Genomic DNA, 67,932 nt, shown 5'->3' with positions numbered 1-67,932 from the left:
ACATTTCAGCATCTGAATCAGCTTGTGTGTGTGGGACACGTGGGGCGGACAGAGCAGCGGCCGGGGAGCCCCTGGAGCACAGCTCACGCGGGACCAGCGCAGGAAAAGGTCCCGTTCGCCAGCTCTGCTCTGTGGTTCGCAGCCACGGGGCAGATCTGTAAAATGCAAGCGTGTGAATTCCGCACCGCGAGCACCGCGTTCAGCACCTGAGCTGCCGGGAGGAGGGCAGGGGGACGCAGCGGGCTGAGCCATGGGCCGGCACGCCTGGTTCCCTCTGCACTACATCTCCAAGCCCTTCTGGAGACCGGAGAACCACAACGCCACTGACTTCTTCTCTGCCCTGTACACCTTCCCTAACCAGTCCTTCTTCCACAGCGACTTGGACCTGGAGGACCTGGGGGACTTTGGCAGCGGGACCAGGTACGAGGGCGAGTCGCAGAGCCGGACGGTGCAGGCGCTGCTGATCGTGGCCTATTCCATCATCATCTGCATCTCGCTCTTCGGCAACACGCTGGTGTGCCACGTGGTGATCAAGAACAAGAGGATGCACTCGGCCACCAGCCTCTTCATCGTCAACCTGGCCGTGGCCGACGTGATGATCACGGTCCTGAACACCCCCTTCACGCTGGTGAGCGCCCGCCGCAGCCGTGTCGCTGTGTCCGTGTGTCGCTGGTGTCTGTGTGTCTGTCAGAGCCGTGTAGGTCTGTATGGAGCGGGCCAGGAACGGGCTGGTGTGCAGCTTCTTTTTGGCTCTCCCGCCCTCCCTGGGCCCCCCGGGTGAGCTGCGGTCCTGCGCCCTCTGCAGTGTCCTCTGCCTTCCAACAGCTGTTCCTGAATCACCAGCTCGAATTTCCCTGTTCTGAAACTGATGGTGTTTCTTGGTGGGATTTCTCTGCCTTGCTGTGTCCGTGGAGAGGAGAGTGCCCTCTTGTGTGTCTGCGCGACGAGTGGCTCCTTAGGCGCTGCTAATTAAATAACCGTGATCCCTCTCAGGAAAGAGCCTGACATCGACTTCAAAGGAACAGCACATTGCTAGGGCTTCATTGACAGAGTCATTACTGCTAGACACGTCTCTATAGGGAAATTAATTAGATAAACTGAAAACAAATTAGGTAGTCTTGACTCATTTTCTGTGTGTACAGATGTTTTGTAGTAAATGTGTTTTATTTCAAATTAACTTAATCTGCTTCCAGAATGAGTTACGTTCATTTGAAATGAACATTGCACAGTCAGGAATAAGAAGGGACTGGGAGAACGACTGTTATGTGGGGTAATCTCCTCTGCGAAACGCTGCGTCAGCAGCAGCTCGGGGGAACCCACGTGAAAAGCCGGGCTGGGGGAACCGTGCTCCTGCCCCCCAGAGCCGCTGGTTCAGGGGGGCAGCAGCTCCGGCCCCTGTGGAGCTCAGGTGGACACGGGACAGCCCAGCTTGTGTGCGCGAGTCGCTTTGTCAGCGGGAGGGTAAAATGTTCCTCTCTGTTTGTGTAGCTGAATTGTCACCTCTGAAACTGCTGCTGGTGGGTCTCGCCCGATGTGACATGGGAAGATCCACGTGCGACGCTGCCACCCGCTCCGTGCCCTTTCCTGAGCGCGGCCGGTGGCTGCGGAGCCGGGGGGCACGGGCCCGGCAGCTCCACGGGGGCGCTCGGCGGGGGTGCTCTGCGGACAAGCAGCCCCGTGCTCAGAGCTGTCACCTCACTATCTCAGTGTCCTCAGTGATTTCTGCTTCCACTGATTTGTCTCACTAAGTTTTGAACCCATGCAGCTTTCAGCATCCACAAATTCCAGCGTGCCACTGTTTTTAAGGAGGCAAACCGCTGTTTTTCCCTGCAGAGCCTCATCAAGAAACTGAGCTAAGATTTATTTACATTTTCCATCTCACATGTACGCATGCCCACGCAAACACACACACGGGGCACCACTCAAGTGGATCTGTTTGCCCAGTTTAGTAAATCTCACCTCTGTTTCAGAGCCTCTTGTGTAGTCACTGCTTCCCTAGACAAACTGAGTATAACGCGCCTACAAAGCATAAGGAAACGATATTCCAGCATTTCTTCTTCACCACGCTCCTGGGAAGCCCTGTTTGCTCCCCTTCAGACAGCGCACGCGGTTCTCCTCCCCTTCTGTCTGTTCCTCAGGTGCGGTTTGTAAGCAGCACGTGGGTGTTTGGAAAGCTGATGTGTCACGTAAGCCGGTTTGTCCAGTACTGCTCCGTCCACGTGTCCGTGCTGACCCTCGCTGCCATCGCTCTGGATCGGCACCAGGTACGCTGCGGACACCACCTGCGCTTGCTAGAAGATAACGAGCTGCAAACATGGGCTTTTGCCTTTTTTTGCCAACACTTTTTTGGCAAATAGCAACCAGGAAAACTTTACAGGTCAAGCAATGAGCGCAAACCAAAGTGTTTAACTGCAGTGTAATTCAGTGTGTGATTTCTGCTGAAGCTGTCAGACCCGTGTGCTCGCAGGCAGACCGCGCGCCTCCCTTGCAGCGCTGCAGTCACGTAAATGGTCGCTACCGAAAAGCAATTTTACACGATAAAAGACATGGTAGACGAGGTTCAGAACAATAATGGAATCCGCTCTGATCATCTGGGATGTGCTCCATCTGGTGTCAGAAACTTACAGTGACTGCCAGATCACCCATTTCTGTTAGGTTTGTTGGTGGTGCTTTTGTTTTGTTGCTAGTCTGCCCATTCTATGTGCAACGTAGCGATTTATAAAAGCAAAGCATTTTGATAAGAATTAATGTTAATCAGCAGATTCTGGGTTAATTTCAAGGCATGGCTGGGTATCCAGAAGTATTGGTTTAATTAAGAGCAAACACGATTCCTGCCTTTAAATTGAGTGGGATAGGTTCCTCAGAACTGGTGTCAGCTGGTATGGCCCAGGGAGGTACAGATGGAGTAAGGAGGTGTCGCTGCACCAACAGAAACCAACCCTTGTCTCTAAAAGTACCGCTGGTCCCGGGAGGCGCCAGAGCAGACGGCGCTCCAGGCGAGTTCCAGGAGCTCTCTTAAGTAGATATTTATGGTGAGACTACAAAAGACATGCATGAAATACGGAAGGCTTCATCAGCCAAGGGTTCGTTTGGATGCCATGATAGGTCTGTTGTTAATTACTGTTTCACTGGCTGGTGTAACCACCCGTAGTGCATGCGGCTCCACGGACACCCAGCCCCAGCGAGCTGACGGGTGACACGGAGCGCGTTGTGAACCGCAGGACGGGTTGTTCTCCGCAGGTTGTCATGCACCCTCTGAAGCCGCGCATGTCCATGGTGAAAGGAGGGATCTGCATCATCATCATCTGGGTGCTGGCCAGCTGCTTCTCCCTGCCTCACGCCGTCTACCAGACTCTGACGAGGTTTTATATCGGGTAAGACGCTGGCATGGCGGGTTTTGTTTGGTCGGTTTGGTTTTAGGTATGGCATACGCAGCCTGACCAAAGCCCCACACATTCAAAGGCACACATCTTCCCACCTGTGCTACTAAAAAAGGAAGTGTGGAGTAACAGAGAAGTCTTCCTGCTCGTGAGTAGGTGACATGTTTCTCATTAAAGGACAATGAAAATCAGAGAAACTGCTTTCAGGCTTGTTTGAGAGTTGATTTTGGCTCAGAGATCAGCCCTGGAATCTGAGGTAGGTACAGGAGACAGGTGTTTTTCACCATTAGAGACAGGTCACTATGGATTTTTTTTCTGTTCCTGGGGGTGTATTTAAAATATCTTCACGGGGGCCAAAGGCTAAACCTGAAGCAAGATATTCCAGCACATGTGGCACTTCCCCATGCTGCTGAACGGTTCTGCTGTCTGCGTCTCTACTGGAGCTTGTAAGAGCGCCTGAGATGATGTCCTCTGGGTGCTGCGTGCGTCTGCTGGCGGAGCTGGCAGTTCTTTCTCTCTTTGGTCCTCAGGAACAGAACAATACGGATGGTCTGCCTCCCCAGCTTCCCTCCTCCTGCCGATCTTTTCTGGAAGTATTTGGACTTGACTACTTTTGTCCTCTTGTATGTCCTGCCCTTGCTTGTCATCTCCATCACATACACCATCGTGGCCAAGAAGCTCTGGCTGAGGAACGCCATCGGGGACCTCACCATGGAGCAGTACTATGCCCACCAGCGGAAGAAGAAGATGACACTGAAGATGCTGATGGTGGTGGTGGTGGTGTTCGCGGTGTGCTGGTTCCCCCTCAACTGCTACGTGGTGCTCATCTCCTGCAGGGCCATCCACAGCAGCAACGCGCTCTACTTTGCCTTCCACTGGTTCGCCATGAGCAGCACCTGCTACAACCCCTTCATCTACTGCTGGCTGAACGAGAGCTTCAGGGCGGAGCTGAAGGCGCTGCTGGGCGCGTGCCGGCGGCGCAGCGCGAACCAGGGCCACGCCCTGCGGCCCCTGTCCCCCCCGCCCCGCCACGCCTGGGCCGAGGGCGCCTGCCGCAGGGCAAGGGCGAGCTCCCAGAGGAACTCTGCCAGGACGGACATCTCCGGCGTCCAGCCCGTCGTGGCGGAGAGCTGAGCCCTTCGTCTGGTGGCCGCGTGGCGTCACGGGAACGCCGAGCTGGGCGCCAACCAGACCAAGGTCCCGCGCGAAGCGAGGGCTGCCCGTGGCTGACGGGCTCCATCAGGACCGTGCCCGGTCAGGTGTCGGAACTCTCCAGGGATGGCCTTGCCCACGTGTCGGCTCCAGTGAGGGCTGTTGAGTGAATTTGTCATTGAGCAATCAGCAAATATTCAGAGAATTCTTTAACAGCGCGCAGAATTTTTCACAGCCTAAGCAAATAAGGGAACCTACATGGATTATGCACAGGCCAACTGGTGCACACTGTTTTAAAGCAGATGGCTGTTTATGCATATAGAAACGCTGTATTGGCTCCTTTTTATATCTCTGTAGTTTGTTCCAGATGAATAACGTGAACAGCATCCCTGCACTGTACCCGTCAGAGATGCCGCAGCTCTGCCCGGCCGCGCTGCCACCCCGCGAGTCCCCGCCGGGCCTGGGGACACGGGGCTGCTGGCCCGCGGTACCTGTGCTGCTGGTGTGTGCGGGTCCTTGTCACCAGCTCTGGGCTTTCCCTCCACAATGTCTCATGTCATTTCCTAGCAAAACTCTATATTTGCATGTTTCAAAGTTGTTAATTGACGTTTCTTTAATCTCTGCATAGCAGAGATGTGAACAGAGCCAGCACGGTGGAGGCAGCCATGCCAGCCTCTCAGTTTGTGTTACAAGGAAATAACAGCGTAAACCTGAGATTACCACTGAGCTGGGGTTTTCTACTGTCTGGAAAAACCTGGAATTCACACGGCTGCAAATGGCATTTCCATAATGCAACTGTCTGGAGGGTTTCTGTGAACAAGAGGTCTCTTGTTAAAACAACACCAACCACAAACCCAGATACAACCTTGTTAAGGTGAGTAATTCAATGCAACGTCTTCTCTTTCAAATGTTCTTTTTATACTGGAAAAATTCAATGAGATTAAATAATGCAGTTTGCATGTGAATCCCAACACGCTCCCAGAGAGCTGCTGGGACTCATTGCTCTGGAGCAAACAACCAGAGCCTGTTCTCGGTACTCATCATTTCAGCAGGGAGCGAGCGGGGGCTCCCCCGGGCTCTGGGGGTGCAGGGGCAGTGGGGACCAAGCCACAGATGGATCTCCAGTCTGGTGGTGTTCAACCACCTCAACAAATTGGTATTTCCTCGAGGTGATTGCCAGAACTTCCCGGATTTGTAAAAGTCTGGCAAAGTTCACAAGTTCACCATCATTATATGCAACCTTCCGCTTGGTACTCTTGCTTTAATGTGAGCTCTGTTAAAATTTCCCTATGGTGGTAATACGACGAGATTTGATTCACTGATGTCTTCTGGGGGCTGATAACAGCTCAATAAAATGTCTGGTTTATCTCTTTGGTTGGTTTGTTTGTTTAGAACCCACTCTCTCTCCTGTTGGTTCTGTGTCACTTTTCTAAGTTTGGAAAGGGAGATGTGCCCTCCTAGCAGAGGATTAACAAGAAAGCACCGACTGCTGCTCCTGACAGGCTCAGGACCGCGACCAGAACTTGTGTCTGCATGTGTTCTGACATCTTCCAGCGTGAAGAGCCCTTTGGAACCAGAAGAGCTGTGCTTACCCAGAGGAGGAGTCACCCGTGCACACGTGCTGGCTGTAAGTGCCCCTCGCTCCCCCCCGTCTCCCTGCAGCTCACGCAGTGGACGGCGGCTCTGGGCAGCGCTTCTCGCTCCGGACGGGAGCGTGGGCGCAGCTCACTGCCGTCCCACTCTGATCCTCCACGCCGCGGTCCTGCCGGGGCCCGGGGCTGGCGGGGCAGGAGCAGCGTCCGTCTCTCTCACCCACGCCCGCCGCAGGACGCAGCGAACGTCTCTTTGGCGCTGGCAGCAGCGCCTGCCAGCCTGGACACCGGCCTGCGGGCTCGGGCTGTGGCTCAGTGCTCCACAGCGTCCGGCAGGGTTTAGCAGTGTTCTGAAGTGCGATGTGACGTGGAACTCGAGCCAGACCTCTGTAAAACAGGTTCCATGAAAACCAGGCTTTTCCTTGCTTGGAAATAAAAGATACGGTCTTACAATTGCTCAGTGAAGAATGGTATTGTTATGCAGCACAACCGAAACACCCACCATTCCGAGTAACGCAGGTAAAGCAAGTTTGGTGCTAAATAACTTATTTTAATATGGAACTGTCTTTGTAATGTGCAGATAGTCCGTGCCATACCACATAATGCCGCAGAAAAAAAGCCTTATTTCTTTTCTATGTAATACTTGAAAAAAAAAATCTGAGGTCTAAAACCAGCGTTACTGCTCATGGATTTTATTCCTCCTCTAGTGAAAGCCAAAAGCAACGAAAACTGTCTATTTTCTTTCCTTCGTGACCTGACTCGAGGGTCCTGAGCTCGCTGTCAACCCCCGGCTGCAGGCGGCTCTGCCCGGGGCTCCTGGCACACCGGTCGGTGTCTTCGCTCTGGGACGTGTGCCCAGAGCCCCCGCACGGGGGTCAGCGGAGCCGGTGTCCCCACGCGCTGCTGCTGCACGGCCAGGGCCACAGGCTGGGGACAATTAGTCCCGCCCTGAGCTATTAGGACTGCACCAGTTAATTGGGTTCACTTCGCAGTCCCATTAAGGCGCAAAGCATTGTGGTTCTCTCCTAATCGAGACCAAACGCCTTTGTTTAGGAAACGGCGGAGGTGTGGGAGGAGCGCGGTGCGCAGGGAGCGGGGCGGGGGCAGCGCCCCAGCCGGGGCACGGCGGGCAGAGCCCTGCGGGGCCGCCCCAGGGCTGCGGCCGCCCCAGGGCTGCGGCCGCCCCAGGGCTGCGGCCGCCCCAGGGCTGCGGCCGCCCCAGGGCTGCGGCCGCCCCAGGGCTGCGGCCGCCCCAGGGCTGCGGCCGCCCCAGGGCTGCGGCCGCCCCAGGGCTGCGGCCGCCCCAGGGCTGCGGCCGCCCCAGGGCTGCGGCCGCCCCAGGGCTGCGGCCGCCCCAGCGCCCCGCTGGGCACCGGGAACCTGCCATGCGCTCAGTTTAGGGCTATTGCCACTCTTAAACGATCCAGTACAGGAGATATACTCGCCAGTGGAGTAATTATTAGCTAACCGTGTAATTATTAAGCTGGTAAAACTAATAGCAACTTTTACTGTGGACTTTGTCCATTTTTTGCATTTTTGTCCGCTGGCTGGGGTTCAGGAATTGCTCCCGTTGCTACCAACGGCGCTGGCTGTCGCGAGGCCGCTATTTGCACAGAGACTGGCGAGGAAAGTGTATCCGGTATTTGGCACAACAAAATGAGGAGCACGTGTCTCAGATCCCCCCGCTGAACACCCCAAGGCCTGGAAGAGCCCGGTCTATTTCTTAGCTGGAATGTGTCCCACCGAGGTCCTGGCATTAATGGAGGTCTTGTAATTCTTCATGAGATTAGCATTACCAACATTGCTCATTTATTTTTCTTCTACAGCTGCACTTCACTGCTTCAGCCGACACCTTTGTTTGTTTGCTAAAATGCGGGGTTTTTTCTTTTACTTCTATATTTGCTTTATTCCAGAATATGCCCGTGAGTTATGGAACAGACTTTGCAGGTGAGAAAAACCAATTGCTCCGATCACTGCCAGTTAAAACGTTACTGACCAACCTGCGGTAACGTGGAAGGATCTTTGGCAGGTCTGTCCTTGTGGATTCAAAGCTCGCTTAGCACCTTATTTCCCAAAGGAAGTTTTATGTTAAATAAACACGAAAATTTAGTAGGTCTCATCTATATAAGAGCTTCCATGGAACACAGAGCTGAGATACTAATAATGAATGACTGCTTTGGAATCAGAGCCATCAGGAAACACAGCAGCCATCATCATTAAACAGAATAACGAGTTTCAGGGTGTTCCCGGTGATACTGCTGTACATTTCCCAGAGTACTCCTGCTAAAGAGCCATCTTGACAAAGTTTTCTTGTAGCATCTAGAGAGAAAGAAGCTGCTTTCTTCTTTTTGCACTCTGCTACTTCAGACAGATGTTTGTGTTGCATTTTAGCTTTCCAACTTGGCCCAGAAGTTTTAGTTGTCTTTAGGGTGGAGAAAAATCCCTGGAACACCAGGGGCTGTGGTGACTCAGCGCGGAAGCGTGCGGGTCCCCTGGTGTGCGGGTCCCTCCAGGGAACTCACTGCTAATGAAACAGCATCCAAGATCCTCCTTATTCCCTCAGCGTCCTGCTCGGGGTCAGGTCTTTGGCAGTAAAGGCCAATTTTGGCAGTAAATGCCGGTTTTTGCAGTAAATGCCCTTTGCTGCGCTTCCTGGAGCGAAGGGAGCCTGCCTCCAGCCCTGGCACCTCACGGGGTGAGGGCCGGTGTTTCCTGCGGGACACGGACCGGACGGGGACCGGGACCGGACAGGGACAGGACCGGGACCGGGACCGGACAGGGGCAGGACCGGGACCGGACGGACCGCAACAGCTCCGGGCAGCGCCGAGAGCGACCCAGGGGCCGGCGCCCCGTGGGGGGCGCCAGGGGGCGCTGTGGCACCGTCCCGGCGCGGGGCGCGGGGGCGGGTCGGTGTCCCCCCGTGTCTCCCGTGTCCCCCCGTGTCTCCCGTGTCCCCCCGTGGCGCTGGAGGGGGCGTTGCTGGCTGTGTTTGCAGGCGGGCAAGGCTGGCACAAAGCTGCAGAGCCAGGAGTCACAAGAGGCGTCAGGCGCTGCATCCCCCCCGGCAGCCGCGGCTGGGACCAGCGGGATGCGCCAGCGGCTGAGCCCCTGCCTCCCCAGGAGAAGCGGTCCTGCCGCTGCCGTCCTGCGGCGGGCGTGGGAGCGGGGGACTCAGCCCCCAGGGGGGGCCGGGCGCTGGGAGCGGGGGACTCAGCCGGCAGGGGGGGCCGGGCGCTGGGAGCGGGGGACTCAGCCCCCAGGAGGGGCCGGGCGCTGGGAGCGGGCCCGTCCTCCAAACCCGGGCTGGGGCCGGGTGGCTGCCTTAACCCTCCCTCGGCTTCGGGAACGGAAAGCAGGGGGAGGGCTCTCAAACCCCAACTCTCACCGAACTGCTGCTTCTCAGTGCTGCTATAGTGGCTGGAGTGGAGGGGGATTTCTCAGATAATTTAAAACATCATATCAAAATATGATTCAAGACTTGAAAAATACAATAAGAACGTGAAACCTACTTGGAGCATTTTAGTAATGTATGATCCGGACAATGAAAAAGAAATCTGTGAAGAGATGATTTGTGTGTGTGTATGCGTGTCCTGGAAGTCCACCTGCATTTCAAGAAACCCAAGGTCCCGATAAACCAGAAAAGCACCCCTTTTCAGGGATATGCTGCAGTTTAAATCACTCGTCGCTAATGCCAGTGCTGTAGTTCTGGAGCTCTGCCCGTTGCCTTGGCAGAGACCCCTTGGGCCCCAGGCACAACACACATCTGAGGAGTTCCGTATCTGAGTTAAAAGAATGCATTAAAATAAGTGAGATAAGGCAGCCCGACCTGGAGTTCCTAATGCAGCAGCTGGCTCACTGCGCCTGCCCCGGGTTCCCAGAAGCGATAGCGCAGATGGGCAGAGGAAACGGAGCAATTGTGTCCCGGACGCTCGGTGACAGATCCCACCAGCCAGCCTGGCAGAGCCGCCTTGGCACAGGCCCGCGTGCTCACGACGTGGAACACAGGCCACAGAAGGGCTGAGCTTCCTGGGCCTGCGCTGAATGCTAAGTTAGCAGCAGAGGACCTCATTCTTCCAGCATTGTTCACGAGGAAGCCGTGGGCAGAGGAAATGTGAGTCACCAGGACACCGGGATGAAAAGGCTCTGTGCAGAAGAACAAACAAAGCACTTGCGGGTGAGCTCCGCCGAGCGCCACTCGCATTCCTGGTGGGTCTCAGGGCGTTTCAGGATCCACTCCAAAAATCCTTCGTTATTCACATTACTAAAAATAGGTCTTGAGGGGCGAATTGCAGTGGTCACCCGGAGCAGCAAGCGGCCACATCCCAGCGGTACAGCCAGCCTCAAACTTCGGTCGCATCCAAAGAGCACCGGGTGGGTGACAGATCTCCAGGGAAGGTGAACCGAATGTTGACAGTGCCAGTTTCCATCCTCTGACATCATGTTTCTCCTCTCCAGTTTATTATTTGTTTGTAATAACATTGCACCTAAACATACACAAGAGCCCATGATTGGAAAGAAACTCCCCCGGGAAGTTAAAACAAACAGATGAATCCCCCAGACGTTTTCCCTGCACTTACACGTTTTGCCGCTGCTCTGCAGGCTGCTTTGAACAACGTGCCATCTTTTTTAGCTGTTTCTTCTCATGAATGGGCACCCTGTCTTCTGTCCACCCTTCTCCTGAGTCCTCTACATTAGTCTCAGAATCATAAGACTCCGTATTTTTTATATGGAAAGCACAATGTAGGCAAGGTTTGCTCCCATCAGCTGACAGAGGAAAGGATGCTGAGATCATAGTGCTGCTCAGCATCAGAAAAGGAGGTGTCAGCTTAGCCTTGTGAGAATAATTCAAAAAGCGACAACTTTAAGGAGTCTGTGGAGGAATAAGAAAGTAACATCCCCTCTGCCACAGGAGTGGATGAGGGCCGCCGAGCCCCGGCTCTGTTCCGCACCCGTCCGGCGCAGGCTGCCGGTGTCATTCAGCTCCACGCTGCCCGGAGCGCAGGGACATGGGGCGGCGGTGCTGAGCCCCCACGTGCAGGGGCGCAGCCGCGTGGCTCGAGGCTGAAATCGCTCTTCCCAAAGCTCTTGCTCTGCACACATCTGGAAAGCTGCTCCAGCGCAGCGTGAGCAGTGAGGTGCGACCAGCGCAGGCAGCTGAAACGCGCCGCCCGCAAGGTCCCGGTCCTGAGCTCTGAGATCCTAAAGGGAGCGCCTCGAAACCTGTATCAGGGCCTTGTATCAGGGCCTTGCATAGCCCTGGGCAAAGCTCTGTTTGAAGAAAGGGCAGACTAAGGCGCTTTCTAAAAGAGTAGCAACTTCAAAAGAGCTGTAATGGCAACAAAAGGAGTGGCGGATCCTGCCTGCCTGCTGTGCCAGGGCAGGTCCCGGGCTGCGCTCCAGCAGCCCCTGCCGGGCGCAGCTCACCCCGCACGGCTCAGGAAACGCTTTCTGCCCCGCGCTCCTGCGCGCAGGCCCCGCGGCTCCCGGCGCCCACTGCGGGGACGCTGGTCTGCGCTGAGCTCTGCGGGGACCGGCCCCGGGGAGCACGGGACGCGGGAAGAGCTGAAGCGGGATCTGCCCTAAGGCTGCACAGGTCACAGCAGCGAGGGGAAAACCGAGGCAGCGGGGCAGGACGGGGCCCGGCTCCCCCACGACTCGCCAAGGCAAGGGGTGCCGGCTCCGGCGCCAAATCCTCCCTTCCCTCCTCAGCTCGGTCCTTCCGTGTCTCATCAGTCCAAATCCCACTTTCTCACCCCTGCTGTAGCATCTGAAGGCTGGAGCCAGCTCTCTGCAGCTGATGGCTGCTAAAGCTCTCCTGAAGGAGTGGGGGGGCGCCCAGCCCCCACCTCGCTGGCACCCCCAGTGCTGCAGTGATTGCTGGATGTCTGCAGAGGCTCTGAACCTGGAGGTGACGAACGCTGCTGGTACGTCCCGTTCGCTTTCCTTTCTCCTTCTCCTGCCCAAAGCTCCTGCTGCCTTTGCACCCAGGGTCAGATTCAGACACCCCAGGGGGCGGGTACCCCAGCACAACAGCCCCACTTGGGAACACTCGGGAACACGGCTCCGTGTGCGGAGAGGTGGCACAATCCCACCAGCCCTCGCTGTGGTCGATGGTGCCGCAGCTAACCGGGGGTCACAGGCCTTCTGGAGATGTGCCCCGGCCCGCGGGACCCGCCGCTCCCCGCTGTCGCTGCTGCCCATAGTCCTGCATTAGAGGTTATCGGCTGCATTGTTGCCTACAGCGTATTACCCTATTTTATACGCAGGCTGGTTCTATATCCAGGCTGCTTCTCGAGTTTCCAGATGTGGGACCAGGTCTTTCTGTTAATCTTTTGGGAGAGTGGTTCCTCCTTGGTATGTGAACACAAGTGGGAAGAAGGTTTCACAATTTCACTTTGTTTGAAAAACTACAAAGTTTTCAAGTAAAGTGTGTTGTAAAAGCAAACCGCACAATTATCGTTATATTTTTTCTTTTTCTGTTTTTCCTCTTGTCTTGTAGACAGAAATAACAATCGGAAGCATTACTAAAATGCTCTGGGTTTGCCGTCACCCCGAGCGGGAACGGCACAGCTGCGTTCCCGCACAGCGCCAGCCCCGCTCTCCAGAGCTGCACAATTGACAATGTGCGTACTTAGGAAGGTGATAGAAAAGCGAAAAGTTGATAAATTCAGAGAAGTCTCAGCCAAACGAGGTCGCTCACAGCCAGTTCGTCACCCCGGCCGCTCTCCTGTGTCTGGGGAGACGCTCCAGGGCCCGGAGGCTGGAGCCAGGACTTGGCAGGATGGAACTTTGCCCCAGTCCCAGAATTGTTCCTCTCTCCAGCACGCTCCAGAGTTCAAGTGCAGTTCTGGAGGGACCTCACCCCTGAGCAGTTCTGTCCCGTGTGAGATGAAGCTGATGAGAGCGTCCTGGATGTCGCCTAAACTCACAGAAACCCTTCCTGTGTTCAGCAGGCTTGGCTGTGCGTGGCACAGGGGACAGGGACAGGGACAGGGCAGCACCGTCACCGCCAGGGTGGGTGACGGGATGAGATCGCTAATTAGGGCTCACGCTCTGAAAAATCAATTTGCTCTTTTTCAGAGTATAGACATGCTTTGCTTTCATGTCAGCGAATGCTGCAGGTGCCCCAGGTGCCCCAGGAGGCTGCAGACGCTGAGTGACGTGAGGGGAGGAATCAAAGCTTGTTGAGGAGAACGGCCCTGCCAGGTGTGCGGGTGGTGGTCCCGCCAGCTGTGGCTGTGTGTCCCGAGCAAGCTGCAGCTCCACCTCGTCACCCACGGCTGATTTCTAGGGGCCCTTCCCCGCAGCTCCTCTGGCTGCGGTTCCTCGGTGTCCTGCAGACGGCCGACCCAGCCCCTCCGGCTCCCGGGGAAGGGTGAGCTCGCCGCCACAACGTGGCCTATTCTGCTTGTTTTCATGTCTTTTCCCCAGTTTCCTGAGCTGAGCTCCTGCCCTGAGGGAGGGATTGTGATGAGCTTGCCGTAAGAAACTTCGGAGAATAGATATCAACCTACTGAGCCAGGTTCCTCAGTGCCTTGTCACAATATGTACCAAAATGTATTGTAAGGAAACATTGCCATAGAGGGAGCCAGGTGCTGTGAGATAAACGCCCAGATAGTGGGTAACAGAAGTCCAGGGGCCGTTTGCCTTCCCCCGTCTCTGTGAGCAGGTTTTGGGGGTGCTCTGGGGCCCCCTGCTTGGGGCCAGAGGTGCTTTGGTGTCTCGCTCTGTAGAATTGGCTTCCGCCCTGGGGCTCGCTGCTGGGGCTGGGAGCTGAGGGATCCTTTTGCTTCGGTTGGGGCTCCTCTTCTGAACAGAACAAACACCCTCACACCTCACCCCAGGATGTCCGCCCTCTCCTGGAGGGTTTTTTCAGTGTATATTTTAGCCCTTTCTATTTTGGATCCTAACTGTGAACTTGGCCACCATTGTGGTGAAATGTGATTTTGTCTTTCTTTGATTTGCTGGAGCTGATGGGGCTCTCAGACAGCGGTTCCCAAAGCAGGGTTCCCAGCAGTACACAGTTGGTGATGCTCCATGAACTTAACAACGTGCTAATGTCCCTGGTAATTAGTGTGTGCGTGTATAAATGGCAGTTCAATTTTCTTTGCGGTCTGAGACTTTCAGATGAACTGCCTCATCTTGCTCTTTGCTATGATAACCAGTATCTGTCTGTTACAATGCTCTTTGTCCTCATTGCCGTGGTGCCTCCGCGTCTGCCTGCGAGAGCAGCGCCCCACGTCCCTCTGTGCAGTGGGGGATTCCCGATCCCCTCTGACCCCCCAAAGTAACCGTTTCTGCTACTTCTAGAAATATTCAGTGAAAAATATAAACGTCTGTCTCCGGGTAAAGAAAAATTCTGACTATAATGTTTTTTTGTGAGCTGTTTATCTGCCTTAAACCAAAGCCCGGCCCCTCGAGTGACCCGTCTCCAAACAAGAGCTGGCGCAGGACAGGGTCTCACTGGAGAAGAATGGGTTCAGGAAGGTGGGAGAAACTCGGGGGAGGGCAGGAAAGGGTGTTGTGGGAAGAGGGGTTTCATCTGCAAGGGTTAGGAGTTTAAGAAGCTGTTCCAAGTCAGCGTGTGCCGCCTGTCTGAGCCGAGCCAGCGCTACGGTGTCGCGGAGCCTGTGAGGAATAAATAGAAGCGATGCTGTGAGCACGCGATCGGCTGCGCGCCACCGCGTTCCTCAGCACCACGGCGCCCTGGAGCGGCCGAAACCGGCCAGCCCGGGCAAACCCACCGGCCGAGTGCTCCTGAGCCGGGGGGGCCCTCGCCCGCTCTGGATCAAGCGTGGAGCGACATCGGCCCTGGTTCCACAGGGTCAGAGCGCGTGGCTCCCCCTTTTCACCCTCGAAAACGTGCGTATAAATATATGTGTATGTACATAAAGATACAAGCCCCGTTTGAAATGGAATCCCCTTCCTAGATACTGAATGTGGAGGGCAGACTTTTTCTATCTTCACAGAAACCGGCGGAATTAGGCCAGGAATAAACATGGTCTGAGATGTTGGGAGGCTGGATCACGTCTTGGCAGCTGCGGCGGTCGCCACCCTCCCGCGATGCCTTGCGAGGCCGGACCAGCGTTCGCTGAGCTGGTGCTTCTGGGACTCGTTCTGCTCACTCACACCCAGAGGCGCTTCAGTGGTATCACTGGGTTTGCTTTGGGGATAACCACGGGTTTTCTCAGTTTCTGGAGCCTCAGATGTGAAATCCAAGCCACGCGCAGCAGCTCCAGCTCCTGTCAGGACCTGTTTAACTCGCGTTCCTCCCAGTAAATCCCAGTCTGTGGAGAACATCAGGTACAGAGCCACAGCCAAGCTGCGGAGCTCGTCTGAGTGTTGCAGGAGTTAAACAGCGGCGAGACAGCAGCAGTGGATGGAAAGAAGCGCAGCTCATGCAGAACCTCAGAGGGTGTGTGGCGGTCAGTACGTTGCTGTCAGATGAGGCAACCAGAGCCCGCCCTGCCCAGGCTCTGATCTCGTGTTTTGGCACAGGACCTTTCCCTCTCCCTTCTCCCAGGCCAGGCAAAACTTTGCTGGCAGGCGTAGGTTTAGTTCTTTTCTAATATCTTTAGGTTTGGAAGCCTTGCAAGCTACTCCCCATCATTCCCACCCCTTGAGGTGACCTTTGCACTATGGCACCTACGTCCCCAGGTCTCTGGAGGGGCTTCATCTCTTCAGTTTCCTTCTCCCTCTGGGCTGATGCTGAACCAGTCGCCCCAGGAGTGAAGCCGCGAGGGGGAGGAGGGTGCGATGTTCCTTTGCAGTGATTAATGGGCAGTGTACTTGGAGCTAATAAGTGAGATGAGTTTAAAATAACATTCATCAAAGGGAAGAGCTTGTTGGTTGCTAATTTATGAGGGAGAGTCACTGCCCTCCTGCTGTAGGCTGATAATCTGGGACTGACTCACTCACTAAAATTGTTTAAACCATCGTATTTCTGAAGTATTGCATTTCAGATGAAGGCTCAAAGGGCCAGCAGTGTGACTGGCTGCCACCCCTACACGTGTCACCATCCGTCTTGAGGCAACCCTGGCGGCAGGAGGGACCTCAGCCAGCTCTGGCTGTTGACGGTGCCTCTCCGGTTGTTCCGTGTAGCCCCGGGTTCCCCTGTGTTTCCGGGGGGGCACACGCTTTGGGAAGAGGCACCACACACAGGAGCCTTGTTTGCCGCGTGTCCCGCTGTGCCACCGGCCGTGTCCCCGGGGCCGCGGGGCCAGGGGGGCGCCGTCGTTCGAATGCAAACGGACCGGATTACAGAAGTCAAAGAACCAACAGGAAATAATCTTTCCTCAAGTCTCAGATTTCTGCAAATTGCTTAACAAAACCGAAAGCATCTGAAAATGATACCAAAACTACTATGAATTATGTATTTGGGTTTCTTGATAGCCTGGGAATGGGAGCCTTCTGCAACATGGTTCTGCTATTAATAATGTTATTCTAACCTTCAGCTCTTCGAGTGGAAAAAACGTTTAATGTCTGAAACACTTCCCCTTGCCCTCGTCACGGCCGCAACGCACGAGCCCCGAGCTGGGGCAGAGTCCCGTTAACCGCGCTCAGCCTCCAGCGGTCGGTCGATTGATGAGCGTTATTTCTGTGGCAGAGGGGTTTTTTGGTGCTGAAGTCACACCTCAGGATACAAGAAAACTCCTTAGTGGACACATTTGTTAGAAAACTAAACACGTACCCAAAAGAGTGGGAAAAATGCAGTAGAGAAATAAAATCCCCTTCACAATGAGAGAGAAACAAAAAACGAAAATTAAGTGTCTTGGTCGTACAGCGACACAATTTTCCCCTCTCTCAAGTCTCAGTAAAATCCATGAGGCATTAGCCACAGGAAAGTGTCCCCCCCGGGCCGCCGCACTCCCTGTGCGTTGTCTTCGGCCGGATTGGGGGAGGGCAGCATCCTGCGATGAGGCAACAGCATCCACCGTCTGCACAACGCGTTTTCACAGTGACTGCGCTGCCCGAGCTGTCAGAACGTCAGGGACAGCTTTCCCGACCCCCCGGGCTGAGCTGTGGCTGCGGCGATGCGGGACACGCGGTGCTGCAGAAGGGTGCCCAGCGCTGGTTCGTGCCGTGCCGGCTGCTGTCGGCACCTGCGCTGGCGCCCGGGCCGGTGACGGCTGGAACGCGCCCGCCGCTCCCGGGTGTCGGACGCGTCGCTCGGCAAAAGCAAACCCAGCTGAGGAAGCCCCCGGGAGCCCGAGGTACCTTGTTGTTCCCTGGCCAGGCAACCCCGGCGGGTCCGAAAAGGCGCTGTGGGGGGAAACAGGAGGTGTCAGCACAGTGTGGTGGGGGTCTCCGAGCTGGCTGCCCAGAAAAGGCTGCCTGGCCCTCGGGATGCGGAGGGGAGAGATGGGACCTTTGAGCTCTTACACGTTGATACCAGTTCACCCTCTCTACCCTCAACAAATCACTCCTTACCATAAAATGAGGTTAATGATAATGATTCCTCTGCTTCCCAGGAGGGCTGCGTATGAATTAACATTTGCCAAATAACATGAGACATGAAAGACATGATGTTAATGTGGAATGAAATTGCTGTAGAGGAAATGCAGTTTTGAAATTGTTGGGATCCCAGGAGTGAAATAGCTGGGCATGGTGGGTCTGGACTGAGGAACATGAATGAACATCAAAAGATTCGGGAGTCAGTGTGATGCGGATGGAACGGCTGCGGCTGGTGCAGCGAGAGCGCGGGCGCTGGGAGCAGGGCGCTGGTCTTCTGCGGAGCGTGGGAAAGCGTTAATTGTTTCAGTGGAAATGGAGAGGAGACCCCAAGTCAGTGACAAGGATCCTGGTGAGGCTGGCTGGTTGTAGTGTTCACTTTTGCATTGGCAAGTTAACATTGAAGGTCGGGATGTTAGATAAGGGCTCATAGCAGCAGACAAAAGTGATCTCCCTTTATCCCCATACCAGCACTGGAGTGGGGCAGATAAATGAGGAATTCATACTGCTGGACTGGATTCTGCGTTAGTCAATAATTCCAAAGTAGTTCTTGAATTAGTCTGTTACTAATAATCTATTTTCACCATAATTGGGAGGACAAGAAGTTCTGGCAGGCGGTGCGTGAGACATACAGGAGAAAATGATTTAAACAGAGCCAAAAATATCGCCATACTGGAGCCGTGAGTCAGATCCTGACCTTTCAGATGAGAACCACAGGGACTGAGCTCATGTGGATGGGATCCCAGGGATCCAGGTGAGGGTAACGGGACAGCTCAGCGTGGCTGGCTTCGCATGGGGGACTGGGGGTGTCCCAGGGGCTGGGGACAGCAGCACTGCCCTTCAGACGGGTCTGTGTCCCCTGTGGCCTTCCCCAGGGGAGGGATCGCCCCACGCTGTTGAGCTCCAGCGTTAGGTGGTGGTGCTCCTGATCAGCTTGTAAAGAATGTGCATCCCCTGCTTAATGGGCTCATAAACAGTAACAAATTACAGCTGCTTCTTGGTAAGCATTTTAAAAGCCCTTGACACTTGTGCCAACTCACATTTTCTCAGAAAGAGGACTGCTATAAGCCCACTTTTGAAACCCACAATTCTTTGTGAAATGATGCGACTGCAAGAGACAGAATTTCGAGGGGAAGGCGCCTGTTTGGCCGCAGGAGCGGCTCTGCAGGGATGGAGGGCGCTGCGGGAAGCTCCATCGCCAGGGTTTTAAAACGCTGAGCTGCTTCTGCACCCTGGACAGGCTGGGGCAGGTACCGACCACCCCAGTGCTGCTCAGGGGCTGCTCGGGAGCCACCGGTGCCCCCGACACCCCTGTATGAGCCACCAGTGCCCCTGGCACCCCGACACCCCCCACACGGAGCAGCACAGGCAGCGCTGGAGCTGTCCCCATGTCACAGGGGACCGGCCACCGGTCCAGTGGCACCGCGGGAGCACCGGCAGCGGGTGAAGCCTGGGGATGCTGAGAGCAGAACCCGCCAGGAGCCTGGGAGGGAATCCCGAGGGGACAGGAGCTCTGATGTGTGGCTGATCTGAGTTAGGGGTGCTCATCGCAAGCTCTGCAGAGGCAGAAAGGGAAAATGAGCAGAGATCCCTGGGATCCTCTCCACATGCTGTCCCCAGGGCCCTTTCGAGCAAGCTGCTGCAGCAGGCGTGCGGGAGCACCCAGTGACGCCCCTGCCCATGGAGGGGGTGTCTCCTGCCGGCAGGGCTGAGAGCTTTGGGCCCTTGTGCCCAGGGCCAGAGCCGCGGGCCCTGCGGGGGTTTCCCATCACCTTGCCTTCCTGCCTCCCAGGGAGCCGGCAGAGAGCCTGTGCAGAAAGCCTGTGCACGCAAACCGGTACGGACAGCTGCCAGCAGAAAAGAAAGATTTGTCTGCATTATCCTCTGTTAATAAAAACAAGTCTTTTTCTAAGGTCAGAGGCAGAGGAGTTGTCGTGTCACATCCTGCTCTCTGTGCCTCCACAGAAACCCTTCACTTTCCAAACGCAGAGCGGAGCAGCGCCGGTGTCTCTGCGATAACTCCGCTCGCTGCCTGGCTTTGTCCATCAGTGCCCGCAGCCCCAGTGCAGGAGCGCAGGGAACAGCCGCGTGTGACACAGTGACACGGGGGGACACTGCCTGGGCACCTCGGCACCGCCCGCGGGGTCTGGTCAGGGGCTGGGCGGTGGAAGGAATAATTAGAAATCTGTCTCAGTCTTTGGCTCTCAAGTCCAGCGTCGCCTTCCCTTCGGTCTGTGGGTGTTCGACTGCGGATGTTTCATGGGATTATGGGCACAATTTTCTCCCTCCCAAGAACAAATTACTCAGCCAGATGAAATGAGCAAAAGATCCTGGTTTTGCTGATTCATAAGGAAACAATTTCCCTTCTATTTTAGCACCAGAACAGCAGGAAACTGCAGGGCGATTTGCCAGAGGGGCATAGAAAATGAGAATTGGTACAGATAATCCAGCATTTCCTGGGTGTCTGCTCATCCCTTCACACTCTGAAAATCTGTGAGTAGGTTCATGCTGCACAATACGGGGTAGAATGAAGAAGTTCATCCTCATCTTTATTAAGCTTCAGCACCAGAGGAGCTCAAATAAAGCTGCCAGAGCTCAGTGGTACCTGATTCACATCGCTGGGCAGTGGTACCTGATTGATTCACATTGCTGGGCAGGGGTACCTGATTGATTCACATTGCTGGGCAGTGGTACCTGATTCACATCGCTGGGCAGTGGTACCTGATTTACATTGCTGGGCAGGGATACCTGATTGATTTACAGTGCTGGGCAGGGGTACCTGATTTATGTTGCTGGGCAGGGGTACCTGATTGATTTACAGTGCTGGGCAGTGGTACCTGATTCACATCGCTGGGCAGTGGTACCTGATTGATTCACATCGCTGGGCAGGGGTACCTGATTTACGTTGCTGGGCAGGGGCACCTGATTGATTCACATCGCTGGGCAGTGGTACCTGATTGATTCACATCGCTGGGCAGTGGTACCTGATTGATTCACATCGCTGGGCAGGGGTACCTGATTGATTCACATCGCTGGGCAGTGGTACCTGATTTACAGTGCTGGGCAGGGGTACCTGATTGATTCACATCGCTGGGCAGGGGTACCTGATTGATTCACATCGCTGGGCAGGGGTACCTGATTGATTCACATCGCTGGGCAGTGGTACCTGATTGATTCACATCGCTGGGCAGTGGTACCTGATTGATTCACATCGCTGGGCAGGGGTACCTGATTGATTCACATCGCTGGGCAGGGGTACCTGATTGATTCACATCGCTGGGCAGTGGTACCTGATTTACAGTGCTGGGCAGGGGTACCTGATTGATTCACATCGCTGGGCAGGGGTACCTGATTGATTCACATTGCTGGGCAGTGGTACCTGATTGATTCACATCGCTGGGCAGTGGTACCTGATTGATTCACATCACTGGGCAGTGGTACCTGATTCACATCACTGGGCAGTGGTACCTGATTGATTCACATTGCTGGGCAGGGGTACCTGATTGATTCACATCGCGGGGCAGGGGTACGTGATTGATTCACATCGCGGGGCAGGGGTACCTGATTCACATCACTGGGCAGGGGTACCTGATTGATTCACATTGCTGGGCAGGGGTACCTGATTGATTCACATCGCGGGGCAGGGGTACCTGATTGATTCACATCGTGGGGCAGGGGTACCTGATTCACATCACTGGGCAGGGGTACCTGATTGATTCACATCGCGGGGCAGGGGTACCTGATTGATTCACATCGCGGGGCAGGGGTACCTGATTCACATCGCTGGGCAGGGGTACCTGATTGATTCACATTGCTGGGCAGTGGTACCTGATTGATTCACATCGCGGGGCAGGGGTACCTGATTGATTCACATCGCTGGGCAGGGGTACCTGATTGATTCACATCGCGGGGCAGGGGTACCTGATTGATTCACATTGCTGGGCAGGGGTACCTGATTGATTCACATCGCGGGGCAGGGGTACCTGATTGATTCACATTGCTGGGCAGGGGTACCTGATTGATTCACATCGCGGGGCAGGGGTACCTGATTGATTCACATCGCGGGGCAGGGGTACCTGATTGATTCACATTGCTGGGCAGTGGTACCTGATTGATTCACATCGCGGGGCAGGGGTACCTGATTCACATCGCGGGGCAGGGGTACCTGAGGGAAGCGCATCCCGTGGCACCGGGCGGCTCTGTCCGTCGCCTCCTCCGCTTCGTTGCAGTCCTGACCGGAGCAGAACGCGCCGGCTGGCACCAGCAGGAGCTGTGGGGGTACAGCTGCCTCAAAACCGCCCCCAGCTGCAGCAAATCTCTTCCGACAATGAGCTTCTTGCACGGGGGGAGCTGTCAGATTATTATCACTTAAACTGCAAGCAAAGCGGAGTATCAGCCTGTCCCTGTTCAGAGCCCCCGTGCAACTGTCGCGGCCGTTTCTGTACCGGCTCCGCTTCCCAGGTGCACAAACGTTGTCAGCTGAACTGGAATGGGCTTAGACTGCAAAAATGAGCAGATGGCATCAGCCCCACCACGTATCTCTGCTCTTACACAAGGTCTCCAAAGCTGATGATGCCTGTTCTCGTCTCAGGAGGATTTCAGGGCTCAGGTCCACAAGCCTGGCTGGTCCGAGCAGCCGTCCTTCCATCCCAGCAAGTCCCACCAGCGACCAGGTCACTGACCTGCACTGTCACTTTTCACTGAGATTATACCCTGTTGATTAGCACAAATGAGCTCGGTAGAAAGGGAAAAATCTCTCCCCAGGCCCAGCACTTGGCAATAAATTGTCTGTGCTCAAAGGAAATGCCTCTCTCTTCAGTTTAAAGTGCTCATATTCTCAAACTAATAAAGAGAGGTCCCTGGATTCCTCCTCTGCAGCCATTCATTTGCCTCTGGCTTTTGTGTTTGCCAAGCTAATCAGTGAAATGGAAAACACAGAGCACTAATGTGCAATTAAATGCCGGGCGCTCTATGGTCACAAAAACCCAGTCTGAAAGAGATCGGCAGCTGATCCCCGCGGCTGCTGCTGCCTGCAGAGCAGCGAGGGTCCCTGACCCGGACAGCAGCTAGGGCAGGGAAAAGGCTGGAGGAAAACGGGTAGGATCTGAGTTCCGAATGGGATTAGCCCCAAATACATACATTAATCCATCACCCAGTGCACTTAAGCATCGCTGACATGAGCAGCGGGTTGCCAGGGAGGCGGGTGAACAGTTTGGGCAGGTTTTCCAGCAGTCTCGGTGCCGAGGAGGATGATGTTAACCCCACCGAAGGCTTTGAACTGCTGCTCCGTGTTTCTCCTGGGAAAGCCCAGCAGCACCGTCCGGTCCGCTCCGTGGCTTTGCCCATGGCAGATCCCTGCGCACTCGGTCTCCTGCTCTCGGACGTCGGGCCCTTTGCAGCCGCGCGTCTCACGAGCGGGTTCGGTGCCCACGCGGGGTGTGCGTGGGGTGGGCAGCCCTGTCACCCCCTCCCCAGGCCCGGTTCCTCCTGCCCCAGGCGCTTTCCCGGACACGCTGTGCGTGGCAGGAGCAGACCTGCCGGGCCATCGCTGCCTGCTCTCCTCAGCAAACACATCCAGTGCAAGACAGGGTTTCATAACTTTTGCTCTGACATCTGGGAAGGGGGAACCCCACGGCACTGTGATTTAGGTCAGTCCTGTGAGCTAGGAAGCCGAGCAGGAGCAGGAAATCAGCGTTCCTGAAAGCCAGCACTGGAACGGGCACTGAGGGGTCGGAACTGCACCGTGGGACTGTTTCCATTTGAGTCAGTTGTACAAAATATTGCGGATAAAAGAGCCAAAGCTTGCACATGTAATATGTTTTGCTCAGTAATTGAAGCCTTCCGAGTGGATGCTGGCTGTGTTCTACAGCCGTACGCTAGATGGGTGGTTTGTGTGTTTATTTCTTGCCTGGATTGTTTAGGATTCTTAAAGTAAGGAAAGAAATGGAAAATTACTACCTTGTTCACAGTTATTACAGAAATCTAAGCCTCCAAGCGGCTCTGGAAATGTTTTGGTATTGCTTGATCCCAGGTCACAGATCAGTGCTCTTATTTAGCTCCTGAGAGCTGAGATTTGGAGGCTGCGTTCTGAAAAGGCACGGCAGCCGGGCTGTTGGGCTGCTCGGAGGTCGGAGCTGCACACCTACGCGCCCAACACTGTTGTGCGTTTCCAGCACCTGCAGGCCAAGCCTTGGGAAAGTCCCAGCGAACTGGGGCTTGGCACAATGCTGGAAAATGCTCCTCGTGCTTTATCAGCTCAGTCACGGCGCTGGTGCCGCAGCGTTTCCCCGGGGGAACTCTCCCCTCTGGGCCCGCAGCGTCCGTGTGTCCCCCGCACGGGCGATGGGTCCCAGGGCGGCTGAGCTGCCTGGTCCCCGCTGTCCCGCAGCAGCTTTGGTTCCCCAAAGGCCGAGGGACCTTGTGTCCCTGGGGACCCGGAGCGGCCCATGCAGCGTGTCCTCCTGCTCCGCGGTGCCTCCTTCAAACAAGGAGGTTTTTTTCTCTAAAGTGGCATCTGCACTTCTCTTCCAGTCAATCCCATTTCTCCACATGTGTATTAATCCTATTCTTCAGGCTGCTTGGAAGGGAAGTTGGGTCTAAAATAACCAGGATTGGCTCGGGAGCCCATTTTGAGAAAGAATGCCACATTTACTCTTTTCTGTTCCCTCGGTGGTTAGGCAGGTTTAACTTATCAATTAAAACGCATGATAATCAGTAATTTTGTATTTGAGCTCTTCACTCCTCCTGGGGGCGCGCCAGTTGGAGTACGCTCTTCAGATTTCATTAGTATAATTTCATAAACTCTTTCGACTGAATTAGCTGAAAACTAAAGATTAAACGCTTCGGAGCGAGAGGCTGTCGAAACCCACCTGCTTTCCTGCTGGCTTCTGCTCCTGCGTCTGTTTGCGAACACGGAGGGGTGCAGCGGCCAGGCCCCGTCACCCGCGGCCTCAGCGCTGCCGAGGCTCCCACCCCGTCCCCCGCGCCCCCGCCGCTCGGCTGCTCTGCTGGGACACGCGCTGCGGGGCTCGCGGCCACGGGCGGCAGAGCTGGGGGCGCTGCGGGGGACGTCGCTGCTGCTCAGCCGGCCGAGGTGGGGACAGCGCAGGGAGCCCTGTCCCTGCCGCCCGGTGAGCGCTCACCAGGGCTCCGCAGCGCGGGGGTTTCTGCCCTGACACCACGGTAAGGTCCCCAAACCAAGGGTCTGGGGGTGACTGGGACCCAGCCGGAGTGCGGAAGGAACTGCAGCTTCTCCGCACGACCGTCCTTTGCTGGCTTGTGCGGATTTTGGCTTTGTCACCTCTCTTCCTGTGGTCAGAGCTGCACAAAGGAACAGAGTTTTGAAGTAACTGTATATTTCACCAGTACTTTCTGAGTCTCATCTTCCTCTGTTCCTTCCTTCTCTTGATATGTGAGTCATCCCAGCAAACCTATCATGCCTTTAAAATTAATCAGGCCATTAAAGGGGAGAGAGGTGACGAGCCATTATGTAAAAGCCAGGAAAATGTACAGCAAGTGCTAAGGTGCTACCTAAGATTTCCTCACCTTGTCAGCTGCGTCCGAACCTCCGGCTTTGCCTCCTTCGCCCATGACAGGCGAGGTGCGGTGAAAGGTCCCCGCGGTGCCTGGCGATGCTCCTGCCCCCAGGTCTCAGACGCCTTCAGAGGTTCACAGTGACAGCGATTCTGCTGCGAAGTCTCGCCTGCTGAGCCTCGGCTTGCTGGCTGCGGAGCAGCACCGTGCTCGCAGACAGGTCTGCTTTTAGGGCTGTGAGAAGTGGAGGAGTTTTGAAGTTTTCATGGAAGGTAACAGGCCCCTGTGAACTCAGAGAAGTGTGCTTCAAGTGCAGTTTTGCATGGTCTTGCCTGAGCTTGGCAGTGTCCCCGTTCGCTGTTCCTGTGTTTTCAGGGGCTAAAAGCGCTGTGCAGCTGTGCGCTGGCGGCTGCACCCGGAGTGCGCTGGAGCTGGAGCTGGAGCTGCACAGGTGAGCCCAGTAACAAGCCGTATGTACCTCGCACCCGAAATGACTTACCCTTTCCACTGTCGTCAGGTCATTTTACTAGCAACGCGTTTTCTGTTCAGGAAAATGCGGTGGGTTGTGTTCCTGTGCTGTCCTCACACAGAGCGCGAAGAAGAATAAAGCAGAACCTCCGAAGGAGAAATCACGCTCAGGGTGTTAAGGCTGGGGCGCCTGCAGCCCCGAGCCGGGCACAGCGCTCTCCAGGGCACGCGGGGCGGTGTCCTGCGGGGGCTGTCCCGGGGGACACTGGTGGCCCGGCTGGGGGCGCAGGGAGGGACGGGCCCGCTGCCGCTGTCACCCGCTGGTTCCTCCCGCGCGGTGGGACGGCACGGCCGGCAGGTGAACCCTGTCGGGGCCATTCTGTGCCATCTCGAGGAGAAAAACAGGAAATGAGAAAACGAAAAATCAAGGCTGAAGATGCAGACCCCGGTGGAGCCATGAGACAATACCCATCCGCTCAGGGAGAGGACAGACTAACAATGTCATATCGCTTTTCTTTGTTCTGTCATCCAGGCCTTTCAGCTGAAAATTCAAGGACTATCAAACCCATTTTAAAGCCCTTCTTTCCAGCCACTCTGAAGTTCCATTATTAGTAGCTATTACGTACTTGCCATTTGTATTTTGAATAATAAAGTCTAAATTGTAACTGTCCACAGAAAATCAAATGCAATTGCTATCGCATTGTTGCTCTTATTTCTGCTTTTGAAGCCCATTTTGTAACTTACTCCTCCAATCACTTGCTTATGATGAATATAAGTGCTATTTAAAATCTATGCTAATGGCAGACTAATCTGAAATAACGTGTTTGAAAGCACTGTTCCTGTTTAGATGGGCAGCTAATGCCAGATCATACCCTGACCCTGGGGAAGCTGCCTCGGTGCCGCTGGAAGGTCGGTTTGCACTTCCCAGCTCCCGCCACCTGACCTGTATCTTGATTTAACGTGGCAGAAGAATGTAAAATGCGGCTGTAGTTTCTGGTTTAGACGTGAGATGCGGTGGTTTGGCTGTGCGGCCGGTTCATCCCGGGTGAGGAAAGCCGCGGCCGAGCAGCGGGGCCGGGGGAGGCCGGTTGGTCCGCGCTCCGCGAGCCGAGCTCGGCGGGGACGCTGAGGCGATGGAAGCGGCTGGTGCAGGGGCTCTTGCCCCGCAGGTCACAGTCATCAGTGCCACCCGGCCGCGCTGCCCTGCGTGAACCCGGGCGCTTTGTAGATGTGAGCCTGGGCAGCGAGAAGGGCTGAGGGACCCCGCGCTGCCCCCGTGCACGCTGAACAGGCTCAGCAATAAGCACTGCAGGGACTCAGCTCTGCCTTGTGTGCCTTAACATCTGGTGGCGATAGGAGACACTGATATTCGAGAGCAAAAGGAGCTCTTGCAGCTCCTGAATTGCGATGCCCCCGCTGCCCCTGTATCTGCAGCGTTACTAATTCATCTGTCTAGAGGGCACCCAGCCCTCCAGGAGACAACAAGACCTCCTGACATTCAACAGTAAGACACAAGAAAGAAAGATACTGAATGTCTTTAATATCTCCAGCCTGTGGAGTCTCCTCAGAGACCGGCAGGTAACGTGAATTTTGCCCAAGAAAAACAGGCAGAAAACTCAAAGTACTGTTGTGCCTCAACACAGCCATACCTGCTCCTAAAGCGTTTCCTGAGAGGTAAAATGTCAGGCAGGCGGCATTTAGACACTTTAATGGCAGGGAAAGCACCGGAGCAACAGGTCCACAGCGTGTGTGCGGGACGGGAGCGGCTGCTGCGGGGCAGCGGCAGCGCCAGTTCAGCCACCAGCAATGGTGAAACAAAAGCACGGCACGTTTCGCTGCTAGGAATTCCGCTAAAATGGCGTGATTTCAGTCAAGTGCTCTGATCCACGCCTTTGGAAACGCGGCTGGCAATGATTTCAGTCTCTGCTCGGATTCCGGGTTGCAAACAGAGGCGTTCGGTTCATCTGCAGCGGCACCCAAGCCTGCCGCAGCAATTCTCCGACCAGTGAGGGCTGCAGCGTTTCAAGAGGTTCGAGCACACACCTGTAATTAAATAATTTGCACCTGGGGAAAGATTACGTGCCTGGGATTTTGCTGGAGGTTTGATTAAACTGAACTCATACCTTTAGTCTTCGAATGTACTCGCAGTTACAAACCTGGTAATAATTTGTGCCAGGCATGAAAAATGTGAGAGGAAAAAGAAATGACTTCAGATGCATGGGAATCTCACACTCATGATGAGAGCGACTTTGGGGGAAAAAAAAGCAGATGCGTCTTGTTGTGATGATAATGAATGCACAGCATGTCCTTTCTACAGCCCTCAGACAAGAAAACAGCGTGGCAAATACAAGGCTTCATTCTGCTGCTGCTGAAAGCAACTGCAGTTGTCCCACAGCCTTGAACTGGAGCAGCTTTGGGACCCTGGGAAGCAATAAATACAACATTTTGAGCAAAGAACCGATTCTCTGGAAACACACACATCATATGTATATATGTCTTTCCTCCCACAGGAGGAATTCCTATCTCTGTCTGCGCTCTCTTTTTCTCCTGTTTACCAGGAAGATCTTCACTGGTTTCTCAAAGCCTCTGGCCGATGTGGTGCAAACTGGGATGCTCCATATGGCAAACACACCCGAACTGGGAAAACAGTGAAAATGTTAAGTTCTCCTGACCATTTCCTGCCTTGGCAGAGGCCTCAAACGTGGCTGGAGAGCGGGGGCCAGGACAGGCGGTCCTGGCAAGACTGACGTGGGCCATGAGCCACCTGCACCTCGGGTGCCACCTCCTGGGGTACCAGGCAGGAAAGGGACAGTGGGAACGGAGCCACAGGAGGGATCAGGAGATCCCAGGGAGGCTGGAGTTGGGCAGAGTGCAGAACCATCCTCCTTTGTTTTCAGGAGAGGTGTGAGTGACACAGCGTGCAAAATGAGAAAGATAACAATCTCCAGCATAAAAATGTCTTCTAAAGTCTGTCTGAAATATAAATTGTCTTTTGTGGTGTTTTGGTTTTTTTTTCTTCTCACATTTCTGTGTCAGCATCTGTCAAGAGGAATCCAGACGAGGGAAAAACACTTACTCAGAACAGTCTACCAGTGCTGAAAATCCATGGAGAGCCTCATTTCAGAAATTCAGGCTTGGGGGTTTTTGCAAGGTTTGTTTCTTCCCATTAGCTACTGGCCGGTGCCTCTGCAGGCACGGGCGCTCTGTACTAGTGCTGGTGGTTTCGCTCCAGCCGGCAACTGGGACCACGCAGCCACTCGCTCACCCTCCTGCCCCCCAAAGCGGGATGAAGAGGTGGGAAGGGCCTGGGCTGGCACCCGCAGCGCGGCAGCGCCGCCGGGCTCGGCTCCTCAGCACTTCCTGCGTCCTCGCCGGGTGCCGCAGGCGCCGCAGCCCTGCCCGAGGGCTCGTGCACGGCCCAGGGGAACCAGCACCAGAATCCCATTGAGCTCACTGGGCTTCACAGCGAGCTTTTCAACACTCCCCGCCAGAGAAGTGGCACGGGCACCGTGGGGGACTACGGTGGGTCCGTGGATTCCCTGACAGGGCGCCAACTTTCCACACCAGCTGGGGAGGGGATCAGACCGTCACCCTCGGCATCAGCTCGTGTGTGTTCTGGCAACCCGCATGGAGGGGAAAAAAGAAGAGACATTGTGCCAGCTGATATTATTCTATTCCTGTTAATGGCTTTTCAGACCAGCCAAACCTCTTGGGAGAAAAGCATCCTGTTCCTTTTCCAGAACAACTTACAAACAGCTGGTCTTCAAAAGGAACAGTGACAATTTTCACTACATGCATCAAGCACTCTATCTGCTGCTTCTTATACTTCTAAAATGAAAGAATAACATGAAATTTGTAAGCAGCTCTTTGCTAAAATGCCACAGAGGAACAGAGGAGTTACGATTCCTACAAAGGTATCCCTGCTGGGAACTTGTGTCTTTGTCTGGACCTCTTGTAGCACCCACAAAGTATTATGCAAAGCTGTGGCACAGCAATAAACCAAAAACAATCACTAACCCATGCCGTTGCTTTCCCATCAAATGTGTACCGGCCCGGAGCCAAATCGCGTTCCCTGGCGCTCCGGTGGACGCGAGCGCCCGGCAGAGCCCGCCCGGAGCGGCCGTGCCCCGCGGCAGAGGGCTGGGGGGCGGGGGAACCGCCGGCACGGGCGGAACGGCGGCGCGGGCCGGGGGGCAGCATAGAGCGGGGGGCAGCATAGAGCGGGGGGCAGCAGAGAGCGGGGGGCAGCAGAGAGCGGGGTCCCGAGCGGGGCCGCGTCCCCGCCCGGCAGCGCCGCAGGCGCCCTCGCCACCTCCCGGGGGGGAACACGCGGGGGGACGGCGGGCGTGCCCGGGGCTTTTTTGTGAATGGAGCAGTGGCCGCCCCCACGGCCCCGCCCCGCCCCGCCCCGCCCGCGGATTGGCGGGTCCGCATCCGCCCGGCGGCACGTGCGGGGCTCGGTACCGGAGCCGGAGCCGCCGCCCCGCGGAGCGGGGGATGCGCTGCTGCCGGGGGCGGGGGCCGAGGGGTAAGTGTCGGGGGGCGAGTGCCGACGGGTAAGTGTCGGGGGGCGAGTGCCGGGGGCGAGTGCCGAGGGGTCAGTGTCGGGGGGCGAGTGCCGAGGGGTCAGTGTCGGGGGGCGAGTGCCGAGGGGTCAGTGTCGGGGGGCGAGTGCCGAGGGGTCAGTGTCGGGGGCGAGTGCCGAGGGGTCAGTGTCGGGGGGCGAGTGCCGAGGGGTCAGTGTCGGGGGGCGAGTGCCGGGGCCGAGCGCCGCGGGGCCGCGTTCTCCTGGGGCTTTGCTGGAAGGCGCGGGTAAGCGGAGCGTGCAGCGCGTGTGCCCCCGGGCGGGACTCACCTGGTGCCGTGAGCGGAACGCGGGTCTCTGCGCAGCGCTCAACCGGCCGGGCAGACCGGGGCTGCAAAGGTGTCTTTAAATTTGTTAGAGCGGGAGGCTGATGTTTCTGCATGGCGAGCAGTCACTGCGGAGGCAGCTGGGGCTGTTCAGCCGGCCCGTTTGAACCAGGAGGGGCTGGGAGAAGCTGTCCTGAGGTGGCACTTCCTCTCTGGTCCCTCACTTTCAGTCAGGCTGTAAAAACTGGAAGCTAAACTCTCTTACTGCATGGAACCAGAGTATTTCAACTCATGGGGACAACCTGCATTTAAACCCGTGCTTCCTCAGAGAACAGGAGCCTTCTCTCTGCTGCACCTGTGCTCTTGTCCGAGGCAGCAGCCAGTGCTGGGAGCTTCGGCAGTTACTGAAAGCCAGGTTTGGCTGGAAACAGAGAGATCTGAGGAGAAATTCCGTGCTAGACAATCAGGTTATAGCTGCATCATCTCGAGCTCTTCCTTTCTCCTTGGGCATTTGTTCCTAGTGCCTCCCCTGGGCAGAACAAGGTTCAGCCGTGCCGTGGGTCACATCAGGAGACCGACCCAGCTGCAAACACTGTTCATTTAATTTTCAGATGGATCAGCTTTTTGATTTGATTGTACAGGGACCTGGACACAACCACAAGAGAAATGGCTGTGTGTAGTGAGGGAGAAGGGACGTCCCCATTCATCGTTGTTCCCTTATCACTGTGAGCTACTCCAGGGTGCGAGTCCGGCAGGTAGTCCTTGAGAAATGGGCTTCTCGGCCACATTGGCACTTGAGAAAACCTCTTTGGCTTTTTAAAATCGAACAATCTGTACAAGGTTTCTTCTTGCCCTACACCGGCCTGAAGCACAGGGACTGCAAATCTGATTTGACCTGAGCTTTACAGCAGTTTCCTGAAACTCAGCCTTATCTCATGGCAGCAAAGTTTCCACATGAGAACCTAATGTAAACTGATGCAGGGAAGACAATAGGTGGTTTCATCTGTCACGCTACAGCATCCTCTCTCAGGCCGTGGTGGCATTTCAGTGTAGTGTGAATATTCCAGCTGTGCTTGTTCAAAGATCAAAGCGGTTCAGCTGGAGCTGTCTAAAATCACATTTCCTTGTTACACACACGCTGCACCGCCCCTGCAGCTCGGTGCGGCTCCCTCCCGCTGCCCGCCGCGAGCTGCTGTGCGCCGTAGCGAGCGGCATCCTCAGGGTGAACCTGAGACAACAGGAGGCGCGGAGTCCTCTGCGCCTTACCCACGCGGGGGATGGACTCACTGGGCTGCCTGGGCCTCGGGGCCGTCTGCCCTTCCTCCCGGCAGCCCCAAGGGACGCGGTTCTGGAGTCTGCCCTTCCTCCCGGCAGCCCCAAGGGACGCGGTTCTGGAGTCTGCCCTTCCTCCCGGCAGCCCCAAGGGACACGGTTCTGGAGTCTGCCCTTCCTCCCGGCAGCCCCAAGGGACGCGGTTCTGGAGTCTGCCCTTCCTCCCGGCAGCCCCGAGGGACGCGGTTCTGGAGTCTGCCCTTCCTCCCGGCAGCCCCGAGGGACGCGGTTCTGGAGTCTCTTTGGAGAGGCACCTTCTCGTAGGTCCTCCCACACTCCCCAGAGTAAGCAGCCAAGCCAAAGGGGATCGTGCTGTGGGAATGTATGGGCACAAACACGCGCAGTCACTGCACCCCGTTTCCATCGGGAAACAGTCGGTCTCTGACTCTTGCTGCAGGGCGTTTGCAGCCGAGGCTGCACTGTGAGTGGGCAGCGTGTTGGTTTGGGGTCTGCGGGGTGGGAGGTGTCAGGGAGCCGTTCAGAGCTCTGAAAGCTGATTATTGATCCCTCACACAGCGTGAGGTCCATCGATCTGTGCACACAGCGTGGGGCTTGCTGGCAATGGCACGTACCAAAGAAACCAGCCACCCTCTCCGAGAACTGACAGAGCAGACCTGTAAATACCAGTGTGCGTAGTTAGTAGGTTCCACCTAACATCAGTAGATCAACGCAATATTGAGTCACCAGAAATACCTACAAATGGACATGGGTTAAGGTGAGGAAGCTGATGCTTTTGTCTCTGGGGAATGGTTCTTGTGCCTCCAGCGCTGTGTGGGGGTTTGTTCGTACACGGTGTCAGTGGCTCTTGAGTTCGTGCCTCTACCGCTGAGTCTCGCTTTTTGCAGGAAAGGCTGTTTCCTCACTGGGACTGAACCACGGGAAGCAGAATTCAGTTGTTGTTTGGAGAAGAAAATACGAGAGAGACTGAAGTCAGCCGGCTTCTGATGTGATTTCTGGGTTCTGGATCGCTGCAGGATAACTGCTGGCTGAGACGCAGACGGAAGCTACCTGTGCTCTGAGACCTGATCCCCAAGTGGCTCTGCCTTTACCTTTCAGCAGAAAAGAACTGGATATTTTGAAGCAGAGGATGAAAACCCCAGCAGCGCAGCCTTCTGAAACTTGGAGGGAAAATGGCCTCAGGTGAGAACAAAGGAGAAAATGCTGACGTGGGATTAAACCAACTTCAAACGCCACCTGAGGCTTTCCTGCCTTTGCTACAAGTAATAACTAGTTCTCCTCTCCAGCCTGCCTGCGGAGCTGCGGCTCCTCATGGTCTATGAAGGGGCTGAGTGCGTGTGGTGCCAAACCAGCCCCTTTGCACCGTGCGGCTGGAACTGCTCCCCGTGCCGCCTCTGGCCTGGAGAGCCCATCGCGTCCTCCAGCTTCGCCAGTTAAGGTGTTTGCAATGGCAGCTGCATCTGCACCAGCCTCCTGGGGAGCCGGGCAGCGGGAGCTGCGGGGTCGCTCGCTGTGCCCACCGGAGCCGTGGTCCCGGCAGCCCCGGGCCGAGTGAGGGCTGGTGACCCCGCCATGCCCCGCTTGCTGCTCCAGTCACACAGCTCGCAGGCCGTGGGGCTTCTGGAGGAGCTGGACCATTCCTCTTCCTTGGCCAAGCTCATGTCAGTCTACCAAGCAACCAACAGGACCAGCTTCAACTGGACAGACAGCTGCATCGTTGAGTGGGAGAAGTTTGCTGAGCTGGCTAAATATGAGCCAGAATCCCAGAAACCAGCAGTGAAAGCTCTCCTGATCGTGGCGTACTCGGTGATCATCGTCGTGTCTCTCTTTGGGAACACGCTGGTGTGCCACGTGGTGCTGAAGAACAAGAGGATGCACTCGGCCACCAGCCTCTTCATCGTCAACCTGGCCGTGTCTGACATCATGATCACGCTGCTCAACACGCCTTTCACCCTGGTAAGCGCCCGCTGTGCTGTCCCTTCCGCGGGAGGGGAGCGTCCCCGGGAAGCTCTGCCCGGTGGTCACAGCCTCCTGTGCGTGCTCTCCCCGGAGCGAGGCGCGAACCCAGCACCCCCGAGTCTGGCAGACAGCTCTGCCAGACAAGGAAGCCGCTCAGCAACCTGTGGGCTCCCTTTGCTCCCTTCGACTCTGTAACTCCTCAAAGACTCCACAGTCTCTCCAAGCACATCACCAAACCACAGCAAGAGCTTCCTGGGGAATGCAGAATAAGTGCCTGGATTAACTTGTACTTTTAACATACATGCTGGAGAGCACTAGAGAGTCACACTTAAGACTCAGTGGGTCAAAACAGCTCAAATACCAGTCATACTTAGGTGGCTGGAAGAAAGTAGTCAAGCTTTTCAGAGGTGCAAGTTGGGTAAAGTCTTCCCTGAAAGCTCTCGGTCCACTTTTTCTGAAGATAGTTGTTAGTATAATCAAAAAGTTATTGCTGCTGTTCACAAATGGTGTTTATATGAACAAGCCAGGAGGGCTGCAGCAGCACCACTCATTTAATCTGTGGGTTTTGACCTTGTAAGCGCTTCTGTGAAGGTGTTTCCAAATCAAATGTAGCTCTTCTTTCTTTGGGTTTCAGGTTCGGTTTGTGAACAGCACGTGGGTCTTTGGCAAGGCGATGTGCCACGTCAGCCGCTTCGTGCAGTACTGCTCGCTCCACGTCTCCACGCTGACGCTGGCGGCCATCGCCCTGGACAGGCACCAGGTACAGCGCCACCCGCGCTCCCTCGCAGGGCTCTTCCCAGCCCCCGCTCAGGCCTGGCCACGCCAGGCTGGCTGCATTTGGGCATTAACCCGCACCCAGTGAGAGGGCTCTGGAGCTAAACTGAAAGACAACCCTTGTGTGCCAGAGTCAAAGGCTTGATGGACTTGGAGGGGGGGAATAACCAAGTGCAGCATCCCAGGTTTCACAGGACACTGCCAAACTTTCAGGGGAAAACAGTGAGGATGCATTTTTCACATAGTTTTTAGAATGCAGGTCTGGCATGGCCCCCAGGCATGGCCAGGCGAGCTGATCCGAGAGGCTTTGCTGGAACGACAGCGGAGCCACCGCGGGCGCCGCGGGCTCCTCCAGCTGCACAGGGAGCTCTGCCGAGCTTTCGGGTTCACCACCCAAAACACAACGAATACCAGCCTGGGCACTTGCTGCGGCATCACGCCGCAGGGCGGCTGGAGCGGCAGCAGCTCTCAGCTCAGCGTCCCAGGGAGGAAAGAGAAACTCTGACTCTAAAGTCCTGTGGTAGAACTACGGAACTGGTGCTGCAGCTGCGTAGAGGGGAGCGGCAGAGTAGGAAACCTCGGCTGAAAATACTGGGAGGCCAAACACTATCTTCCAGACTCCCAGATTTTATAAGCTCTTTACCTTTTCATCTACCAAAGACAAAATCATAAAAGGCGAGTTAATGCGTCAAAAGAGAAGAGGTCTCAGCTTCGTAGGTTTAGCTAGAACAGGAGACATATCTTTATGTAACTGATACAGAACAGACAAACATACCCATAAGAGAAGAGATGTGTAGATGTCTTTTTTTCTTACCTAATGGAACCCACAGTTTAAGGAAAATGGTCCTCACAGAACAACAGTTTACTTGAAAGCGCTGCTGAGCAGGCTGAGCAGTCAAGGTTTCCCATTTTCCAGGTCACACTAAAAGGCCGTTTTCCTGATCGCTGCCGTCGTTTTCTGAGCAGCGTTAGCTCGTGTCAGCAGCTCCCCTGCTGTGCGCCGTGGGCCGGGGCCTCTGCTGCCGGCGGGGCCGGCGTTACGGTGCCGTCTGCATTGCAGGTCCTGCTGAACCCGCTGAAGCAGAGGATGTCGCTGACGAAGGGAGCGCTGAGCATCGCTGCGATGTGGCTGCTGGCAGCCTGCTTCTCCCTGCCCCACGCCATCTACCAGAAGCTGTTCCAGTATCACTACAGGTGAGGCATTTCCCTCCGGAACTGCTCCGGTACCCTCTGCAGCGCGGGGGCTGCCAAGGACAGCGTGGAATGCAGGGATTTGTGTGGGGGTGAAACCTCACTGCCCACAGCAGATGCTTTGTCCCAAAAGGCTCCTTTCCCCTTTTCCTTCCTTTCTCTCCCCCTCATGCCCACTCAGAGCTCAGCCGGGCAGGGCAGGTCCAGCCAGCTTGTGCAGGCAGAGAGGAAAGAGAGAGACGGGGCTGCACTTTGAAAAGGAACACAAAACTCGTGGTGTAACCATGAGTTTAGCAAGGCTATGCAGCAAGAACAGGGAGGAGAGGACCGCCGTTGTGGGGCGGCAGGGGCACGAACCCCGGGGCTGCAGGAGTTCATAGGCTGATTCACACCTCCCATTCCACCCGTCTGGGTTTATGAAACAGGACCAGCCTTCCTTGAAGCTTGAGCTTATGCCCAACATAAACAAGAAAAGCAAGAGAGAAACCCGCACGTCTCCCCTGCAGCGAAGGGCGGAGAGGAGCGGTGCTGGGGCAGGGGAGCGAGGCCGTGTCCGCGTGCTCTGCTGCTGCCCCAGCGGGACGGAGCCCGGCTCGGCTGGACGCAGCAGCAGAAGCTGACAGAAGGAGATGAAGTGGGGTTTCACAGCCACGTGAGGACTCCGGAGTATCAGAAGAAAGTGAAGTTTCTGATCTAGAGGGAAAAAGAATAAGAGAGAAACAGAAGTGTATCATCTTCCCCCCATTCCAGCTGGTCAGTGATGGCATTCATTGCTATGGGCAAAACAGAGAGCCAGGATAGTTTGCCCTTGCAATCCTCTTTTCCTCCATGGTACCCAGCCTGTTCTGGCCCTCTTGTCCCCACCAGCCCGTGGCATTGCTACGACTCCTCCTGGCTAGAAACCAGTCCATAATGCAGCGCAGGGGGTGTTTTCTCATGGTGCGCCACGCTGCTGGTGCCACATTTCACAGGAATGCCAGACCGGAGCCCAAAGGGGTAATCTGACAGTGAACAGTGCTTTCAACCTGAGCGCAGCGGCCCCAGGAGCTGGGTTAGGAGGCAGGAATGGGGAAAAGGAGAAAGATCTCTATCATAGATATTGAGGTCCTGCATAAAGGACAAATATTTCTTCCCCCGGCACAGCCACTTCCCTCCCGTCAGCGTGGCAGGGAGCGTTTGAATGCCTGCACGGGTTCTGTATCGCTGTTTGTGTCTGAGAGGGCACATGAGACGGGAGAGGAACGCGGGGCTTTGCAGCTCTTCCTCAGGCGTGCCTGGGGCTGATGTGACTGGGACTGCTCCGTGTGGGGTGCGATATCTGCAACTGCTCAGGCCGTGTAAACAAAGTGCTGGGTTACTCCTGTACTTGCGTTGCGCGCAGCTGTGCTCGGGTATTACTGCACAAATTGCTCATGAATGAACAAACGCTGCTATCTGTTTCGTGGCACCTGTCTCTGCTCATCCCTTGGCACGGCCAGAGGAAACCGAGCCCGGCATCGGCATGAGGCGGCCCAGCGATATAAGGACTTCCAGGACACGCTATTTTCATCCCTGCTTTCCATTGAATAAAAATCGCAGCTGTAATAGAGCTGGTAATAGCTGCTGCACGTCAGGGGCTGCTGAGGGAGCTGTTGTGGCGCTGGGGACGGGAGGACAGGGGCTCCGCCAGCACCAAAGCTCTGGCTGCAGCGGCCACGTCCACCGCTGGACCAGAATTTACCAAAATACAGCATCGTGACTGGTTTTGCTCTCAACCAGCCTCTTCCCTGAAATGACTGTGCTCTGCGCCCATATTCCGAGGTGGGAGGGAAGGGGCAGCGAGGGCAGTGACTGGTTTTGGTTACCTGTGGGATCACACTGCTGCCCGCTCTCTTCAGGTGTGTTTTTAGGCTCCATCCGCACTGAAGCATCGCCCTCCCCGGCCACAGCGCTGACGCCATCCGGAGCTCCAGGCCGATCGTGCCAGGGCGAACGTGCCACTGCCCCGGCGCTCGCGCTCTTCCCCCGTGGCTTTGCCCCTTGGCTGTGGCGGGTCTGGTCCCGCTGTGGTGTCACCCTGGGGCTGCACTGCGGTGTCACCGTGCTTGCTTCCCTGCCAGTCTCCAGTTCCTTGGGCAGGTCCCACCGGGCAGGCAGGGGCTGACCTTGCTGTGCCGCCGGCCAGGCGGATCCTGGCGGGGAAGAGGTCGGGACTGTGGTTCGGAAAGGATGGTTTCCCATCCGCCTCAGGTCCCCTCTGGAGCGGCGTCTCCGGGGTCTCCGTGGCCGCGGTCACACGCACTGCTCCCGTGCCCCGTGTCGCCCCTCCGGCAGCCGCACTGCCCTGCGCGCAGCCCTTCTTCTATTTGTGGCACAAAAGGCAGCTCCGGAGGTCAAAACCAGGATATTAAAGATGTGAATCAATACTGCAACAAATAACGCAGCTTGGTGGAGACTAAAATCTTTGCTGAATACAAATGAGATGAGGACAAAGGTTGAGGAGAAAGGGCAAAATGGAATAACAGGAGGAGAGGAAAAAAAGGATGGAAAAGGATAAAACATCCACCAGAAACCAACAAGCGAGTGCTCCTTTCTCCTGCTGTTCCATCGCATGCAGTCACCCGCTGGGCGTGCGCAGGGGACACGCGGGGCTCTGCAGAGGTGCTGGCAGCCAGAAAGCGTGAGCCTGGATCCGCTGGGTTGAGCGTGACAGGTCACAAAATGCGGCTAAAATAAATGGTCACATGGAGTTAAACTTGGTTCTTTTGCTAGCTAACCATCAGAAGTTAAACTGCCAGGCTTAAGTTAAACTTGAGTTAAGTGACTAGGTTTTCTAATCATCGCACCTGTTTTAAGATGTAGCGATAAGAGTTTAAAACACGGTCTCCTGGAGCCCTGCTGGGAGCGGGATGGTGGGTGGGAAGGAAGGGGAGCTGCCTCCCCATGGCCCCAGCAGCCCCTTCCCACTCCATCCAGCGGCTCTGACGTCCCAGCTCCCGCAGTGGTTTCTGCTCCTGCGCAGGGCTCAGGTGCCCACTCGGGGTGCAGAAGCCCCGCTGTGCTTTGCCAAGTTAGCAGCGCCCGTTTGCGCAGCAGCGGCCACACACGCTATGTATTTGTTTGTTTTCAAGGGAAGCCACTGTCCGGAGCTTGTGCCTCCCCGATTTTCCTGAGCCCACAGAGCTGGTCTGGAAGTATCTGGACCTGTCAACCTTTCTCCTCCTCTACCTCCTGCCTCTGCTGATCATCACTGTCACCTACACGCGCCTGGCCAAGAAGCTGTGGCTCCGCAACGCCATCGGAGATGTCACCACGCAGCAGTACATCACCCACCACAGGAACAAGAAGAAGAGCATCAAGATGCTGATGCTGGTGGTGGTGGTCTTTGCCGTCTGCTGGTTCCCTCTCAACTGCTACGTGGTGCTCATCTCCAGCCTCGGCATCAAGACCAAGAACTCCCTCTATTTTGCCCTGCACTGGTTCGCCATGAGCAGCACCTGCTACAACCCCTTCATCTACTGCTGGCTGAACGAGAGCTTCAGGGCGGAGCTCAGGTCCCTGCTCTGCATGTGCCAGAAGGTGCCCCGGGCGGAGGACAAGGTGCTGCCACCCGCGGTGCCGTCGTGCCGGCAGGCCTGGCTGCGGCAGCCCGGGGGGCGGCAGGGCCCCGTCCCCGAGCGCCTGTGTCCCCCCGGGACCACCCGCACGGCCAACACCGACCTGTGAGCCGGGGGACGCAGGTGAGTTCGCTGCATTCACTGGACAGCAAAGGGCGTCCCCTGCTCCTCCTGAGGAATCTCCACCGCGGTTCTGGGGTCTCGCTGCTGCGGCTCTGGGGTCTCGCTGCTGTGGCTCTGGGGTCTCGCTGCCGCGGCTCTGGGGTCTCGCTGCCGCGGCTCTGGGGTCTCGCTGCCGCGGCTCTGGGGTCTCGCTGCTGCCGTGTCCCACAGCAGCATCCCCCACGCTGGGTGGGGGCAGTGGAGCCCCCAGCCCTCCCTGTGAGCCCACGGCTGCTCAAGAGTGGGGGCACGCGCAGGGGACGGGGCTGACCTGGGGATCTGCTGTCAGGGCTTCCCACGAGCAGAGGGACGGGGACCCAGGTTTCCATCATGGCTCGTGCTGTCCTCAGTCATGGGCCGGTCCCGGAGCTTGTAATGCGCAGCGCGGGGCTCTGCAGAGCCACAGGACCCGCTCCGACCTGCCTGGACATCCAGGGTGGCTCCAGCCACACAGGCTTCCACCAGATAAGTTACAGCAAAGCCTCCCCGGCAGTGGGAGTCAGCCCATAGCCATTTCCCCCTCGCTCCATCTGTCCCAGCTTGTGTCCCCACGCCGCTCCAGAGGAGGGGGCGCTCACCGGGCATCGGCACAGCAGCCTCAGGTGGCACTTGGGTGGATAAATCCAGTCCATTGAGCATTTCTTTTTGTGTCTGTTATAAATGTATTTGTTCAGGAAATAAACCTACACTGGCACTAAACAAAAGGCTGCAAAAATTTTCGTCAGAGCTGTAGCATTCACTAACGGGAGAATGAAATCATCCTCCAAATTACTATTTGCTGTAAAAGAGTTTCATTTGAACAACAGAATTGACTCTGAGAAGGTTTTGTTTCCAGTCCTGGGAAAAGGAATGTAATGCAGCGGCACTGGGGAGGCAGGGAAAAGGATACAGAGCAAAGGAAAGGTGTGGTACCTGAGAGAGGGAAGAAGGACAGGGAGAAGAGCCCACAAACGCAGAAAGAACCCAGAAGTGCCACAGTGGCTGGGCACGGGGGAGCAGGACCTGGCCTGGCCACGATGTCCCTTTCCCCATCACACCGCCCTCTTGAGAGCCACACCAAGACCACAGGGGCCAGACTTCTCCTCCCAGCGACCCTGGTGAGCTTGAGCAGCACAGAGACAAAAGGGGAAAATGATTATTACTCACCTGTCCGTCCAGACGGTGGGTTCAATAGTTACAAGTCCTTTGCGAGAATAAAGCGCTGTGTGTTCTGAGCTCCAACAGGTCCTGGTCAATCCTTCGGACCTCGGTGCTGGTGACGGGCACGTGCTCGGTGGTGCCAGCGGGGCTGCAGCTGGGCTGGCCACACTGGTCCTCAGGCCTGAAATTCCTAGGGACACACTACTCCCAGCCAAAAAACCCCAAACAGAGTGCTTTGGCTAAGGGGTGTGCAGCGCTGGTGCAGCCTCCCCTGGAGCCCTGTGCCGTCCTGGGCCCCGTGATCTCAGAGGGAGGTGGAAGTCCCGGAATGTGTCCCTAAGAGAGCAAAGAAGCTGGTGAAGGGCTGGAAGGAATGTCCTGTGAGGAGCGGCTGAGGACGCTGGGCTTGTGCAGTTGGTGAGCCCCAGGTGACGGTTTTCAGCAGTTTTGGGGTCGGGGATGCTCCTGCTCTGCCCTGGGACTGAGCTGCTGCCTTGGGACGAAACGGGGGGACCTAGGTGGCTGGTGGGGACCATGATGTGCTCCCACCACCTTCCTGGGGAGAGTCGGACAGACACAGAAGGGAATCTAAGCATTGACTGTTTTTTCCCCATTTGCACAGTGAAAAGGAACTGGAGAGAAGGGGGGTAGGTGACCCCGCTTGGCCACGTCCCTGCTCCCTGGGGATTCATCACAACACCTGCAAAGGAGAGGAGAGCAGAGCAGAGGATCCTGAGCGCAGCGGAATCAATGGAGACGGGAACCCCACGGCGCTTCCCTTGGAAATGACCGCTTCCCCGGACACGGGAAGCAAAGGCAGCCTGGGCACAGGCACTGCCCCCTCTGGGGACAGCAGCGTCCCTTTGCACTCAAAACACATCGTTCTGAGCTTTTCAAAGTGTTAAAGCATCTCTAATTAATGAGCATCACCTCATTTACTTATTACAGAGAAGCTGTTATTTGCCTTTTTACTGTTCTTCACTCCTCATCAACTTAGAGTGCAAGGTCCTCAAACTACCATGTATTCCATTAAAATATTATTAATTCCGTTAAAATACTGTTTATTCTCTGCGGGAAGGCTGGCTGTGGTATGGAGTTTTCCGTTTGCACTGCAGAAATGCAGCAGCCCTTTTCCACTCAAATCCTTTTTCCAAAGGTTGCAAACCCAGCATCCTTCATCCTTGGCTGCTGTGGCACAGGTGTTCAGCGCAGGCTGAGGGTGCACACGAGATGCAGTTGTAACGTACTGTGAGTGGGCTTCTCCCAGCGACCGGAGGGTGGAATCACGAGCGCTGGCAGCCTTGGGGCCATGGAGAGCCTGGGGGGCGACAGAACTCCCCAGGGCATTCGGGTAACACCTGCAGAGCAAGCAATGCACGAAGGAACAAAGGAAAGTGGAGAATCGCATCCTGGCTTCCAAAGCTCTGTGTGACCCAGTGCTGAGCGGCATCGCTGGTGTGGACCCACAGCCCCGGCACAGCCCAGCTCCCCGGGCACAGCCCCGGCACAGCCTGGCTCCCTGGGCACAGCCCCGGCACAGCCCCGCTCCCTGGGCTCAGCCCCGACACAGCCCCGACACAGCCCAGCTCCCCGGGCACAGCCCCGACACAGCCCGGCTCCCTGGGCTCAGCCCCGACACAGCCCGGCTCCCCCGGCCGTCCCTCGGCTGCGTTGCGATGCACCATGCACACAAAACACACCATTTCTGAAGAGATAGTGCTATGGGTCTTTCAATATGCACATTATATCTTGAGCTTCTGTGAAATAACCATAGCAACAACACTAACACTGGTATCTTCCATGAGAAATATTAATCTATGGCTCTCGCTGTGATTCTGAAATGAAATCGGCTTTGCTGCTGGCAAATTCTGGGGTACAAGCCAAGCTGGGGATTAAATCCCGTCCCCGGGGCTGTTGTACCACACAAGAAATGGTGAGCGGTTTCTCGAGGTGTTTGTCCAAGGGTGCTGGCACAGCCTGGTGCTGGGCTGCTCGGGAACAGCCGCGTTCCCGGGAAGCAGCAGGCAGCCCTTGGAGCCGCGCCTGCCCATCGGCCCTGCGGTACAGAAGCTGTTCCGGAGCCCCTGTCGTGTCCAGTGGCTGTGGGCCAAGCAGAAGAGCTAAAGTATCTTAACCTTGTGTTGAGTCCATCTTTGATATTTCTTAGTTGGTGTTTTCTCCCCCCGTCTCCCCTTCCTTTCTTTCTTTAAATGGCGTTATAATTTTTTTTTCAGGAGGAACCAGGGGCCTGTGCCTCTCTCCGTACTCCCTTGATCTTCTGCTAATCCGTGTAGTTAGCTGTCTCCTGCTGTGAAAAACAACCTAGCTGCTTTTCCCTGGTTCTGTCAATTGCAGCATCTCTTCATGGCTGGATTTTTCTCCCCTAAATGGGCATGATGTAAGAGCCGACTGTATTGCATCTTCGTAATGGCTCAGCTATCTACACTGGTAATTATCAATGCCCGAATGAGATTCAGAGCCTCGCACGCTTTGCCTGTTTCTTCCAGGCTCATGTATCACTTGAGGATGCCCCAACTGCCACAGCAGCGCGCTCAGCGGCGCTCAGGCGAAGAACAGGATGCACCACGTGAAAAAGGAAGATAAACCGAGCTATGCTGTTCGACTGGGGCAAGGCAGGGTGACAGGGGCGAGAGGCTGCGGTTCTGCCGAGCTGCAGGCACAAGGCTGCGGCGATTGCAGGGCCGACCCAGACAAGGCCTGCGAAAGGGTCTAGGAAATTGTGCTTTGCTGGAACAGTCATGCTCTGAGCCAGCTCAGCAGGTGAACACGTTCAAGCATTCATCAGTTTGTCTTCAGGCACGCCGCTCGGCGGTGGGCACAGCCTCCTGAGCGGCACGGGCGGCAGCCCCGCAGAGATCAACGGGACCGGGGGACAGCTCCCAAACCGGGACCAGCACAACCCTCCGGGTGTTCTGTTCCCGTTCCCAGCCGGGCTGGGCCGTGGCTGCTGCGGGTCGTGTGCCCTGAGACCTGCCCTGGCTGGGGCACCCGCGGTGACGCGTGGCACCGGCTGCAGCCCAGTGCTGTGGCAGCCCCGTGGCCGCTGGGCCAGTTGAGAGCGCAGGGTGGGAGAAGAGTCCCTGGGAAGCCACTGTTGTTCAGAGACCCCCGGTCCTGCTCCCACCCTGCAGCCCCAGCCGTCACCCTATGGCTCTGCTGTCACCCCATGGCTCTGCCATCACCCTGTGGCTCTACCATCACCCCCACGCCTCTGCCATCACCTTGTGGCTCTACCATCACCCCATGGCTCTGCCGTCACCCCTGGCTCTACCAACACCCCTGCACCTCTGCTGTCACCCTGTGGCTCTACCATTACCCCATGGCTCTGCCGTCACCCCGTGGCTCTACCATCACCCCTGCACCTCTGCCGTCACCCCGTGGCTCTGCCGTCACCCCGTGGCCCTGCCGTGCCGTGCTGCTCCCTCGGCAGGCGGGCGGCTCCAGTCTGTCCCAGGCAGGCAGAGCCCTGGAGCAAAACCCTGAGGGTGAGTTATTAAAACACCGAGTTACCAGGAGTCTCCTCCAGGGAAAGTATTTGAGCCCACACAGATCACTATGCCATGATTCAGAGACATGTCTGAGTGATTAACAACCCAGATTTATTAACGTTAGCTCATGCCAAATGCATCTAACTGCCTTCAGCATAGTTGCTGATGAAGATGATAACAGAGAACATAGTGCAGGGGATACCTGAATTCCAGAAACAAATCCCCTTATATAGCCCCATCACATAATGAACAAAGAAACCACAAAATGCCAACCAGATGAACAAAAAGCGGGCAGAACAAAAATGCACAATGAGTCAGAAAATTAGCTCAGGAAGGAGAAACAGAATAAAGTTATCATCAGTCAAGTCTTCAAGTGGAAAACAATACTGAGAGGCTGCCCAAAGCATGCAGGGAATTGTCCTCAGCTAAATCCGGATGGAGCCCTGGAAGTGGCGATGTCCCTGGGTCAGTGTCAGGTCTGCACTCTGCCCCGACACGGCTCAGCAGACTGATCCCTGCAGAGCGGGACGGAGCGAGGAAAACCCCCAACCTCGCCCAGGAGGCTGGGACGCAGCGGGCACACCCGAATTAACGCTGGGAGGTTAATGAGCAGACACCCTGCGCCGCGGGCAGCGGAGCAGTCTCGCCCTCAAGCCGGGGCAGGCGGCTCTGCCCCCTCACCCACCAGCAGCTCTGCCCCCTCACCCACCAGCAGCTCTGCCCCCTCACCCACCAGCAGCCAACACGCGGCTCCTCCAGCCCCGCTGCGGCGGAGAAGAATGCTTCAGACCTCCCGGCTCTGGATGGAAACCGAGCGGGCACCGACAGGGCAGGTTCATCCTGCAGTCAGCACTCGGGGTAAAGCTGTCCGCAGGGCTGCCCTGGCCCACCGGCGCTCAGCACTCCTCCCTGCCCAAATTCCAGCACACGTTCCTAACTGCTCCCCCGCACTCGCTGTCCGGTGCTTCTGGGGCACCCACCTTTCCCACGACGGGTGACACCGGGCGCATCCCAGCGAGCTCTGTGCCCACGGCTCTCACCAGGACGCGCGCCGGGTGTCTGCGCTGAACAGAGCGGAGCCGCTGGGACGGGCCCATGGCACACGGCGGGAGCACAGGAGCCGGTTCCGGAGGCTGCGGCTCCAGCGAGCGCCCCACGGCGCTGGGGAGCCCGGGGCAGCTGAGCTGGCGTGGCCAGAGCAGCGGTCGCAAGTGGCGGCGCCTGCTGCAAACCCTCCCTCGCTCAGGAGGTTACTCACGTCCCCCCAGACATCGAAGCAAATGCACTTCTTGCCCTGCCACCCCCAGTATTTTCTCCTTTACCCCAGCGGTAAGCATTCAGTTAATGTGTTTGGCCGTCATGAGGAAGGTTTGTTCAGCAAAGCCAAACGGCATGAGGACACTGCCCCCTGAAACGAGCTGCCAACGACCAGCAGCTGTCCCCTGTCACAGGTGAGAGGGGAAAAGTCAGCAGTTAAATACCCCAGCGGGCTGAATCCTGCAGAACCCATGTGCCTGTTTCTACAGTGCAATAGTCTGTCTCTGGGAGAGACTGCTCCATGACAGGCCGCATAAAAACCTCCTTGGCAGATAGGAAGAGACAGATTGCTTTACAAAATCTGATCGATGGATCATCTGATTTGTCTGTTGGAGACAGAAACAATGGCTCCGTGGGACACCATGAGGACCGATCACAGGGAGTGCCCCCATTAGTGGAATGCTGGAAGTTTTTGTTCCTCTCTGAACTGCGATACATCACTCGGACCTTTCACATTCAGGTTAACAAACCAAGTCCCTCCAAAAGACTGGAAAGGAATCAAGTTTCAGTTGTGACCGTTGCGGTATTCCTAGAATTCCCACCATGGTCCATTGCCTTTCCTCAGTCTATCCGTAGAGGTCAGTTATTTAACAGACTATCGGCATTTTCTACCCTGTTCCTGAATTAATGTACAGTGGCTCCTGCTCACAAGCGCTGAACAAAGGCAACGGTTCCGGCCCGGGGACGGCAACAGCTACAGCTCCACGCAGACACCTCAGCACAGCAGCCCTCTCTGTGTTCCCGTTTCTATTGCAGGCTATAGATTTTTTCCCTCTATTAAATTTGAAGGTTAATTTTATGAAACCGAAAGCTAAAGCTGACTTGAATGAAAGGTTACCTTGTGTTCTATTTAAAAGAATTAAATTGCATTACCTTGCTTTCTATTTAGTGGAATAAAAGCATCCTGTTGTCCTTCACAGCAAGCAGGGCATAATGTGGAATGTATTCATCCTGTAGGTGAACTGCAGTGGTTAACACAGCTAACAGAGACTATGAATATTTAGCAATATATTCAGATGTCTCAGCTATAAATGGGAACAGGCTGAAAATGAACCTTAAGCTTGTTTGACCCCCCACATTCAAATACCCGCAAGCACCACCAAGTCCCTCCCTGTGGAATGAGCAGCTTTTAGTGGCCCACGGGCGCCCTGCGAAACGCTCCTGGCGAGGCTGGAGGACCAGTCTGGAGATGGGTGGTGCAATGTGCATTTCTGGTTAGCTCTGGGGCATCTATTCTCTAATCTAAGGGCAGATTTCTTATTTCGTTTATGGTGTGAGTCTCGGTGCGGGTGGAGAAATGGAGGGGCAGGAAAACAAAGAGGAAAGAATCCCCCCGCGGGCTCGTGACCAACGGGCCCGGGTGTGCTGTGGACCCTTCGCTGACGTTTGTGCACGCGCACGCACGCCCAGGCGCTGCTCCCGGCCAGCTCTGCCCACCGCGGCTCCGGGCCCCACGGCGCCGGGGCCGGGTCCGACCCCTCCAGCTCTCGCTCCTGCCCGTTTTGAACTAACCACACCAGGTAAGAAATTATGAAAATTGGCCCTATCGCCATTGTATTTAATTGGAGTACTTACTTGTAATCCAATAATCTCTCAAACCCAGCTCAGAGGAGGATGTGAGGGGGAGTCTGAGGAGGTGTTGAATGGGTTGCAAAACCACTTTATTCTTTTTCTAAAACTCTGTTGCCCGATGCAGCTGCAGTCGAATCCAAAAGAGCCCATTATCCGGTCCACTGGCCCTGTTAATAATCGTCACACAGAAACAGGCTGGCCAGTCTCAAAAAGCCTCATTTACCACCAGGGGCCAGGGCAGGAATACAGGGATTTCCCTGGGGTAATAATGTATTTCTGATGGATAGTAATAACTATTGGCATCAGGCTGTCCCTGTGAAAGCAGTGTGGCGTTTTGGTTTGGTTTTAATCAGCAAGGCTTTATGTTTGGAGCTGCAATGTTTTTCCCTTAAAAATGAACTTCTGCTGCCAATATGTGGTATCAGGCTCCCTTCTTTAGTTTTTCAGAGGTTGTTGTTGCTCCCAGTTTGGTTCCAGGTGAGAGAATTTGCTCTCGCTCATGTCCCCTAATCCTCCAGACCCTGTGCCCGGTTCCCCGGCCCCTCCTCCGCATGGGGGTCCCCCTCTCCACGCCTGGGGTCCCAGGGCAGGGACAGCCCCGGGGCCCGGCTGCGGTTCTGTCCGCCCAGCAGAGCCGCAGGGTGACGTCTGCAGTCCCTGCGGGTGACACAAAGCGGGGGACGCTGACACCTGGGCACTCGCACTGCGGCGCTCCTGGAACTGCCCTGGAGGGCCCTGTGGGTCAGCCCCACGTTGCACAGGGGAGTCTGGGGGCAGCAGAGAAATGAACCTCTGTCTGCTGGCCAACACCCTCTAATTCAATGATGTGCTGCACAATGGGTGTTTTCATTCCCTCGTAATCGCGCCGGTGTCCTGCAGAGCAGCAGTAACACCAGAGTGTGCACACAGGGAAAGCCTGAGGAGAACACAAAATGGGAAAATCAGAGAACAAACAATAAAAAATGGTCGGTGGGAAGGAAAGTGGAAAAGGAGAGAGACTGGGGACTGGCCATTCAGTTCTGCCTAATGGATTTAAGGCTCCATTTTTAGCAGAAGCGATGAACTGCAGTGTCCCCCAGGCCCCGCGTGCAGCAGACAGCAGCGCGGAGCTGCCGGGCAGACTGAGAAGGTCCGGAGCACAGGGCTGCAGTGCTGGGGACAGGGCCTGGAGAAGGGGTTTGTCGCAGCTCCGAGGGGGGAACCTCTGGAGGACGTGGGCTCCTCTGCGGAGCCTCCAGCTGCCGTTCCGTGCCCTCCCCACCTGCGTTCTGCCAAATTGTTCATGCCACATGAGTAGATATTAGCGACAGGGCTTAAGTTACCTTAGACCAACACAAAACTTCAGTTGGACGGTTTTCCACCCACCTGAAATGTGGTCTGAACCGTTGTGAAAGATCCTTCTGGCTGTCACATAACTGAACGCAATCAGGGATCCGTGTGCTAACGAAGCGGCTGTGCCAGGTCCGGCCCCCCCGAGCCGCGCTGCACAGGGTGCATGTTCTGCCTGTCTGCGGTGTCTCAATGCTTCTCCAGAGCCTGCTGGTCCGTGTTTGGCATCACATCTTTCTATAGGGTGGGCAAGGAAATAGAGCGCAAGAGCAGGAAAGCTGCATTTGCCAAGGTGTTACTGAGCACTCCCGCATTTCTGCTATTTGCTCGCTCCACCCCAGCTTTTTGCTGAGCCAGCCCCCCTGGGGCGCACACGCTTCTCTCTGACCCTTTCTGTGAAGAGCCGCCTTTCCCTGGCCACGCAGTCTCTTTCCCTGCCCTCTGCTCCCCAAAAGCACCGGCGTTTGGTCTGTATTCCCGTGCCATGCTGGTTTTAGTCCAGATCAGCTCAGACCAAAGATGGAAACACCAGGCTTCAGGAAGAAGGTCTTGCTGTAAAAGCACTTGCTCTGTGCATCCAGAATCTGCACAAGGGCAACCTTAGAAAGCTCATCTGACTTAATTGTTCACAGATCACACAGTCTTTGTTAATCCAGGGCTCATTAATTAGCCTGGCTCTCACTGTAGGCTGCCAAGCAGGATCACGCCCAGAGCGTTTAGTCTATGGGAACATCTGCAGCCTGGGCAGAGCTCCCCCAGCTCCACCATGCAGCTCCATGCTCACGGGGCAGGAGGACGTGCCCTCGAGCGGGAGTCCCCTGTGACGAGGACACCAAGACCCCCCTTGACTTGCATTAGCACCTCAATAGGTTTCAAATAAAGTCTGCCCAGGGTTTACTGGTCTACACAAGGACTTGGAGCCACTGGTCTCCTCCTCTGCAGTTACTTCATCAGGGGATGCAAGTGATGCGTCTCAACACCCCACACACTTAAGCCGAGTTCTTCAAATTAAAGCCTGTCCGTCAGGAATATTTGGCTTGGCAGATCGCTGGCCACAGGCTGTGGCCGCAGGACACACGTCTGCATTCCTGCTGTGGAGAACGCCCAGCACACATGGCTCGTGGGACACATGGTGTTTACCGGCACCCTCTGGAACCAGAGGCTCGTCAGGCAGGCGGCCCCTGTGCCCCGAATGCCTTTGCCGCAGCTTTGCATCCCAGCGGGAGATGTTCCTCCCAGCGGCAGCTGAGGTGAGGACCGTGTACCCCGGTCTGTCGATGCGCTCCAGCCTCGCTGCGGACTGGCTGAGGGGCAGCAGGGACTGGGGGGGCAGGGGCCCCCGAATCCTGAGCACCGCGGGGCTCCTGCTCGCGTGGAGCGGGTCTGCTCCTCCCACCAGCTCTGCGCCACAGACACGCCTCTTATCGCAGTGCTGGGAACAGGAGTCCCAGGTGCTTGGGGGGACACGGTTTATCACGGCTTCTTGTGCATCAGCCAAAACCGAGGCAAGACCAGGCAGCACTGCCGCCCCAAGGCGGGGAGCAGAGTGGGTGTACCCTCCGTTCACAGGGAGCTGCTGGCACGGGAGAGCAGACCCGTGCGGTGGGGCCAAACCCACCCACACCTCACCCGCAGCGCAGCCAGTCCTCGGACAGCTGAGAACGACAAGTCCTGCACGGCTACAGCCCCGCAGCCTGCAGACACGGCAAGGCACGCTCCAGATTCCCATCCCAACCGCGTGCCAGAGGCTGCATCCCCACCATCCCTGGCACTCTCCCCATGGGCTGGGCTCTGGGGACCGGTCCCAGGAGCTGCCCACCCCGGGACAGCTGAGCTCCCCCCAAGCCCGCAGCACGTCCCCCTGCACCATCCACCTCCAGCTACGCCGGGGCTGGCAGGGACGCCGGCATCACCAACCCCTTGCAGACCCTCGCACATAGCTGGCTGGTCCCAGCACAGCAGCAAAGTCATCTCAGTGAACGCAGAGGCCCCAGACACCTGAGGAGCTCCCTGGAAAGGGTTCTCTGGAGCCATGCACATTGAACAGCTCTGCCCATGCCGTGCACATTGAACAGCTCTACCCATGCCGTGCACGCTGAACAGCTCTGCCCATGCCGTGCACGCTGAACAGCTCTGCCCATGCCGTGCACATTGAACAGCTCTGCCCACGCCGTGCGTCTGCGTTCAGCGACGAATGACGGGTTTTTCGGGGCCCGGATGCCGGGGCCGCTGTCTCCTGCGCCACTGCGCCATGCACAGCAGCAGCACCGATACAGCCTGCTAGGGCTTGGACATGTGTAATAACTTTAATTAGGAAAGAAAATCATATCCTTCATTCTCATAATTATTCGAGAGAACAGGCAAAGTGCAAGGGCATGAACAGACTTAACAAGCACCGTAATTGCCAAACTTAAAGAGCAACTGCTTCTCAGTGAAGCTTGAGGAACCAGAGCTCCTCGGGCATCGTTTACGGGGTCCCTGACCCCTCCCCATCCCCAGGCCACACAATGAACCCCACCTGGGATTTGTCCCTTGTGAGGGAGGTTAAACCTGCACACCAGTTCACAGCCGATGTCTGGCTGGTGTCTGGCAGGGCAGGGGCTGCTCCTGGCCCCGCAGTGCCCGCTGGAGCCGCTCCTGCCCGTCCCCACCAGTGTCACGAGCGCCCGGGCTCAGCCGCAGCAGTGGCTGCGGTGAACGGCGCTACTGGCCCGGCCAGGCCCTGCCCGTCTGCAGGGGAGCATCCAAAACTCGCCCGGCGCCACCTCCTCCAGCTCTGGGGTTTATGGATCTACGAACACCGCGCTCGAGAGCAGCACGTCTGGGAGGAACGTGGGGCACACGCGGCCCTTGGTTAATGAACAGGGCAGGAGCTTCAGCTACTGGTTTATTCCAACCTCGACATCACCCCAAAAAACAACAGAACAACTCCAGAATTACAATGGTAATAACACAGAATTTACAAAAATATAAATAACCTATTCGTAACCTTTAAGAAAAATAACATTCACCATAAAAATACCATGTATTCCCCTAGGTAAACCATGGCTACAGAAATGTATTTATTGGTTTTTTAAAAAGCACCAGTCTGCGTTATTAAGTCACCAACCACACCGGCATTGCCCCCCAACGCTCGCAGACTTTTCTGAGAAGTGTGCCCGGATCATTAAAACGAGTTCACTTGAGCAAACGGCTCCCGTAGGAGCACATTGAAAGTACAGCTCTCACAAGCACCCTGCCCAGGAGAAGCACCCAAGGGTTTCATAGGCTTTAAGTACATGCCTATTTTTAAATCTCTGCTTAAGAGCTTTCCAGAACAGGGCTGGACTTAAACTTATCATATAAATTCCTCTGCAAATCAGACTTCCAGACAAGAGTGGTGTCAGAAACAATTGCTTGTAAAAAAAATAACCCCACTGCACAAAAGTCTTTCCATTGTTCAGGCCCAGCTACAGTTTACACAGATGCTGAATTATGTGATTTCTTTCAGCTCTTTTTGAGCCATGCCAGCTTGGCACGAACAGCTTCCTGAGGCTGCAACGCGAGATCCAGCGTATGGGAATTTCCTTCCCTTGTACTCCAAGTCTTGTGCTGAAAACACTGGTTAAAAAACCAAAGTCAAGTATCAAGTCCACTGGTTCCCAGCTAAAGCAGCTCCTCTCCCCGGGGCTCCTGCCGATGTCCAAACAGCAGCGTTATGCCCCATTTTTCAGGTTCACATGGCTCCCCTGGGCTCCAGCTGGGACTGTGGAAACCCAGCCAAGGGGCTCCCAGGGGAGCGCTGAAGGCCACCAGCAGAGATTGTGGCCCATGTAAACACCACAGAGTTGGCCGCCGTGGCTGGAAGGAGGACGGTGCCCGCTGCGAGCCCGGCCGGGGGGAGCAGGTGGGTGGGCACCCTACACATCACGTACAGCACGGCACCATCCCACCCTACACGTTGGGTACGGCACCATCCCACCCTACACATCATGTACGGCACAATCCCACCCTACACGCTGTGCACAGCACAATCCCACCCTAAACGCTGTGCACAGCACAATCCCACCCTACACATCATGCACGGCACAATCCCACCCTACACGCTGTGCACGGCACCCCCATGCACTGCACACCCACCCTGCGAGCCGCCTCCCCAGCCTCGGGGCAGAGGTTGGGTTTTGACTGTGAATAATATTGCTCAGACATCAAAGAGCTGGAAAATAATAGTTTGCCTTAAAAACCATGGAGTGAATGGGGTTCATTTCTTTAAAGAAGGGAAACACTCCACGCAATGGGTCGAGCCCAGACCAGCAGAGCTGCTCAGGGAGGGAGGAACATGAAGACCTGCAGCACACGTGTGACAACGAACATGAGCCACCAGCGTCCCTGGAGCCAAGAGGGCCCCGTGTCCTGGTGCAGCCAGCACAGCAGGGCAGCCGGGGGGGGGGGTGTCCCGCTCTGCTCTGCCTGGGGCGGCCTCACCCGCGGCATTCACTGCGTGCAGGGCTGGGGACACGGGAGAAAACACATTGCTAAGCTACCAGAGAGCGTCCAGAAGAAGCTACAAAGGTCACTGGGTGTTCAGCCTGGAGAAGAGGAGACTGAGAGGCAACCTCATCGTGGTTACAGCTTCCTCGGCAGGAGCAGGAGCGGCAGGCACCGAACTCGTCTGGTTAGTGACCAACAGCAGAGCCCAGGGAACGGCAGGAGATGTGCGGGGGGGGTCAGTGGGACGCGAGGAAAAGGCTCTTCACCCAGAGGTGCTGCACACTGGACAGGCTCCCAGGGAGGTGTCACGGCCCAACCTGACCGAAGAGACTGGACAACGTCCTCAGACACACGGGGTGACCTGGGGGGTGTCCTGTGCAGGGACAGGAGCTGGACTCCATGATCCTGTGCGTCCTTCCAACTCAGGACATTCTGTGATTCTATAATGTCCTTGTTATTCACTGTTTTTAATTTAAGAGCCATTCCTGCTCACCACTCGTGCCCGAGGGACAGGAGGAGGCTGGTTCTGCGTCCTGCCTGGCCCCCGAGGGACCCCCCGCTGGTGGCACTGGTGACACAGGGACACGCAGGACAAGCCACCCGGACCAGTTCCAGCTCCAAAGCCAGTGCTGGCAAGTCGAGCCAGCTCTTACTCAGACAGCTGTGGGTGAATTTATCTTAATTCCCGCTGGAAGTGACTAAGTGTGTCCACAGAGGTATTAAATATTTATTTGATTAATCCAAACACTCTCTCCCTGCCACAGAGAAACCTCAAATGAAACACCCGACCACAGGCTGTGTTTGCTTTAGCAATACTTTTCCTGACTGCTCCGTAACACACCAAGTATGTAACCAGAGCCTGACTAACCCCGGCCTAAAACGGGCAAAAAGTCTAATACTTCTGGTTCTTGCAGAGCAAAGAGCAATAGAATGACCTTGACTTTGGAAGAAACGAACAGCGGGGGAGAGAAAGTGTCACATCCAGCTGAAACTGCTCACGCCTCCCGCTATCTAACCACATCCTGAGCGCGTTCAAGTCTTAACAGCATTTAACAGGGAAAAGAAAAAAGACAGCAGCTATTAATACCCGTGTTCGGGCAGATCCGAGCAAAGCGCTGCCTTCCCAGAAGGTCGCCTGCGTTTTCTGAGTACTGCGGTCAGATAAAGGCAAATCGCGTGAGCTCGGCCAGGGACGCCCGGCAGGGTAACAGTGCCGCTTGCTGGCGGCCACACAGCCCCAGTGACAGGACGGAGCCGATCGCACCCGCCGGACCCAGCCGCGCTGCGGAGGGACAGCGCCGGTGCACGGGTCCCGGCACAACCCGGGCGGCACTTACGGGATGCCACCCAAAGGCACCGGTGCCGAACCACCAGTCATGGGTGGTGCTCTGCCCATGAGCTCAGCAGAACGGCAGCCGCGGCCCGGCAGCGGCGTCACCGCGCTGGCACCGCACCGGGGAGCAACCGCCTGCCCCGGCAGATGTGCCGGGCTGCAGGGGCAGCGCTCGGCTCCGGCTCCCACTGCACCCTCCGAAACCACTGCCAGCACAATCCTGGTAACACCCAGCGGCTGGGGGCAGATCCAGAACAGCCCGGACACCTGCAGCCACCGGCCCTGGGGCACAGCTCCCAAAATCAGGGGCACCCGGCACGGGCGGCACTGGTGCAAGCTCTGACAAATCCTCCAGGAAGAAATGAAAAGCAGAAGGGTGTTCTCCTCCCTAGCAGCTACACCCAAAAATGAGAAAATCAGGCTGTTTTTAGGCAGACAAATAAAACCCAAAAAACTAGAAAATCATTATTTTAAAAGAAGTTGGCTCTGCTGTGACCAGCACAGGGACAGACGCGCTGTGACCCAGCCATGGCCGCAGGCTGCAGCCTCCAGCTGCCGCCCAGCGCTGGCACGGCGGTGAAGCAGCCCGGTCTCTGCCACCCTGTGTCACCACAGGGCGGTTTGCAAAGCCACAGCGGCCACAGGTTCTTGTGGGGCAGCAGGACCAGGGCGCGAGCCAGCACCGTCCCCAGGCTGGCAGCCACAGCTCTGCTCTGTGACACGGACAAACGTCAGCCCATCCCAGGATCAGTCTGAGAGTCCTGCAAGAAAACTGCACCGCGTCATGAACAGGACACGAAGGGGAAGGTGCTGGGGTGGCATGGATGGGGCACGACCACGGCCCCCCTGAGGATGAAAGCTCCCCTCGTGTCCTTCTGTTTGTTACACAACGCAGAGACCATCTCCGCGTACTCCTCACTTGCACAAAGAGGTTATGTGACCGCAGGGCTACCGGATCCTCTCCTGTACCAGTACGCAGCACCTGGAGCTTCAGCCGTCCCTTCCCTGTCCCTCTAGCACTGGCGACCCTGGGCCTGGCCAAGCACAAAGTGGTCACAGAGCAGGAGCAAAGCGTCGAAGCGCTGGAGCCGCTGCAGGGCCTGGGCCAGCAGCGGGACAGTGACCGCGTCTCCCGAGCGGGTGAGGTGAGCGACGAGCTGCTCGAATCCAGAAAGCCGTCCCAGGAACTGCGGTGCGACGCCCAGCTCCAGCGCCACGTGGCTGAAGTTCTTCGTGCCGTTCAAGGAAGGGTCCAACAAGAAGGCGAGCGACTGCACCAAGGAACGGGGCAGCTCTGCTACCGGCAGACCTGGGGCAGCAACACAGCAAAGGGAGGTCAGAACCCAACATACCTGGCTGGGATAAGAGTAAGCGGAGCAGCTGGGCTCCTGTCCCTGCCGAGCGGGTGAAACGCCGCCCTGCCACTGCAGTTATCTCCTCTGGCACCGCCTTCAGAGCTCAGCAACACGCGGCTGGCTCAGGCCTGGGGAGGCTGGTAACTGGTGACACCTGGGCATCCGTCCACACCTGCCCGTGAACCAGCACCAAAGGCCAGCAACGCCAGGTAAGTCCCTGTGACAACCGGCACCTCCACGTAGCTGCGGTGAGCTTCTGGAGGAGCTCCCTCCCCAGCACCCGCCTCTCTCCCCCGATGCTCAGAGCACAAAGGTGACACTGGACAGACACTCACCCTTCGTCTTGCTGCTGATCTGAGTCACAAGGCTCTGGGCGTCATCCACCTGGCAAGACAGAGACCCGAGGCTGTTGGCAGCCCAGCGAGAACAGCAACGCCTGCCTCCATGCCCAGGGCTGTCAGAGGCTCGGGGAACGGCGCTTCTCCTTCAGCACTACATCCCACAGAGCCAACCCCCTCCTCGCCATGCTCCAGGGCCTCCCAGCAAACTGCTTCCATGAACAGTCACCCGGAGCCGGCTGTGACAGGGATTTCTGTGCCAGACGCTTTCTGAGGCTCAGTGACGTTAGTCACCATGTTCCTGATGAGCTCACGGAGAGCGGAGGAACCCGCTCCCGCGCTGCCAGGTCAGCTTTATGGAGAGCGAGAGACAAGAACCACTCGAGAGCACAGCAGTTAGAGATACGCTCCTACATCCAGTAAACAACTGTGGTCTTCTGGGTGTTTGAAACCACCCCAGCAGATCAGGTCTCCATGGCTCACGGCTTGTTTAGTGACACACTACTAAACATCTGGCAAACTGGCTTTTGTAAGTACCAGTTACTCCCAAACACTAACGAACCTTTGTCTACACGCCTACCCCACCGGCCAGCCCAGCACCCTGTGCCTGAGCCTCAGGTGTCCATCGGTGTTTGGAGGAGCCCTGAGGCCAGAGGAACTCACCGGCTGCTCCTCGCTCCCAGCAGTGGGATTCGGGCACGCGGAGCGCGGGCACCAGGCTCCCTCCCGCCCCGCACCGCCGGCCTCCGCCGGGATTCTCTGCGCTGCCCGGTCCTCCGGCCGCTCGCCGCCCACAAACTCCGCCTGGGTGGAGAACTTCTGGAGGTCCAGCTCTGTGCACTCCACCGGGGCGTGCGGCCACTTGTGCTGCATCTCGGAGGCGCAGGAGGAGAGCGGGGCCATGGCGTCCGGCGGGGCCCGGATGAGGGGCTGGCTCTCCAGGAGCCCCCGGCCCCGCTGGCCCTTGGAGGCAGTGCCCGCCAGCGGCACGTCCGGCTCCGGCTGCAGAGCGGGGAGCTGCAGACCCAGGGCTTCCCCGTCCGAAATGAACTGCACCGCTTCCACGGGGCCTGCAACCAGAAACCAGCACGGCTCAGCGGAGCCCAGCCTGCCAGAGCCCAGAGCCCCGTCCCCTGCACCACCGCCGAGCAAAGCCACCGTTGTGCCTTTCCACAAAGTCTTGCGTGGGGTCAATTCCTCCCCCCAGTGCAGGGAGAGGGTCTGGGGGTCTCAGGAGCTTGTGGAGGTCGTGGCTTCTGGCATCTTCTCACAGAAGCCTCCCCACTACTACAACTTTGCCATGCAAACCCAATACAGAGCTGCAGGGGCTGCACATGACCATTCCTGGCACAAAGTCTGTAAGCGATTAAGAGAGGTCCCAAACTTCAGTTTGGTGGGACTTGGACACTGTCCGGCTCCATCCTTCCTGCCCCAGGACACCTCAGTAGGTCCCCGGACCACGCGAGCTGGGCCCAGCACCCCCTCCCTGCCCCAGGCACAGCCGGCAGCCGCAGGTACCTTCTGCCTGCCTGTAGCAGGGGCTCAGGTTCTTCACGCCCAGGCAGCAGGGACCAGACATCTGCTCCTCACACAGGAACCTGCCGGGCACCGCCGCCGCTGGGAACATTGCTCGCTGGCCCGAGAAGTTCTGAGTCCTCAGGAAGACTTGGAGGACAGAGGAGAACCGGTCTGAGCGAAGGCTTGGCTCGCTTCCCCAGCATGTCCTCAGCCGCGCGGTATGTCTGCCTGCGAGGAGCCGGCAGCTCCCTGGCACGCTGCGGGGCTCCGGCGTGTCCCAGGCTGGCCACCACACCTGCTGCCCTCCTCCCTCACCCGTCCTGCCCCATACAGAGCCACCCAACCTCAGCCGGCCCCAGAAACCCCGGGCAGAGGGGACCGCAGCTGTGGCAGTGAAACGGCAGCGTCCCGCTCCTCACCGTGGGGCTGAGCAGGGAGGCTCCTCGTGCCTTTGAGCAGGCAACGCACAAGAGAGGTCCCTTGCACGGCAAGAGGGGCTGCGGGCACGCGTGAAGGGCAAAGGGAGGAGAACGGGAAGCACTGCAGGCATCGACTCACCCCGCTGGCACTGGCTCTTCCAAAACCGCTTGCAGTAGATGATGGACAGTGCCAGAAGCACCAGCACGATGATGACCAGGGCACTGCTGGTCAGCGCAAGAAGGGCCGTGTCCTGCGGCGGGACGGTGGGGACGGCTACCTTCACCAGGTTTGTTCTGGACCGACCTGCAAACACACCAGCCACAAAACGCTGGAGCCTAACCCCACGGCTTGGGCCACCCCTCCGCGCCCCGTCCCTCCTCCGCAGGTCTGTGGGACTGCGGCTTGTGCTGCGGCCAGCGAGCGGGATGGGTGACGGGACGGTGCGTGCCTGAGTGCACGGCTTCGACACGCTCAGGATGACTTGGCACACACCGTGACCCGCGTCCTCGCCCCCGCCCCAGAGCAGCCCGACCCCGGCAGGGACACGTACACTGCGGCTCGGAGGACGGCGTCTGCTTGGTGCAGGGGATGCACTCCCAGTCCAGCTGCCCGCTCAGCCGCGCCTTGCGGTAAAACCTGCAACACAGCACAGGTCTCAGCAGCGCGGGCCCCGCGGCGAGACCCCGGCCCGGCTCCCACAGACAGGCGGTTTGTCCATCCCGCAGCAGCACGGGCACAGCCGACCCCGTGCTCCTGCCCAGGCTGGGACAGGCAGGGCAGCGGGGCTCCCCAGGGCTCCCATTGCTGGCTGAAGCTGCACCCGCAGGTACTTCGTGCCTGTTGCCACCTCGGCCAAGGAGGGGCATCACCTGAACAGCCTTCCCCTGCCCCACGACTGCTCAAGTGGGTGACGGTGCCTAACAGCTCCACAAAGCCACAGAAACACCCCAGCCTACGACTGCATCTGGGAAGAGGCTCCTCAAACAGAGCCCCGACGCGTTCCTGTCCCCTGCTCGCCGGCACGTGCTCTGCAGCCCCAGCAGCTCCCACCTGCACCTCTGCAAACCCATCACCCGTGGCACGGCGTGCCCTCTTTGGGGACCACCAGCTGTGGCATTCCATGGCCACTCATCTTCCAGCACTTTGCCCCCCGTGCCCACAGGAGCACCCAGGCCTCGAAGGAGTTTTCTTCCACTGCTCGTGCACAGGAGCCTTTATGTTCCCTTCTTTGGAGCTACAAGGGGGATTTTATGTCACTAGCAGCGTCCTCAAAGAGGTAGCCCTTGGTCAGCAGGGCTCCTCTTATGTCCCACGCTCTGGGTGGCCTCAGCTAAAGCCCCCTCTGTCCCCGCACCCTCCCCGGCGTCAGCACCGCGGCTGCGGCCCCGCTCACCCCGGCAGACACTCCCCGCAGACAGCGTCGGCCGTGGCCGTGCAGTTGGACTTCTGCAGGCGGTTGATGAGGGCACAGGAGAGGCAGGTCTTGCAGCCGTGGTGGCCCCAGCTGTCCTTGAACTTCCTGGGGGGGCAGGGGACACACTGTGCGTCCCCCCCGCCGCCGTCACCACAGTCCTGCAAGACACGAGGTCGGTTATGCAGCTGTGGCCAGGAGCCACTTCAGGTCCCAAAGTGGTACAGAGGGGACTGGCCCCACTTCTCTGGGGACAAGGGGTCGGGGGGTTACTGCTCATGTGAAGGGTCCTGAGAGCCCCTGGAGAGCAGAGGCCGCCGGAGCAGTGGGACGGAGGCACACCGGGAAGCCATTTGCTGCCCATGGGCTGTGTTGAGGGAGCAGGAAAGTCCTGCGGCGACACATCCCGGGGGCAGCGCTGGCTGCGGACCCGCTGGGTGCCCCACCGCCGAGGCCAGGCCCCCGCAGCCCCGTGCTGCTCGTGCCCACCCAGCCTGCAGCGCGGCTTCACCCGGTGATACGGACTGGGAGGAACTTCAGATTTCCATGGGCAAAAAGGAAAGAGGGCATGCTGAGGGTAACGTGAAATCCCTTCCCAGCTCCTGCTTCCATTGTCTCACCCTCCTACCCAGGGTGAGCACCACCATCCACCGTCCCTTCCCACCAAGCCCCAGCTCTCCCCAGCACGCCAGCAGCTCAGAAGATCCTTCTGAAGGAAGGCTGGCAGGACCCGCTGGCACTGTAAAACCCTGCTGCCGCATGCTGCAGGGCTGCTCCAGAGCAGCCGGTTTACCTTGGAAAGCTCCTGCCCGGGCATGCACTTTCTGCAGGGGGTGCATTTCCCATGCTCATCCCGGTACTCGCTCTCCTGGCAGGCCATGGGGCTTGGGGGCCGGGAGCTGAGGAGGAGACGGCAGAGAGGTCAGAGCCGGGCGCAGCACTTTCGAGATGAGCAGCATTGCCCTTTCCTGGGCAGGAGTTTCTGCTCTGGCGGGACAGCAGCCCAGCTCCCGGTGCATCACGGCTGCCAAAGCTGCGGCTCTCAGCGCACACAGGCTGCCCCGGTGCTTGGGGAGGATTTCCCAGCAAGGCTGGGGATGAACCGCCTGCTTTTGCTGCCGTGACGCAGCCCTCAGGACGGAGCAAATGACATTCCATACCCAGCGTTAAGGCAGACCCACCAGCTGCCCAGGCCACCGATGCGCTGGAGGCGGGTGGACTTCGCCAGCCCCGGCTGCAGGTCTGGCTACCCCAGACTACGGGCACAAAGCTCAGTCCCAGCAAAGTCCCAGCTTCAGGACCCGGGAGCTCAGCTCTGACGTGACCACACGCCCAATGTGTCCCTGGCAGAGCAGGACACGCAGCCACGGCCCCACTGCCCTGCACACATCCCAGCTCAGCGAGGTTTCACTGCTGCTGCCCCAGGACCAGCACCCACCACCCTGGGCACACCACCCAGAGCCTCCCCAGGTGAAGCCAAGGGCAGAGCTGCCCCAGCCCCAGTGGAGCCCCAGTTCGCCCCTTTGGGGAGGGTGGTTCACAGCAGAACATGAGACCTGGGTCTCACCAGGAACAGACAACTCAGAACGAAGCTACAAAATTGAGCAATTCATTTGGAGTTTTGGGGCTGCCTGCTCATTTCTATATATTCTAGGTGTGCTCTTACTGTGATGGCCAAAACGGAATAAAACCCACCCCCCCAGACCAATCTTCATTTTGCTTTTCCCCTAACCCTGTGCAGCAAATCGGGAGAGAAACTGTGTTCAACCAGCCTGAGGAGCAAGACCCCTGAGCCTCCGAACGCCGCCGGGAACAGGGACACCTCGACATGCTCTTTTGAAAACCAGCGCCCGAGCAGCCCCCCCGCCGCAGCCCCCGCAGCATTCCTCCCCTGCCTAATCCCCACCACTCCCTCGCCGGGCGGACGCAGACGCTTGGCCGGGCTCCCCGGGCTCTGAATGACCGAGATTCATTGGGGATGAAGTCTGTCCCGGACGAGCGCAGCGGGTGAGTCACCTCTCGCGCGGCTCCACGCACGCCGGCTCCCAGGGGCTCTCACAAGGAGAGGCAGCGCCAGCCCGCGAGCACTGGCGATGAGAAGCTAAGGGAGCTAAATTTATCTTGCAAATATCTCGGGAGGGGCATGATCACGGCCTATAAATAGTGTAAAGGTTACTGACACTACTGAATAAATAAAGGAGATTTGTCACCATCTCAGAAGGTGGCGCAGAGGGAGCTCGGTGCCAGTGCCCCGGGGAGCACGGGGCTTAGCGGTGGGGTTCAGATACGGGCTGGGTGCAGTAGGGAAAGTAAAAAGGGGGGAGACAGGCCCCGAGCGGGTGACACAACCAGTTCAGAGGGCTGGCCTGGAACCCAGCCTTGGGTGCACTCAGTGCCATGGCCCCCGGCCCCGTGTCCCCGCCGGCGGGGGCTCTGCCCAGCACAGGGGTCAGGGCTGCTGCGCCAGAGCCCGCTGCTTCACTTGGAGTTTCACCCCTAACAAGAGCATAACGGTGTGTGCAACAGAGTTGCGCGAAACAGGAGAGGAGCGAAGACACCGGACTCTGGAGAACAAGGGGGCTGATTTTCACCCGCTCTCCAAAGCGCCCTCGTAACACGAGAAAGCGGTGTTGAGAAAACCACAGCCCAAACCACAGAGCAGCGAGCGGTCTTCCGAGTGAACCTGTCCCGCGAACGCAGCGTGACCTCTTTCTCTCAGGCACTTACGGACTCCCTGCGCTTCAGAAGGGTCTGCAGCAGGGACTGTCCCTGTCTCCCCAGCAGCCCAAACCAGTTTCCCACAAGCAGGAAGCCGCCCGGGCGCAGGGAACGTGGGCACACGGCACCGCTGCGGGACGGCCGGGAGACGCAACCCCGACGCAGGGCTACCAAACAGCAGCAGGCCTGCTAGTTCTCCAGCCACGATGGAAAGATACACGGAACAAGCACTCTGTTGAATATCTGGCATGAAGTTTAAAAAAAAAGAATCCCACAGCTTTAAACTTCTTATTTTAACAATACCAGAGCCAAGACATTTAATTTGTAAGTGCAGCAGATACTCAAACCACATCACACTTTCCTTGAAAGCAGCAGTTCCGGAGAGTCTAACAAGCAAATAGAACAACTGGTCCTAAGGAGACAAAAGTAAAAAACAAAAACAACCAACAAAACCCTCCCACCTCTTTGGATCCTACACGGGATCTCAAGGTGACTGACAGAGCACCAGATTTTATTTGCCAAAGAGCATCAATGCACTCACGAGTTGGAGGCACTGCCACTGCTTCGAGATGCAGAAATCTTCCACCTTAGAAACACCACGATTTGTTAAGGGGATCTCCCATTGTCTTCGCGGGAGGACTGGCCTGAGCAGGGCGAGCAGAGCGCGCTGCCCGCCGAGCTGGGGCTCCGGACAGCAGAGCCACGAGCGGCTGAATGAGCTGCGCTGCATGGCATGGAAACAAACACCGAAACCCAGGGAACCCCACACACCAAAGAACACATGGCAGCAAAGCTACAGTGCCAGTGCATTCACCCCTGTGGCAGTTCCAGAGCTCTGCCAGTCGGTTTGTCCTGTGAAAATGTAACCTCCAAAAAAAGCTCAGACCACCTGGGAATCTACGTGTAAGTGTCTTTATGTCCAGCCAGTGGATTCTGGTAGGAAAAAACGGGAGAGCGGCAGGCGGGGGGACATCATCGGCGTTCCTGTGCTCTGCACACCAGACAGGCACAGCCTGGCAGTAACGGCACCCCAGGTGAGCCCCCGCGTACATCAGAACAGGGCCCAGGAGAGCTGGCATCCTGAACAAGAGCTGCGAGGGGGGATGAGGGGGGAAATGAAGTGTTATCTGGAAAATATTACTTCATGCCTTGGGTTTGGCAGTGCCGAGTCCCAGCCTCTCGCTCAGTCCTTCCTCCACTCCTGTTCGTTTAGTCTGCGCTCATTCTGTCTGGACAGCATCACTTGTGCCGCCCCACACGGCAAAGCTGGCTGGGAGCGGCTCTGCCGCCCCCCGGGATGCCCTGGAGATGAAACACTGCTCGGAGCAGCAAACACGGGAAAAGAGGCTGAATCGGGATCTTTCCACACGGCTTGGAAGTCAGCAGGTTTTCCAATCTATTCGGAAATTCTGCTCACAACATTGTCCACTAACTGTTCAATCTGCAGTGTCTGGGAACTTGTGTTTCTTTATGTGAGAGCAGCCCCAGCCCAGGCTGTCCCAATTAAATAATTACAGACTGGGACCATAACTGTGATTTTTGTCAAGTTCTGCCTGCCCACCCTGGGCATCCATGCTCTTCCTTATTAGATATCGCAAGTAATATTGCCCAAACTCCTATTAATTTTCATAAGACTCTGGGTTTCTCTCTGTTTTTCTTTGCCCCGTGTCTACTTCTTAGTAATCGTCACTGTCTCACTTGTGATAATAATTCAGTCTCCTCAGAGTGCCTGGGTTTTTCTTCAATTGTTAACACTGTCATAAATAAACTCACACAGACCACACTGAGAAGAACAAAAGCATCGTGCGATTTGAATAACGACGGTTACGAATAAAAGAATTTGCAACAGTACTTATTCTGAACTACTTGAGCATGCCCTTAGGAATGCCCGACACTTCTGGGTAGGTGAGAACACTTGAACGTTTTCCAGGGGTGGGCGCACACGGCGCGGACCCGGTTGGTTACGCGGTGTCACCTCTGTCCCCGCCAGCCCCTCGCCCCCGCAGGTCCCGGCCCGGCGCCAGCTCCTTTGGGACCGAAACCCCGCGGCGAGGCTCCGGCTGCGAGCCCCGGGCGCGGTGCCGGCTGTGCGATGCATGTGGCGCTGCCGCCCACGCGTGTTCGCCACCCCCGCGGTGCGGCCGCCGCTCCCCGCCGTGCCGGAGGGCGCCCGCCCGCCCACCCACGCAGCCCAGCAAGCCCCGGCTCGCCCGCCGTCTCCCCCGGCCCCCACGCACGGAGCGCGGCCCGGCCCACGCGGGGGAACTGCCGAGCGCCGCCCGACCCCGCCGGCGCCCCCCGCCGCCCGCCCGCGGAAGAGCGGGCAGCGAGCCGGGATATGCCCGGGCACGTCTCGGCGAGGGGCTCCCGACCCGCGGCGGCACCGCCACCGCATCACCGCACCCGCATCACCCCGCCCGGCACCCTGGGCCCGCATCCCCCGGCCCGGCACCCCCGCATCCCCCGGCCCGGTACCCCGAGGTGCCGCCGGAGCCGGTTCGGTCCACGTGTATCGCTGCCGTTGTCCTCGCGGGTGCGGGACCCGCCGCGGCCTCCGCAACAGCCCCTGGCCGGCGGTGTCACCGACACCGGGGAGGGTCGAGACCGCCGCGGGCGGGTGCGTGGAACTCACGGGTTACCTGTGTTCCGGTGCCGGCGGGACGGTGCGGGACGGGGCGGACCGGGGCGGGCAGCGCAGGCAGAGCGGCGTGGGCAGTGAAGGCAGCGCGGCAGCACCGGCAGGACGATGCGTGGCGGGCAGTGCAGGCGGGACCGGCAGCACCGGCCGGACTCGGCGTGTCCCGCGTGGAGCGAACGGCACCGGCAGCCCCCGCCGCCACGCCCCGTCACGCCCCGCCCCGCCGCCTCCCATTGGCAGGCGCCGCCGTCTGGGCGGGGTTATGCAAAGCAGCGGCCGTGGTGGGGCGGCCGGAGCGCCGAGCAGCGCCACCCGGCGGCTGGGCAGAGCAGCGGCGGCGCGGGCCGCCCGGTGCCACCGCAGCAGCTCCGGCCCACGCGTGTCCGGCGGGCTCAGCAGCGGCGTGGGGCAGCCGGGGGCCCCAGGCCGGGTCCGTGCGCCCCAAGAGCTGCATCTGACATCTCTGCTGCGGGCCCAGAAACGCTGGAACAGTCCCTGCGCAGCCAGCCCCCTCCGTCAGCACGAGTGAACGCATCAGAAATGAATAAATTTGACATTTTGGGCTGTGGCTCTGCCCACAGGGACCACCCGCGATCGCCGTGGCCAGGGGCTTCTCTCACGCTCAGAACTGAACTTGTAACAGAGCATTTGGTGTGACTTATCAGTGAATCTCTGGGGCGGCTTAGGGTGTTATCTGGGATGTATCCCAGAATTATTGTGCAAACGACTTGCTCCATCACAGTGTTTACCAAATTGCCATGTGAAATCGAACTTTCTTGTGCAGGAGGGAGTTTATTTTCCCAGCAGCACTGATCTTGGCACCCTCTGCTCCCTCTATTGTGCCTCCAAAGCAGTCAGCGCTGGAGCTTGATCTGCCCATTGCAAACCGCTCCTGTCTTCCCCGCCTTCGGGCGGCGGAGGGTGGGCAGTCAGTGCTGCTCTGCTGGCTCGGGCAGGGGCTCTCAGTGAGCTGTTGGACAAGGATGTGTACCTGAACTGTGCTGGTTTTAAACCTGTTCTTTTGTGACATTGTCCCCATTTCTTTCTCTTTTTTTCAAAATTTAAGTGATGTCTCTCCAGCAGATGCTTTTGAGGAGTCACCTAAGTTCCCCACTGCCACTGCATAGCAGCCTCCAGAGAGGCCGGACTGTCCGACCGGAATATCTAGAAGCATTTCACGTGAAACTCAGTTAAGCAGTCAGGCTGTTTGCTCACCGAGACTTCTGACTTTTCACAGCTCAGTGCTTCAGCCGGGTTGGTGATGTCACCTCCACAGGAGCTGTTCTGCAGGGGGATGAGACGACTTCACGTCCCCCACGGGCCGTGCGCCTCACGCGGCTCCGTGCCTGATGCAACCGCCCGTCTTGTGTCAGCGGGCGGGCGGCCGCGCTGCCCGAGGGGCCGGGTGGCACCGGGGCCTGGGGCAGGGGGACAGCCGAGGACAGGCCCAGGGACACAGACCCCGGCTCCTGCTGATGCTGAGCTGGTCGCTGAGCGCAACGACATCAGCAGAGGGCAGCTGTGGGGTTATTTTCCTCTACAAAGCTGACTGAATCAAGGTGAAAGATTTGCAGACAGAGCATCCAGTATACCACACCTGGTGGATGATCGGTGTTTATTTGCAGAGCTGCTCGGAGCCCGTGTGCTTTGGGGTGCTGTGTGGTGCTATGGAGTGCTTTGGGGTGCTGTGGGGTGGTTTGGGGTTCTTTGTGGTGCTATGGAGTGCTGTGGGGTGGTCCCACTGGCAGTGGGTGTGCAGCCCCACGGCGCTGGCCAGCCCGAGCCCTGGCGCTGGTCAAGGCCTTCACCCCAGTTCCTTCCGTCAGCCCCGCTCTCACCCCAGTTCCTTCCATCAGCCCCCCTCTCACCCCAGTTCCTTCCATCAGCCCCCTCTCACCCCATTTCCCCCTATGTGTCCTGCTGTCCCGTTGTGTCCTCCTGGCAGCCAGAGCAAGCTGCCCCGAGCTGCCCCTGCTGTGGCTGCGGTGGGTTCCCCGTCCCCCCAGCAGCTCCCACGCGCGGGGAGCCCCAGGCCGGTGACAAGCCCTGCAGCGCGGGACGTGGCCGGGCTGCTCGCTGCAGCGCACGGGCTGTGGCAGCGCCAGCGGTGCCAGACTCACCCGGCGGCGCCGGCCGCGCCACGGCTGCGGATTTCTGATAGCCCGGGTGCAGGGGTCCCGGGTCAGGTAACGAACAGGTCTGGGTGTGTTTTGCCGACCAAGGCCCTTGAGACGTTGGCTTCAACCCACAGAAACATGTCCTCGGGTATTTGGTGTTGTGACTGTAATTATCCAATATGCTCAGGATCACGTTATCTCCATTCAGTTGTAAGAACGTAGCACAATTAATGTAATTACCGTACTACGAGCTAACAAAACCATGAGTTCCGAGGCAGGGATCTGTTTTACAGGGTTTTTCTTGTGTGCTGGACCATTCGCAACACTAGAGGGCACCAAGTCCAGCGCGATTTTACCGTGGGGGAAAGCGACTGTGAACACCTCACCCCCCTCACAGACAGACAGACACAGACAGACACAGACCCCTCCTCTGACACAGGGGGATCATCCACGTAACACACGGTGTGGTGAAGCCACACTGGTGCAGTCACCTGGACCCAGCCCAGTGCTCTGCCCACCACCAGGTCACATTTACTGGGTGGGGAGGCGATGGGGGCTCAGGGAGTGGCACAGGATCCCCCGGGAATGGTACAGGATCCCCCAGGAGCAGCACAGGATCCCCTGGGAACGGTATAGGATCTCCTGAGAGCAACACAGGATCCCCTGGAAATGGTATAGGATCCCCAGGGAGCAGCACAGGATCCCCTGGGAGCAGCACAGCTGCTTTGGGCTGAGATCTACTCAGTTCTCCCTATGAGAAATTTCCCGTGATTGCCTAAAATACAGCTGAGCATGGAGTTTTGAGGTGCTGTGTGACTGATTTGCTCTTTGCTGCACTTTCCCCTGGCAGCACCCAAAATAACAGGGTGAGCGTCCAGAGGACCTTGCTCCCTTGCCTGCTGTTTGGCGCTGACTGCACCCACACGTCTCAGCGCGCAGGTTCCTTCCAGGGCCGTTACATAAACGGGGTGTTTCACGTGATCAGCCCACGCGTGCTTGACTCCTCCATACGTGTCGGTCAGGACTTGTTGCTGACTTTCTTTGTGAAGGTATTTAGAAGGCGTTTGGCGTGTCTGGAGTTCTGTCTTGTGGCGCTCCGGGGCTCGGGGCAGGAATCTCAGCCTTTCCCAGGGCAGGAAGGCGCTCTGCAGCGCTCACGGCACGTTCCTCCTGCTGTGAGCCTGGGACACTGGGCACTGCTGGGGGTACAGCCCGGGTTCAGCTGACCAAGGGACTGTGACCCTCCGAAACAGAGCCCTGCGCCTCCAGACGCATCCAGGCTGCCCTGTCTTGGCAATGACGGAGCATTTCACAGCGCTCTGAGGCAGCAACACTCGCCTTCCAGGCA

The 67,932-nt window shown here is 57.3% G+C and overlaps 4 protein-coding genes across 9 annotated transcripts in view; 2 read left to right on the top strand and 2 right to left on the bottom strand.

The window, feature by feature from the left end:
* LOC136106352 (G-protein coupled receptor 83-like) overlaps nt 1-6,738 on the top strand; it is a 7,597-nt gene extending 859 nt beyond the window's left edge. Inside the window, exons 1-5 of one of the 2 annotated variants that reach the window (XR_011740941.1) lie at nt 1-628; nt 2,139-2,264; nt 3,241-3,374; nt 3,911-5,406; nt 6,087-6,738. The exon at nt 1-628 is cut by the window's left edge and continues 859 nt beyond it. Coding sequence is in view for 1 of the 2 variants with exons in the window: in XM_065846680.2 (XP_065702752.1) it covers nt 251-628; nt 2,139-2,264; nt 3,241-3,374; nt 3,911-4,514 (1,242 nt within the window). In the remaining variant the exon portion in view is untranslated. Of the gene's footprint in view, nt 629-2,138; nt 2,265-3,240; nt 3,375-3,910 lie in introns of both variants that reach the window. The other variant, XM_065846680.2, reaches the window with a different exon arrangement.
* Nucleotides 6,739-16,830: 10,092 nt separating this feature from the next.
* On the top strand, nt 16,831-41,594 carry LOC136106567 (G-protein coupled receptor 83-like). 5 transcript variants are annotated; one of them, XM_071813624.1, is made up of 7 exons: nt 30,368-32,043; nt 32,276-32,474; nt 32,605-33,673; nt 34,311-34,436; nt 35,511-35,644; nt 38,752-39,360; nt 41,162-41,594. In XM_071813624.1, exons 3-6 carry the CDS (start codon nt 33,290-33,292, stop codon nt 39,344-39,346), a joined length of 1,239 nt encoding a protein of 412 aa, XP_071669725.1. In that variant the 5' UTR covers nt 30,368-32,043; nt 32,276-32,474; nt 32,605-33,289; the 3' UTR covers nt 39,347-39,360; nt 41,162-41,594. The 5 variants fall into 5 exon arrangements, with proteins under 5 accessions (XP_065703017.1, XP_065703016.1, XP_071669725.1 ...); XM_065846945.2 differs by lacking the exons at nt 30,368-32,043; nt 32,276-32,474 and adding an exon at nt 16,831-17,337; XM_065846944.2 differs by lacking the exons at nt 30,368-32,043; nt 32,276-32,474 and adding an exon at nt 29,995-30,104.
* Nucleotides 34,849-40,474, bottom strand: LOC139828871 (uncharacterized). Its single transcript, XM_071813627.1, has 2 exons — nt 37,486-40,474; nt 34,849-36,334 (listed from the first exon to the last, which is right to left on the bottom strand). The coding sequence occupies exons 1-2, from the start codon at nt 37,859-37,861 to the stop codon at nt 35,826-35,828; spliced, it is 885 nt and encodes a 294-aa protein (XP_071669728.1). The 5' UTR covers nt 37,862-40,474; the 3' UTR covers nt 34,849-35,825.
* Nucleotides 41,595-51,140: 9,546 nt separating the features above from the next.
* EDA2R (ectodysplasin A2 receptor) lies at nt 51,141-64,657 on the bottom strand. The gene is made up of 9 exons (XM_065846692.2): nt 64,469-64,657; nt 59,905-60,010; nt 59,094-59,272; nt 58,251-58,336; nt 57,839-58,003; nt 57,281-57,427; nt 56,426-56,832; nt 55,760-55,808; nt 51,141-55,378 (listed from the first exon to the last, which is right to left on the bottom strand). The coding sequence occupies exons 2-9, from the start codon at nt 59,989-59,991 to the stop codon at nt 55,083-55,085; spliced, it is 1,416 nt and encodes a 471-aa protein (XP_065702764.1). The 5' UTR covers nt 59,992-60,010; nt 64,469-64,657; the 3' UTR covers nt 51,141-55,082.
* Nucleotides 64,658-67,932: the final 3,275 nt, after the last annotated feature.

The sequence above is a fragment of the Patagioenas fasciata genome, chromosome 11 (genome assembly GCF_037038585.1).
Source record: "Patagioenas fasciata isolate bPatFas1 chromosome 11, bPatFas1.hap1, whole genome shotgun sequence".
NCBI classification, from domain to species: Eukaryota; Metazoa; Chordata; class Aves; order Columbiformes; family Columbidae; genus Patagioenas; species Patagioenas fasciata.
This window is presented reverse-complemented; position numbering and strand designations above follow the sequence as displayed.

Bases quoted from the DNA above. Each gene is read 5' to 3' on its own strand.
- EDA2R (XM_065846692.2), bottom strand. From the start codon at position 59,991: ATGGCCTGCCAGGAGAGCGAGTACCGGGATGAGCATGGGAAATGCACC. The intron at 59,273-59,904 runs GTAAACCGGCTG...CGTGTCTTGCAG, and splicing joins CCGGGCAGGAGCTTTCCAAG to GACTGTGGTGACGGCGGCGG. The intron at 55,379-55,759 runs GTGAGTGTCTGT...TTGCTGCCCCAG, and splicing joins GATCAGCAGCAAGACGAAGG to GTCTGCCGGTAGCAGAGCTG.
- LOC136106567 (XM_065846945.2), top strand. From the start codon at position 33,290: ATGCCCCGCTTGCTGCTCCAGTCACACAGCTCGCAGGCCGTGGGGCTT. The intron at 33,674-34,310 runs GTAAGCGCCCGC...TTTGGGTTTCAG, and splicing joins TCAACACGCCTTTCACCCTG to GTTCGGTTTGTGAACAGCAC. The intron at 35,645-38,751 runs GTGAGGCATTTC...TTTGTTTTCAAG, and splicing joins CTGTTCCAGTATCACTACAG to GGAAGCCACTGTCCGGAGCT.
- LOC139828871 (XM_071813627.1), bottom strand. From the start codon at position 37,861: ATGGGAAACCATCCTTTCCGAACCACAGTCCCGACCTCTTCCCCGCCA. The intron at 36,335-37,485 runs GTAACCAAAACC...TTTTCCCTCTAG, and splicing joins GCAGCAGTGTGATCCCACAG to ATCAGAAACTTCACTTTCTT.